This window comes from Nicotiana tomentosiformis, chromosome 12 (assembly GCF_000390325.3).
Source record: "Nicotiana tomentosiformis chromosome 12, ASM39032v3, whole genome shotgun sequence".
NCBI lineage: Eukaryota > Viridiplantae > Streptophyta > Magnoliopsida > Solanales > Solanaceae > Nicotiana > Nicotiana tomentosiformis.
The window spans coordinates 99,470,291-99,542,379 of record NC_090823.1 but is presented as its reverse complement, the minus strand read 5'-3'; the positions used below and the strand labels follow the sequence as shown (position 1 = coordinate 99,542,379).

The 72,089-nt window shown below is 40.4% G+C and overlaps 3 protein-coding genes and 1 non-coding gene across 4 annotated transcripts; 2 read left to right on the top strand and 2 right to left on the bottom strand.

Annotated features, from left to right (window-relative positions):
* The first annotated feature begins 43,073 nt into the window (after window positions 1-43,073).
* On the top strand, window positions 43,074-50,808 carry LOC104108251 (uncharacterized). Its single transcript, XM_009617238.4, has 2 exons — window positions 43,074-43,649; window positions 50,021-50,808. Exons 1-2 carry the CDS (start codon window positions 43,277-43,279, stop codon window positions 50,629-50,631), a joined length of 984 nt encoding a protein of 327 aa, XP_009615533.1. The 5' UTR covers window positions 43,074-43,276; the 3' UTR covers window positions 50,632-50,808.
* A 1,346-nt stretch (window positions 50,809-52,154) lies between these two features.
* TRNAA-UGC (transfer RNA alanine (anticodon UGC)) lies at window positions 52,155-52,227 on the bottom strand. The gene has a single exon. It is a non-coding gene; the product is annotated as a tRNA-Ala (tRNA).
* Window positions 52,228-52,962: 735 nt separating this feature from the next.
* On the bottom strand, window positions 52,963-56,953 carry LOC104108250 (probable LRR receptor-like serine/threonine-protein kinase At2g16250). The gene is made up of 4 exons (XM_009617236.4): window positions 54,837-56,953; window positions 54,571-54,696; window positions 54,058-54,080; window positions 52,963-53,971 (listed from the first exon to the last, which is right to left on the bottom strand). Exons 1-4 carry the CDS (start codon window positions 56,756-56,758, stop codon window positions 53,367-53,369), a joined length of 2,676 nt encoding a protein of 891 aa, XP_009615531.1. The 5' UTR covers window positions 56,759-56,953; the 3' UTR covers window positions 52,963-53,366.
* A 12,802-nt stretch (window positions 56,954-69,755) lies between these two features.
* Window positions 69,756-70,729, top strand: LOC138903111 (interactor of constitutive active ROPs 4-like). The gene is made up of 2 exons (XM_070191027.1): window positions 69,756-69,935; window positions 70,070-70,729. The coding sequence occupies exons 1-2, from the start codon at window positions 69,756-69,758 to the stop codon at window positions 70,727-70,729; spliced, it is 840 nt and encodes a 279-aa protein (XP_070047128.1).
* The last annotated feature ends 1,360 nt before the right edge of the window (window positions 70,730-72,089 follow it).

Below are 72,089 nucleotides of genomic sequence, written 5' to 3'. Positions count from 1 at the left end.
GATAAGAGATCGACAATCAGTTAATTAGAGGATTTTTTTACCTTTTATAGAGTTGTACCTAATGTAGGACTCCCCTACTATATAAAGTGGGTCTGATTACTTGTAAAACACATTATAACACGCATTCCGAAGTAATACATTATTATTATTCTCTTTAAGCTCTCTTATTATTTTGTATCTTGATACCGATCAAAGTGTGTTCGGCTCGAGGGTGGCTAACCTTCCAATGCTGAAGTCGTCCAATTCGTGTGGTTTGTATTAACTTTATCGTTATTTATTTCTATTGCAATCTAATTTATCATTTTGTGTCAAGTTAATCCACGTATCCTTAAAACCACTTACAAATTCAATTGTTATCCGATTTTGAGGGTAAACAGTTTGACACCCACCGTGAGGCTAAGAATAATAGTGGTTATTTGATACAAATCTCCATAACACACACTACTTTACACTTGTTCTTTGAAGTGTCTCCGATTTCAGGTTAAAACTCAAAATCTTGAACTCTTAATCAGCACCCCTACATGTTGACAATGAGTTCGGTCATCAAGTTGAAAAGCATATAGCGCCCGGTGATGAGGTACCGCTCGTTGATCCCATCGGAATTCCGGTCGCAGACCCGATTGACACTAATTCATATGTGGCTATCAACACAAACCTGCCTACCGACCCTGAGAATAGCGTCTGTGGTGGAACCCGATCGGCAGCTCAAAATACACAAAACATTGGAGGAGACGGGATCGGTCTACGAGTGATCTTCAAAATGTTGCAAGCTCGACAGGCGACAATAGCTCAGTTACAGAACCAAAGTCGCACACCGAGTAGAGTTGAACCCTATCCGTCCCGGGAAGTCACCCGCAGGGATGAACCAGTCGTAGAGAAGTCGAATGAAAATAAATCAGGGACTAACCCCGAGATCATAAAGATGCTCGAGGAACTGACCAAACGGGTAGAATCAGGGGAGAAGAAAATCGAAGCTAATGACAAAAAGGTGGAAACCTACAACTCCAAGTTCGACCAAATCCCAGGAGCATCGCCGATATTGAAAGGCCTGTATTCTAAGAAGTTCGTGCAAAAACCTTTTCCTCTGAGCGCAGCTCCAAAGCCGATCCCTAAGAAGTTTTGCATGACCGAGCTTCCTAAGTACAACGGGACGACCGACCCAAATGAGCATGTAACCTCCTACACATGTGCCATCAAAGGGAATGACTTGGAGGATGAAAAGATCGAGTCTGTCTTATTGAAAAAGTTCAGAGAGACCCTGTCAAAAGGAGCTATGATATAGTACCACAACTTACCTCCTAATTCTATTGATTCATTTGCTATGCTTGCAGATTCTTTCGTGAAAGCACACGTCGGGGCTATCAAGGTCGAGAGCAGGAAGTCGGACCTTTTCAAAGTAAAGCAAAGGGATAATGAGATGCTCAGAGAGTTCGTGTCCCGGTTTCAAATGGAATGGATGGACCTACACTGGTTGCTGATGATTGGGCCGTTCAGGCTTTCACCCAAGGACTCAACGTTCAGAGCTCGTTGGTTTCACAACAGTTGAAACAAACCTTGGTAGAATATCCGGCTGTCACTTGGGCCGATGTCCATAACCAATATCAATCAAAAATTAGTGTCGAAGATGATCAGCTTGGGGGCCCTTCAGGGTCCGTGTATCCCGTCAGAAACATCGATAAAGTCAAGAGAGACATCGATCGTGAACCGATATCAAACAGGGGTCGGTATCAGCCGTAAAATGGAGACCGAAGAAGCAGTGGGTCCGGGCGAAGTTCTTTGAGAAATGAAAGGAGAAGTGATCGAGGCCAAAGAAACCGGGGACTCAAGAGCAAAAATAGCTTCAACAGGCCCGTCGGTCCTAAAGAAGCACCGAGATTATCAGAGTACAACTTTAACATCGATGCCGCCACTATTGTATCTTCCATCAGATGCATAAAAGACACCAAATGGCCTCGACCTCTACAATCTGATCCAACTCAAAGGGATCCTAACATGATGTGTAATTATCACGGCACTCACGGCCACAAAATGGAGGATTGTCGACAGTTGAGAAAGGAAGAAGACCTACTATTCAACAACGGGCATCTTCGAGAATTCCTAAGCGATCGAGCCAAGAATCATTTCAGGAATAAGGATTCTAATAAACAAACCAAATAAGAAGAACCTCAACACTTCATTAACATGGTCATCGATGGGGTCGATGTCCCTCGGGGGCCGATGTTGAAGCGTACCAAAGTATCCATCACGAGGGAAAAACGGACTCGAGATTACATACCGAAAGGAACCTTGTGTTTCAACGACGAGGACGCGGAAGGGATCGTGCAGCCCCACAATGATGCACTAGTAAAAACTGTACTCATAAATAAATCTCGAGTTAAGAGTGTGTTAATTGATCCAGGTAGCTCGGCCAACATCATCGGATCAAAGGTCATAGAGTAGCTCGGTATACAAGATTAAATCGTACATGCAGTCCGGGTCCTAAACATATTCAACATGACATGTGAAACCACTAAGGGGGAGATAACATTATCGGTGAATACTGCCAGGACCATCCAGGAAACTAAGTTTTATGTGATCGAAGGAGACATGAGGTACAACGCATTGTTCGGGATGCCATGGATCCACAACATGAGGGCAATGCCCTCGACTATACACCAAGTGTTAAAATTCCCAACATTAGGTGGGATTAAAATAATATACGGAGAACAGCCAGCCGTAAAGGAGATGTTTGCGGTCGAAGCGGCGATTCTGATATCCGCACTTACAATAACAAAGGGGCTGAGTTCGGTCACAAAGCAAGAAGCTAAATAGCAATTACCGACACTAGCCCAACCCAACCGGAGAAACAGAGGACTGATGAAGATGATGATTACGGGGTTCCCACATCTTTTATAGCCCCCGGTGATTCCGACGCCACTAAATCGACGGTCGAGGAGTTGGAACAGGTCATATTGATCGAGCATCTATCCTACCGGAAGGTATACCTGGGCACGGGGTTAAGTCCCGAGCTCAGGAAAAAACTCATTCAATTTTTTATAGCTAACATAGTTTGATTCGCTTGGTCCCACCTTGATATGACAGGGATACCGCCGGAAATAACCACTCATAAGCTAAGCCTGGACCCAAAGTTCCATCCGGTCAAGCACAAGAGGAGACCCCAGTCCAAGGTCAAACAAGCATTCATCAAGAATGAGGTATCTAAAATCCTTAAAATAGGGTCCATTCGGGAGGAAAAATACCCGAATTTGTTAGCGAACGTAGTGGTAGTCCCTAAAAAAGGGAATAAATTAAGAATGTGTGTAGACTATAAGGATTTGAATAAGACATGTCCCAAGGACTCCTTCCCTTTTCCCAACATCGATCGCATGATCGATGCCACGTCCGGCCACGAGATCTTCAGTTTTCTCGATGCCTACTCCCGGTACAACCAAATACGGATGAACCTGGGTGATTAGGAAAAAACCTCCTTCATCATTAAATAAAGAACATACTGCTATAACGTGATGCCATTCGGATTAAATAAACATCGGTGCCACTTACCAACGTCTAGTAACCCACATAGTCCTGAGCAGCTGCAACCGGCTGGGCTAGGGGTGCCCCGGTGTCTGGAATCCCTGTACCACCTGCTCTTGTGTGAGGGCAGCGGGAGTCTGAGCACCTCCCCCGGTCTGAGAAGTGGCTTTTACGGCCGGAACAGAGACCGCCTGAGCAAGACTAGTACACGCGGTCAGAATCTGAGCTAAGGCCTCCTGAAGGCCTGAAATAATAATAGGCACAACTGGTGCCTGAGCTGGTGCATCAACAACTGGAATCTGGTCCTGATCTGGGGCAACTAGTGGATACCCCCTGCTACTGTGCGGGCTGCACCTCCCTACCGCAGCCTCGGCCTCTCGCGGCCCTGGCCGGTGGTACTGGTGGCTGTCCATCCTGCCCGGTAGTACGAGTTCTCACCATCTGTGAGAGAATGAAACAACAGATGTTTAGTTACTAGAATCAATAGATTCGCACGACAAGAATTCAAGAATGTGAAGTTTCCTAAGGGTTCGGCAGCCTCATGAAGATAAGTACAGACGTCTCTGTACCGATCCGCAAGACTCTACTAAACCTGCTCATGACTCGTGAGACCTATGTAACCTAGGCTCTGATACCAACTTGTCACGACCCAAAACCTAATACGTTGTGATGATGCCTATCGGGGTACTAGGTAAGCCGACCTTCCCAAAAAAAACACTTTCAAAAGTTAACAAAAATGAATTTAAGACATTTAAAATAACTAGAGTTTTTCATAAAACGGGGGTAAAACCCAATTAAAACATAAGTACGAAAAGATAGCCCAACATCGGGGTGTCACTAAATCATGAGCATCTAAATACCCAGTCTAAAACACCCAGTGTCTGAATGTCAATACTGAAAAGAAAGAAAATATAGAAGGAGAGACAAGGTCTGCGGACGCCAGCAGCTACCTCATAGTCTCCGGTACTCGATCGCGCATGAACTCAATGACCTCCGTGATCAAGCACACCTGGATCTATACATGAAGTGCAGGGTGTAGCATGAGTACAACCAACTCAACAAGTAACAGAATTAAATAAAGAACTGAGAAGGTAGTGACGAGCTATACAAATACAGTTCATTTTTAATAATTCAAGCAAAGAATAGACATGCTTTCAAATTCTGTAGTTCAAGTCAAATCAGTTTATACAGTTACAGTGCAAGTAATATGGATATAGAATCTTTCAGAAATTTCACAACAATGACAGATAGCAACTAAGTGCATCAACAAGTGGAAAATAGATATAGCCTCTTAGGGCAACAGACACTCAACTCGTCACAACAGCTCAATCTCTCAGCTCTCAGCCCTCAGTACTCACTCAATAGGTACCTGCGCTCACTGGGAGTGTGCAGACTCCGGAGGGGCTCCTTTCAGCCCAAGCGCTAAAATCTGCATGGATAACTCACGTGCTATTGTAATAAGATGTGGAACTGCACAGACAACTCACGTGCTGCACGGACAACTCACGTGCCATAGTATCAGTACCTCACAGACAGGCCCTCGGCCTCACTCAGTCATCAACCTTTCTAGTCTCTCGGGCTCTCGGAAATCACAAAGATCATCCCAAACAAAGATAGCATAGTGTATCAAAAAAATCAAGAATAGGCTGAGATATGATGCACAAGTGAAACCATGACTGAGTAAAAGATAGCAATTAGCAAGTAATTCAACAAGTATACGACCACTACGGGTCCCAACAGTGATATCATATGGCCTAAGCATGGTTTCTAACATGAAAGGCAGTCAATTGCTCAAGGACAAGGAAAACAAGTAATAACAATGGCTATTCGACTTTACAGTCTCACGGGACGGACCAAGTCATGATCCCTCACGGTGCACGCTCGCACTCCCGTCACCGAGCATGTGCGTCACCTCCAAATATTCACATTACACAAATTCTCGGGGTTTCATACCCTCAAAAACAGATTTAAGACTGTTACCTCAAACCAAGCAAATCCCTACTCCGAAATGCCTTTGCCTCTCAAATCAGTCTCCAAACGTCCCAAATCTAGCCACAAGTATAACAATACAATCAATATAGGCTAAAGGGATCAATTCCACAAGAAAAGGTACTAAATTAAAGCCAAAAATCCAAAATTGGCCCGAACCCGGCCCACGTCTCAAAATCCAACAAAAGTCACAAAACCCGAAAGCCCATTGACTCACGAGTCTAACCACACCAAATTTACTCAAATCCGATAACAAAATCCCCTTCAAATCCTCAAAATCCCAAGTCAAGTGTTCTTCCTCTTTTTCCCCAATTTCTCACCCAAAATCACAAATTAGATGATAAAATTAAAGATGAAATCATGGGATTTAACCAAAACCAAGTAACAATCACTTACCCCAATCAACTCCACGAAAATCTCTTCAAGAATCGCCCAATTCCGTGCTCCCAATCTCAAGTTTTTGATAAAATGGCAAAACCCCCATTTTTTGAAACTTTAATACTGCCCAGACATTTCCTTAATCACGATCGCGAAGAACAACTTCACTGCCCCAGGATTTTACCCTATGCGAATGCGAAAATCTCCACGCGAACGCGGTTCACTAGCCCTCATGCTTACGCGATCACGAACGACCCCTAGCGTTCGCGAAGAATAACACTTAAATCCCACTGCTGCTTTACTTCCTCTTCGCGAACGCGGCCTAGCCCACGCGTTCACGATGCACAGCCTGACCAACCGACGTGATCGCGTCCTCAAATTCGCCAACGCGAAGAACAATTTTAGCTGGCCTCTCAGATTGCCTTACGCGATCGCGAGACCTCCCTCGCGAATGCGATGAAGAAAAGGTCTGCAACAAAACACCAGAAAATCTGCTATCATTCTTAAGTCCAAAATGGTCTGTTAATCACCCGAAAATCACCCGAGGCCCCCGGGACTTCAACCAAACATACCAACATATCCCAAAACATCATACGAACTTAGTCGAGCCTTCGAATCACTCAAAACAACATCAAAAGACCAATTACACCCGGATTCAAGCCTAAAGAACTTCTAAACTTTCAAATTCCACAAACGACGCCGAAACCTACCAAACCACGTCTGATTGACCTCAAATTTTGCACACAAGTCATATTCCACATTACGGACCTACTCCAACTTTCAAAATCAGAATCCGACCTCGACATCAAAAAGTCAAACCCCCGGTCAAATTTTCCAATATTCGATTTTTACCATTTCAAGCCTAAATTAGCTACAAACCTCAAATTTGCAGTCTGGACACGTTCCTAAGTCCAAAATCACCCAGTGGAGCTAACGGAACCGATGAAACTCCATTCTGGAGTCGTTTTCACACACTTTCAACTATGGTCAAAATCTTGAGACCTAAACCTCCATTTAGGGACTAAGTGTCCCAAAACACTCCAAAAACCAAAACGAAACCTACCGGCAAGTCACAATAGCAGAAATAGATATGGGAGAAGCAGTAAATAGGGGACTGGGGCTAATACACTCAAAACGACTGGCCGGATCGTTACATCCTCCACCTCTTAAAACAATCATTCATCCTCGAACGAGCATAGAGACATACCTGAAGTGGTGAAAAGATGAGGATAACGGCTGCGCATATCATGCTCGGTCTCCCAAGTCGCCTCCTCGACCGGCTGACCCCTCCACTGAACCTTCACAGAAGCAATACCCTTCAACCTCAGCTTCTTAACCTACCTATCTAAGATTGCCACCGGATCCTCAACATAAGATAAATCCTTGTCCAACTAGACTGAGCTAAAATCCAATACGTGAGACGGATCGCTGTGATACTTCCAGGGCATAGAAACATGAAATACTGGATGAACGCCTGCTAGACTGGGAGGCAAGGCAAGCTCATAAGCAACCTCCCCAACACATCGCAATACCTCAAATGGACCGATAAATCTCGGGCTCAACTTGCCCTTCTTTCCGAACCTCATAACACCCTTCATGGGTGACACCCGGAGCAAGACCTGCTATCCAACCCTGAATGCAACATCGTGAACCTTCCGATCTGCATAACTCTTCTATCTAGAATGGGCTGTGCGTAGTCTATCCTCAATTACCCTAACCTTCTCCAGAGAATCCTGAACCAAGTCTGTACCCAATAATTTACCCTCGTACGGCTCGAACAAACCCACCGGAGACCTACACCGCCTACCGTACAGAGCCTCATACGGTGCCATCTGGATGCTCGACTGGTAACTAGTGTTGTAAGCAAACTTTGCTAGAGGAAAGAACTGGTCCCATGAACACCCAAAGTCCATCACACACGCACGAAGCATATCCCCTAATATCTAAATAGTGTACTCGGACGGTCTGTCAGTCTGAGGGTGAAATGTTGTGCTCAACTCCACTCGAGTACCCAACTCATGCTGCACAGCCCTCCAAAACCGTGATGTAAACTGCGTACCCCTGTCAGAGATGATAGATACCGGTACGCCATGAAGCCTGACGATCTCGCGGATATACACTCGAGCTAGCTGCTCGGAAGAATAGGTAGTCATCACAGGAATGAAATAAGCTGACTTGGTCAGCCGGTCCACAATTACCCAAACTACATCAAACTTCTGCTGAGTCCATGGAAGCCTAACAACGAAATCCATAGTGATTCTCTCCCATTTCCACTCCGAAATCTCTAACTTCTAAAGCAACCCACCTGGTCGCTGATGCTCATACTTCACCTGCTGGTAATTTAGGCACCGAGCTACATACTCCACTATGTCCTTCTTCATTCTCCTCCACCAGTAATGTTGTCTCAAGTCCTGATACATCTTCGCGACACCCGGATGAATAGAATACCGTGAACTGTGAACCTCCTAGAGAATCAACTCACGCAAACCATATACATTGGGCACACATAGCCTGCCCTGTATCCTCAATGCACCATCATCCCCAATAGTGACCTCCTTAGCATCACTGTGCTGGATCGTGTCCTTAAGGACAAGCAGATGGGAGCCCTCATACTGACGCTCCCTGATACGATCATAAAGAGAAAACCAAGAGACCATACAATCCAATACTCGACTCGGCTCAGAAATATCCAATCTAACAAACTGGCTAGCTAAGGCCTGAGCATCCAATGCCAATGGCCTCTCTACTGCTGAAAGATATGCTAAGCTCCCCAAACTCTCCGCCTGGCGACTCAAGGCATCGGTCACCACATTGGCCTTCCCAGGATGGTACAAAATGGTGATATCATAGTCCTTAAGAAGCTCCAACCAACTCTGCTGACACAAGTTAAGATCCTTCTGCTTGAACAGATGCTGTAAACTTCGATGATCCGTGTAAATCTCACAATGGACACCATACAAATAGTGCCGCCAAATCTTCAAGGCGTGAACAATAGCTGCTAACTCAAGATCGTGGACAGGATAGTTCTTCTCATGGGTCTTTAACTGGTGTGAAGCATAAGCAATCACTCTACAATCCTGCATCAGAACACACCCAATACCGATCCGCGAGGCATCACAATACACTGTGTAGGAACCAGAAGCTGATGGCAGAACTAGAACTGGAGTCGTGGTCAAAGCAGTCTTAAGCTTCTGAAAGCTCTCCTCGCACTCATCCGAACACCTGAATGGAGCACCCTTTTGGGTTAATTTGGTCAAGGGCGATTCAATAGATGAAAAACCCTTCACAAAACGACGGTAATAGCTTGTCAAACCAAGAAAGCTCATAATCTCCGTGGCTGAGGACTGTCTGGGCCAACTCTGCACCGCCTCTATCTTCTTCAGATCCACCTAAATACCCTCACTGGACACCACGTATCCCAAGAACGCCACTAAACTGAGCCAAAACTCACACTTAGAGAACTTTGCATAAAGCTTCTCCCCCTTCAATCGCTGTAACAAAATCCTCAGATGCTGGGTATGCTCCTCCTGGCTAGGAGAGTACACCAGGATATCATCAATGATTACATTGACGAACAAGTCCAAATACGGCTGAAACACACTGTTTATCAGATGCATGAATATTGCTGGGGTGTTAGTCTGGCTAATAGACATCACAAGGAACTAATAATGGCCATATTGGGTCCTGAAAGCTGTCTTAAGAATATCTGAGTCCGGAATCTTCAGTTAGTGATACCCTGACCTCAAATTAATCTTGCAGAACGCCGTTGCTCCCTGAAGTTGGTCAAACAAATCATCAATACGCGGTAAAGGTTACTTGTTCTTGACTGTGACCTTGTTCAACTGTTTGTAATCAATGCACATTCTCATAGAACCATCCTTCTTCTTCACAAATAGAACTGGTGCACCCCAAGGTGACTCGCTAGACCGAATAAACCCCTTATCAAGGAGTTCCTGAAGTTGCTCCTTCAATTCCTTCAACTTAGCCGGTGACATACGGTATGGTGGAATAGAAATGGGCTGAGTGCCCGACACCAAATCAATACCGAAATCAATATCCCTGTCGGGCGGCATGCCCGACAGGTCTGTAGGAAACACATCCGGAAACTCTCGCACCACCGAAACATAATCAATAGTAGGGGCCTCTACACTAATATCCCTCACAAAGGCCAGATAAGATAGACAACCTTTCTCAACCATCCGTTGAGCTTTCGAGTATGAAATCACTCTACTGGGAACATAGTCTATAGAACCGCTCCACTCAACCCTCGCCAACCCCGGCATCGCCAATGCCACGGTCTTAGCATGACAATCTAGAACAGCATGACATGGAAACAGCCAATCCATACCCAATATCACATCAAAATCAACCATACTAAGCAACAAGAGATCAACTCTAGTCTCCGTACTCCCAATAGTCACACACATCACCGATATACATGGTCCACAATGATAATATCGCCCAATAGAGTGTACACATGAACAGAAGAAACTACGGACTCACTGGGCATATCCAGATAATGAGCGAAATACGATGACACATAAGAATAAATGGAACCAAGGTCAAATAATACAGAGGCTTCTCTGTGGCAAATTGAGATAATACCTGTAATCACAGCATCTGAAGCAATGGCATCTGGTTTGGCAGGGAGGGCATAGAAACGAGCCTGGCTACCCCCTGATCTGCCTCCCCCTCTCGGGCAACCCCCTATCTGATTGAGCCCCACCTCGAACTGGCTGAATGGGTGGTAGAGTTGTTGGTGCTGGTGCCATCGGCCGAGTACTCTGCTGTGGAGCCCTACTCAATAACCTAGGGCAATCTCTCTTGATGTGACCAAAATCTCCGCACTCGAAACAACCCCTCCTCTAACGGAACTGCTGCTTCTGGTGCCTAGAGGAACTACCCATGGAAGCTTGAGTTGACAAAGCCTGGTGAGAACTCTGCGCCAGTAGTGCACTAAACGATGACTGGCCCTGCTGATGATTGTGTGACCCGTGGCCAAACGATGCACTACGGTTAACTGGGCGAGCCGTCTGAGCATGTCTGAAAGGATGACCCCTACCGTGGTGGAACTTCCCCCTAGAAGGAACACCGCTGAAGCCACCCTGACCACGAGGCCACTTGGCCTCCCTCTTAACCCGCTCCTGGCTGCGAACCATCTCAATATGATGAGCAATGTCGACTACCTCATCAAAAGTAGCACCAGACACTCTCTCTCTGGTCATAAGCAATCGCAGCGGAAAAGTGAGGCCATTTATTTATCTATAAACCTCTAGATCCTCTCCATGTCTGTGGGAACCAACCAGATAGCATGATGGGCCAACTCCGAGAATCGCATCTTATACTGCGACACAGACATATCACCCTGACGAAGCTTCTCAAACTATCTGCGGAGCTCCTCTCTGCGGGACTGAGGCACGAACTTCTCCAGAAAGATAACGGAGAACTGCTGGCAGGTAAGGGGCATTGCGGCGACCGACCTACGCCTCTCATAAGCCTCTTACCAACCGAATGCCTCCCTGGAGAACTGAAAGGTAGTGAACGAGACCCCACTGGTCTCCAGAATACCTGCCGAACGGAGTATCCTTGGACACCATTCCAAGAAACCATGTGCATCCTCTCCCTCTGCACCACTGAAAGATGGAGGCTGGAGTCTCCCAAACCTCTCCAATCTACGCTGCTCATCCCCGGGCATAGCAAAAACCACATAGTCCTAAGAAACTACAACCGACTAGGCTAGGGGTACCCCCGGTGTCTGGAATCCCTATACCACCTGCTCTGGTGTGCGGGCAGCGGGAGTCTGAGCACCTCCCCCGGCCTGAGAAGTGGTTATTGCAGCCGAAACAGAGACCTCCTGAGCAAGACTGGTACACGCGGTCAGAATCTGAGCTAAGGCCTCCTGAAGGCCTAAACTCACAATAAGCACAGGTGGTGCCTGAGTTGGTGCATCAACAACTGGAATCTGGTCCTGATCTGGGGCAACTGGTGGATCTGCAGGTACTTCCCCAGCTGATGTACGGCTGCACCTTTGCCCTACCACGGCCTCGGCCTCTCGCAACCATGGCTGGTTGTATGATAGGCTATAATTACGAATTTTAGTCGCTTATTACACTCTAATTTACTGCACTTTAATTGAGTTTGAGCTTTAATCGCTAGTGTTTTGCACTAATTGTGTGTTTTATGCCTTGTAGGAGTGATTTCGAGCTATGTAGATGTTATGGAATGAATTCAAGTGATTTGGATCTTTGAAGTCTGAATAAAATTCCAAGGAATTAAGCCTGGATCATGTTCGGGGATCAACGGATGACAGTTAAGAACGAACGAAGAATCGAGTAGGCATATTGCACATTGTCTAGTAGTGTGCACATAACGTTTCGCTCAGAACTCCATTTGGGCTCCACAATATATGGTTCGAAAGTAAATTAAAAGGGATACAACTTTCATGTTTTATGTATTTCCAAATTCCAAACAGAACATGGAGAAAATCACTGTCAAATCTGCGGCTGCTGATCTGGCCGCAGATGTGAGGAAGAACACTGGTAAAATCCGCGGCCAAATCAGCGGTTGAATCCTCAGTCGCGGAGGTCCTGACCTAGAAAAGTGTCCTTTTTCGCGTAGGAGAAGGCATAATTGTTTGGGCCAGACCCTACTTGGTATATATACATGGAAAAGGGGTATTTTGAGGACTTTTGACATACTTTTGACATAATTTAGACCTAAGGAGGCTAAGGAGACTGGGGATTCGACCTAAGGAGGCAAGAACACACTAGGAGCAAGGCAGAGAATTCTTCTACAAGTTTCTCACTTCCTTCTTCCTATTTATATTATTGGTTATGAATTCTAGTATTGTAGTTATGCATACTATTATGAATAGCTAATTTGTTATCTAGGGTTTTGATGGAACCTTTTGTAGGATGAATTCTTGTTATGTTTTAATATAATTTAACATTTGAATTTGTCTATTTGTTCAACTACGTGCTTATTTTAGTTGATTGAATGGCCATCGATTGACTGTGCCTATTTATTATATGTTTCTTGAGAAAGGATACATATTTAGGTGGTTGTTGAATAATGTCACTCCTAACGTATGTGAGAAATTAATACAACAGGTTTAAAGGTAGGTTTAGAAATAACAAAGCTTTGACATGGTCATAATGAGCGGTTAGATAAAGCCAACTAGCGTAGTTCGAGAGAATATGCCTACTAAATTGTTGTAGTTGCTCGAGAGAGAGTTACGACACCTAAAGTGCTCATGTTCAGTAGAGAATACTTAGGCGAAATTATAGAAGACACAGCGGGAAGGATTCCGACAATTGGGAAAATCAAACTCTAGACCTCCTTAGTCTTGTCTTCAACCCTTTGTCTCGTTAGTTGATAATTTTACCGCTTTCTAGTATTTGCTAGTTAATTTGTTAGAAATATAAATCTCAATCTTTATAATTTAGAAAATTATTCAAACTTGTCTTCTTAGTGATATTAAAAAGCTATAGCTAAGCCTTAGTTATCTGTGGGATTCGACTCCGGACTTTTAGACCGGATTATACTTGCAGCGACCGCTTATCCTTTTTAGGACTAGGCCTGGAAGAAGTCTGAGCACCCCATGAGATGCTAGTGCGTCGGCCTTTGGCCTTCCAGGGAGTTTCTTTTACCCTCTTGTATGTATGGGTGTGCATTGGAGACAATGCACAATTTTAAGTGTGGGGTGAGAAGATTGTTAGGGTGACTTTCCATGCTATTTTAGCTGTGTTAGTTTAATTGAATAATTTTTTATATTATTTTTACAATAATAAAAAATATTGGACTTTTCCCGACGATGGATCTATTAGATATTTTTCTTGAGGAATTTAAGTCGAAAGGAAAAAGACAAAGATTTTTTTTGTAGGTAGTGTAATAATTCTCCCTTGGTTTTTTTTCGTGCCACAGTTCTTTTCCAAGGGTTTTGTTTGAACCGGGTGTAGCTAGTTTTATATTTTTAGGAATAGGAGAAATTGTGTTGTGTTTTGAATTGAAGCAATATCTCTTGCCTTTGTTATGCCTTGAGAATAATGAGTACTTTGGTTATGACGCTTAGGCTCAGTTCTTGACTCTTATATAAGTACCTTAAATTGTATGATTTTAAATTTGCTTAACTGTTTTGACTAGAGTGTCTTGATGAATCCAATCCTGAGTGAGTTATGTGCCATGTGTATGTGAGGTTTGGGTGTTATTCTGTGCATTACATTTGATGCCTAGAACTTGCCCCGTGTGTTTGCAAAGCGAAATAGTAATTTTGTTCAGTCTTGGAAGTGATATAAGCGTTTCTTTGTTGAGCCATATATATATTGTACCCGCCTAATTGTTATGTATCGTAGTTAACCTATTTGAGCCTGTAATCCTGTTTCTTTGGCAACCACATTACAAGCCTTACCCATTTGTTTGAATTAACCATCTATTTGAACCTTCTAACCTCTCATGAGCACTTGACTTATTATTAACTGTGTAAAAGTTAAAGTGTGGGGTGGATGGTATGGCTTTTGAGTGGAACTAATAAAATAAGGAGAAAGGTGCACTGTTTTGAATAAGTAAGAGCCACTTGAATTGAAAAAGAAAGAAAAGGAAAAAAAATAGTTGTATTGCTGTGAAAAAAATAATATTCCTTGATAAGTGGTGACTCTTGATGTAATTGTGCTTAAAGAAGTATGGGGTAATATACATTGATGTGAAGGTGGAGTTTGGTTTGACATAAGTATGGGGTTTGAATGTTAAAGTATATGTATTAAAGTTCTTAGGGAGGTGTAGTCACTCTTATATCTAAATGTATCCTACCCGTCCCACAGCCTACATTACAACCAAATAAAGTCCTACTTGATCCTAGATTGAATGAGCTCGATTAGTAGAGTAGTACACTACGGGCAAGCCTATGGTACATCTTTTGTGGCATATGAATGTTATTTCTGAGAGTGAGCGAATTCTTTCTTTCTTGAGTTCCTAAGTGTTCTTAAATTTTATTGTGTGGAACTACACTCTTTTGTTGTGTAAGGGCACTTGATTCATGAAGGAAAGGTAATGTCAGTGACCTCTATGTTAGAGTAAGTGGGTGAGTTGTGAATAATGCGTGGTACTTGTAAGTCAAACCTTGAAGTGAAGATGTTACGCTTTTGTGCTTAGTCTATTTTAAGTATTCTTGGTGTGATGAGTTAGGAGAATTATTTAAAAAGGTCGTGTCTATATAAAGGTCGTGGTTATGATGCACTAGTAAAATGCACATAACCTTTCGCTCAGAACTCCATTTGGGCTCCACAATATATGGTTGGTAAGAAAATTCAAAGGGCTACAATTTTCATGTTTTAAGTGTTTCCAAATTCCAAACAGAACAGGGTGAAATTCACGATCGAATCCGCGGCCGCGGATCTGGCCGCGGATGTGAGGCAGAACACTGGGTAATATCCGCGGCCAAATCCGCGGTTGAATCTGCGGCCGCGGACGTCCTGACCTGGAAAAGTGTCCTTTTTCGCGTCGGAGAAGGTATAATTATTTGGGCCCGACCCTACATGGTATATATACATGGAAAACGGTATTTTGAGGACTTTTGACATACTTTTGACATAATTTAGACTTAAGGAGGCTAAGGAGACTGTGGATTCGACCTAAGGAGGCAAGAACACACTAGGAGCAAGGCGAAAAATTCTTCTACAAGCTTCTCACTTCCTTCTTCCTATTTCTATTATTGGTTATGAATTCTAGTATTCCAGTTATGCATACTATTATGAATAGCTAATTTGTTATCTAGAGTTTTGATGGAACCTTTTGTAGGATGAATTCTTGTTATGTTTTAATATAATTTAACCTTTGAATTTGTCTATTTGTTCTACTACGTGCTTATTTTAGTTGATTGAATGGTCATCGATTGATTGTGCCTATTTATTATATGTTGCTTGAGAAAGGATACATATTTAGGTGGTTGTTGAACAACGTCACTCCTAACGTATGTGAGAAATCAATACAACAGGTTTAAAGGTAGGTTTAGAAATAACAAAGCTTTGACGTGGTCATAATGAGTGGTTAGATAAAGCCAACTAGCGTAGTTCGAGAAAATATGCCTAGTAAATTGTTGTAGTTGCTCGAGAGAGAATTACGACACCTAAAGTGCTCATGTTCAGTAGAGAATACTTAGGCGAAATTGTAGAAGACACAGCGGGAAGGATTCCGACAATTGGGGAAATCAAACTCTAGACCTCCTTAGTCTTGTCTTCAACCCTTTGTCTCGTTAGTTGATAATTTTACCGCTTTCTAGTATTTGCTAGTTAATTTGTTAGAAATATAAATCTCAATCTTTACAATTTAGAAAATTGTTCAAACTTGTCTTCTTAGTGATATTAAAAAGTTATAGCTAAACCTTAGTTCTCTATGGGATTCGACTCTGGACTTTTAGACCGGATTATATTTGCAGCGACCGCTTATCCTTTTTAGGACTACAATTGGGCGTGATCAGTGGTACTGGTGGCTGTCCATCCTGCCCGGTAGTACGAGTCCTCACCATATGTGAGAGAATGAAATAACACATGTTTAGTTTCTAGAATCAATAGATTCGCACGACAAGAATTTAAGAATGTGAAGTTTCCTAAGGGTTCGGCAGCCTCTCGAAGATAAGTACAGACGTCTCTGTACCGATCCGCAAGACTCTACTAAACCTGCTCAAGACTCGTGAGACCTATGTAACCTAGGCTCTGATACCAATTTATCACGACCCAAAATCTAACCTGACGTGATGGAGCCTATCGGGGTACTAGGAAAGCCGACCTTTTTAGAAAAAAACACTTTCCAAATTTAACAGAAATGAATTTAAGACATTTAAAATAACCGGAGTTTTTCATAAAACGGGGGTAAAACCCAATTAAAATATAAGTGCGGAAAAATAGCCCGACATCGGGGTGTCACTAAATCATGGACATCTAAATACCCGGTCTAATACAACTAGTGTCTGAATGTCAATACTGAAAAGAAAGAAAACATAGAAGGAGAGACAAGGAATGCGGACGCCGGCAGCTACCTCGTAGTCTCCGGTACTCGATCGCGCACGAACTCAACGACCTCCGTGATCAAGCACACCTGGATCTGCACATGAAGTGCAGGGTATAGCATGAGTACAACCAACTCAGCAAGTAACAGAATTAAATAACAAAATGAGAAGGTAGTGACGAGCTATACAAATACAGTTCATTTTCAATAATTCCAGCAAAGAATAGACATGCTTTCAAATCCCGTAGTTCAAGTCAAATCAGTTTATACATTTACAGTGCAAGTAATCCGGATATAGAATCTTTCAGAAATTTCACAACAATGACAGATAGCAACTAAGTTCATCAACAAATGAAAAACATGTACAGCCTCTCAGGGCATCAGACACTCAACTCGTCACAACAGCTCAATCGCTCGTCTCTCAAACCTCAGTACTCACACTCAATAGGTACCTGCGCTCACTGGGGGTGTGCAGACTCCGGAGGGGCCCCTTTCAGCCCAAGCGCTAAAATACGCAACTCACGTGCTGCACGGACAACTCAAGTGCTATTGTAACAATATGTGGAACCGCACGGACAACTCACGTGCCATAGTATCAGTACCTCACAGATAGGCCCTCGGCCTCACTTAGTCATCAACCTCTCTAGTCTCTCGGGATCTCGGAAATCACAAAGATCAGCCCAAACAAAGATACCATAGTGTATCAACAAAATCAAGAATAGGTTGAGATATGATACGTAAGTTAAATGATGACTGAGTACAAGATAGCAATTAGCAAGTAATTCAACAAGTATACGACCACTACGGGTCCCAACAGTGATATCATATGGCCTGAGCATGGTTTCTAACATGAAAGGCAATCAATTGCTCAAAGACAAGGAAAACAAGTAATAACAATGGCTATTCGACTTTACAGTCTCACAGGACGGACCAAGTAACGATCCCTCACGGTGCACTCTTGCACGCCCGTCACCTACCATGTGTGTCATCTCCAAATATTCACATTACACAAATTCTCGGGGTTCCATACCCTCAAAACCAGATTTAAGATTGTTACTTACCTCAAACCAACTAAATCTCTACTTCGAAACGCCTTTGCCTCTAACATCGGTCTCCAAACGTCCCGAATCTAGCCACAAGTAGAACAATACAATCAATATAGGCTAAAGGGATCAATTCCACAAGCAAAAGTACTAAATTAAAGCCAAAAATCCGAAATTGGCCCGAACCCGGCCCCAGACCCACATCTCGAAATCTGACAAAAGTCACAAAACCCGAAAGCTCATTCACTCACGAGTCTAACCATACCAAATTTACTCAAATCCGATAACAAAATCCCCTTCAAAACCTCAAAATCCCAATTTAAGAGTTCTTCCTCTTTTTCCCCAATTTCTCACCCAAAATCACAAATTAGATGATAAAATTAAAGCTGAAATCATGGGATTTAACCAAAACCAAGTAAGAATCACTTACCCCAATCAACTCCACAAAAGTCCCTTCAGGAATTGCCCAATTCCGTGCTCCCAACTCAAGTTTTTGATAAAATGGCATAACCCTCGTTTTTGTAAACTTTAATACTGCCCAGACATTTCCTTAATCGCGATCGCGAAAATAGCCTCGCGATCGCGAAGAACAACTTCACTGCCCCAGGAGTTTTACCATATGCGAACGCGAAAATCTCCACGCGAACGCGGTTCACTAGCCCTCATGCTTACGCGATCACGAACGACCCCTCGTGTTTGCAAAGAATAACACTTAAATCCCACTGCTGCTTTACTTCCTCTTCGTGAACGCGGCCTAGCCCACGCGTTCGCGATGCACAGCCTGACCAACCTACGCGATCGCGTACTCAAATTCACAAACGTGATTAACAACTTTAGCTGGCCTCTCAGATTGCCTTACGCGATCGCGAGACCTCCCTCGCGAACGCGATGAAGAAAAGGTCTGCAACAAAATACCAAAATATCTGCTATCTTCCTTAAGTCCAAAATGGTCTATTAATCACCCGAAATTCACCCGAGGCCCCGATACTTCAACCAAACATACCAACACATCTTAAAATATCATACAAACTTAGTCGAGCCTTCGAATCACTCAAAACAACATCAAAACACCAATTACACCCGGATTCAAGCCTAATGAACTTCTAAACTTTCAAATTCCACAAATGACGCCGAAACCTACCAAACCATGTCCGATTGACCTCAAATTTTGCACACAGGTCATACTCCACATTACGGACCTAATTCAACTTCTGGAATCGGAATCCGACCTAGATATCAAAAAGTCAACCCCCCGGTCAAACTTTCCAAAAATTCGATTTTCGCCATTTCAAGCCTAAATTAGCTACAAACCTCAAATTCACAGTCCGGACGCGCTGCTAAGTCAAAATTCACCCAACGGAGCTAACGGAACTGACAGAAATCCATTTCGAAGTCGTATTCATACACTTCCAACTACGGTCAAAATTCAGAGACTTAAACCTCCATTTAGGGACTAAGTGACCCAAAACACTCCAAAAACCAAAATGAAACCTCCTGGCAAGTCACAATAGCAGAAATAGATAAGGGAGAAGCAGTAAATAGGGGATTTGGGCTAATACACTCAAAACGACTGGCTAGATAGTTACATTAAGTCCCTGCAAGGAGAGGACCATTTAAAACATTTGCAGGAAACCTTCAGCATATTGAAGAAATACAATATGAAGCTGAACCCAGAGAAATATGCGTTTGGAGTTAGATCAGGTAAATTCCTCGGATTCATGGTATCCAATCGAGGGATCGAGATCAACCCCAACAAGATCAAAGACATCAAAGATATCATGGTTGTGGACAATGTGAAGCCGTGCAAAGATTAACCGGACGTATAGCCACCCTAGGGTGATTCAACTCGAGGTCCTCCGATAAGAGCCAGCAATTCTTTTCACTACTAAAGAAGAAGAATAACTTCTCCTGGACCCCGGAGTGCCAACGAGTCTTGGAGGAACTCAAGCGGTATCTATCGAGCCCACCGCTGCTTCACACGCCAAAGACAGACGAACAACTATACCTGTACTCGGCAGTATTTGAGATAGCGGTAAGTGGAGTCATGGTCCAGGAAGAGCAAGGTACGCAATTTCCAATTTACTATGTTAGCAGGACTCTAGGTGAGGCCGAAACTAGGTACCCTCACCTAGAAAAATTGGCACTCTCTTTTCTAAGCGCCTCTAGGAAGCTGAAACCATATTTTCAATGTCATCCTATATGTGTTGTGACTACTTACCCATTGCGAAATATAATGCATAAACCCGAGCTCTCAGGACGATTAGCCAAATGGGTCGTAGAGATCAGTAGGTACGATATTGAATATCGACCCCGGACTGCCATTAAATCTCAAATATTGGCAGACTTCGTGGTCGACTTTACGCCGGCCCTAATATCCGAGGTCGAAAGAGAGTTGTTGATGAACTCAGAGACGTCCTTAGGGATCTGGACCCTCTTTACAGATGGTGCCTCGAACGCAAAAGGGTCCGGACTTGGCATCGTATTGAAGCCACCAATATGCAATGTAGTTAAACAATCTATTAGGAATGTGAAATTGACTAACAATGAGGCCGAATATGAGGCCATGATTGTAGGTCTCGAACTAGCCAAAAGCCTAGGAGCGGAGGTGATCGAAGCTAAGTGTGACTCCCTCCTCGTGGTGAACCAAGTTAATGGGACATTCAAGGTCAGAGAAGAACGAATGCAAAGGTACCTGGATAAGTTGATGGTAACATTACATCGGTTCAAAGAATGGACTTTGCAACACGTACCCCGGTATCAAAACGGTGAGGCTGATGCCCTTACTAACTTAGGATCATCGGTCGAGGACGACGAGCTCAACTCGAGGTCAGTCGTACAACTTATGAGATCGGTAGTGGAAGAAGGCCATGCTGATATTAACTCAACGAGCCTAACTTGGGACTAGAGAAACAAATATATAGAATACCTGAAGACCGAAAAACTGCCCTCGAATCCGAAAGAATCAAGGGCCCTGCATACGAAGGCAGCTCGGTTTACTTTGTCCAAAGATGGAACCCTGTTCAGAAGAACATTCGTTGGACCGCTCGCAATATGTCTAGGACTGGGAGACACCGAATACATTCTGAGGGAAATCCACGAAGCCACCTGTGGAAATCATTCAGGTGCCAAATCATTGGTTCGAAAAGTAACCAAAGTCGGCTACTACTGGATCGATATGAAAAAAGACGCGAAGGAGTTCGTACGAAAATGTGATGAATGTCAAAGACATGCTCCGATGATTCATCAACTGGGGGAGCTGCTGCATTTGGTTCTGTCACCATGGCCGTTCATGAAGTGGGGAATGGACATCGTTGGCCCCCTTCCATGGGCACCCTGTAAGGCTCAATTTATATTGTTTATGACTGACTATTTTTCTAAGTGGGTGGAAGCCCAGGCATACGAGAAGGTCAGGGAGAAGGAGGTAATCAACTTCATTTGGGACCACATCATATGCTGGTTCGGAATGCCGGCCGAGATCATGTGCGACAACAGGAAACAATTCATCTGCAGCAAAGTAATCAAGTTTCTCGAAGATCACAAGATCAAGATCACCAAAGCTCTATCACCCTAGCGGGAACGGACAAGCAGAATCGACCAACAAAACCATACTCCAGAACCTCAAAAAAAGATTAACTGACGCCAAAGAAAAATGGAAGGAAATCCTTCCAGAAGTCTTATGGGCATACCGTACGACCTCGATGTCCAGTATCGGGGCCACCCCATTTGTCGCTGGTTTACGATGCCGAAGCTCTAATACTGGTCGAAGTCAGAGAACCAAGTCTTAGGTTCTGATATTCAACCAAGGAATCAAATGAAGAGGCCATGAATACAAGCCCGGATCTACTAGATGAAAGGCATGAAGCCGCCTTTGTTCGATTGGCCGCCCAAAAGCAGCGGATCGAGAGGTATTACAATAGAAGAGCTAACCTTCGACACTTCAATGTCGGGGATTTAGTATTAATGAAGGTTACACTAAACACCAGAAACCCGAATGAATGAAAGTTGGGGCCGAACTGGGAAGGTCCGTATCAAATTATCGAGATCACCAGAAATAGGTCCTACAAACTCGGTGTAATGAACGGAGAGCAACTACCGAACAACTGGAATATAACTCACTTAAAATGATATTACTGCTAAGGTACGACCCCATTCATTTTTTTTATTTTTGAACTAACACTTGAATGTAACGAGCAAGGAATGATACAATATTTAGGCCTCAAAGCACGCGTTTCACTCTTTTTCCCTTGAACCGGTTTTGTCCCAAATGAGTTTTCCGGCGAGATTTTTAACAAGGCAACAGTAAATCGTGCTAACTTAGAATTGAAGTCCATTTACGAACCAGTATCAAAGATCATGACAACAGTATTCGAGACATCTCTACGATCGGCCCCGAACACTGGGGGCATTACCCTCGGATAACGACTTTAGCAAGGAAAGAAACTTTATGATTGAATGGTCTCGGCTCGATTGATAGGATTTACAGTAAGTACCAAACGGTCAAATGAACCGGGCCCGCATATATTGCTCGAGCCCTGGCACAAAACTTGTACACATGTGTAACTATTACACACAAGAATAAAAAGAAATCTCTACCTTGCGGATAAATATCTTGTCCCTTAAAAATTTCTCTTTTTTCTTTCCTCTTAAGGAATTTCCTACATTAGATCCCCTAAACGTATCGAGCCCAAGGTCCTCCTTTATCCGGGTTCAAATGATCACTCCTAATTGGGGACTGCCGTCCAAAAACAAACTCGGACGACTTGGGATAAGGGAGCCCGGAGGCACAAGACCTATTAGGCAATGCCCGAACCTTAAAGGCTACGGCCATCCCCATTCGAGGACTGTTATCTTAGGCAAGCCCGAATAACTCGAGGTGACAAGCCCACTGGGCAACACCCGAACTAAACAACTACGGATATATTAAAACGGCTCGGAGACATCCGTAACCAGTTCTAAAGGCTACCCTCAGAAAACTATAGTCTAAATATTATAAGAACTTTGGGGAAAACTTCTGGTTATACCGAACCCCCATGATGCCTTGAATAAAATAATGTCAAGGGCAAGGCGTGTTCGAACCACCGAACATGACCTAACTAGTTCATGCTAAGGCATTTCAATCTTTACGAACATAAAGAATAAAGCTAAGAAAAAAAAAACTCAGAAATTGTCGAAGGGAAAAGGAAGCCTTGTATTATATATACATGAAGTCTTTACAAAGGCCAAACGGCCTTGACACAAAGCACAAAAGTACACAAGTACAAAAATATAAAAAAAATATACAAGGCACTTAAACGGCCTGGTCTTCACCGGAGCCCGCCTCATCGCCAGGATCTTCGGAGTCTCCTCCACCCTCGGATCCGCTCGAACCCTTGGAGTCTTCCTCGGGATAAGCCAACTTCTTGGCCTCATCTTTGAGCCCCTTAGCACTCTCAATTTTGGCCGACAAGTCAAAACTCTAAGCATGTATCTACTCGAGGGCCTCCCTTCGGGATTGCTGTTTCGCATGCTCGATGATATCCTTCGTTCGATCCTAGACAACCTCAGTATCGGCCTTGTATTGGTTCACCATCTCGTCAGCATCGTCTTTATCCACCAAAACCACCGTCTTGGCTATTTCGAGCTCCTTGGCAAGATTTTCACGATCAGAGACGACCGCACTTAGCTGAGACAGGAGCTCCTCAACCTTTTTGGCATGTACCTCGGCCTTTTCCTTTGCCGCTCGAAGATGTGTCTCCGTAGAAGTCAGCTGCGCCCGATCAGTCTCCTTTTCCAAGGCCATACGGTCCATCTTACCTTTCCATTCGTCGGTCTCGGCCTTGACAACATCCATCTCAGCTCGAAGTTAGGCGATCCGGTCAATTTTTTGTTGGACCTGCGGATTCCGACCATTAGTCACCGAGCCTAGCTCGTCGTCCTAACCTCAAATATTTTTACCTTCTCGACCAGATCGGCATGCTCCTTCCAAGCAACCTCTAGCTCAACTCGGAGGCTCTTAGCCTCCCCTTCACGCTGCTCGCTGAGAAGTTTGTAAGTATTTCTCTTCTCGGTGAGCCCTCGGACCTCGGCCTCAAGCTGGTTCATCTCGTCCTGATATTGGAGAAAGGTCTCATGATGAAACACCGAGGCCTGCATACACAAAGAAAAATGTTAGGATTATCTACAAATTAGTCTAAGTATGAATTGAAGTCATCAAGAGGTATTTGAAGTTACCTGGTTTAGTGCCTGTTGTGCTTCATTGAGCAGGCAGGGCGCGTCCACCTCGGTCATCTTAGCTTGGTCTTCCTCGGTCACCAAAAACCGAAGGTAGCTGGACACCCCCACGGGGGCAGAAAGGACTTGGGTATCCTGTGGAACGGAGATGATGATCGACCACTTTCGGTCGGGATCCACACTCAGAGCTAGGAACCGGTTGACCAATTTTGGGCTTGAAAAGGGCCCGCTTGTTCCCAAAGATGGACTCTTCTTTGGCACCTCCAAGTCACCCAAATCGGTGACATCCTCTATGGCGGTAGATTCCACGCTATCAAAAATGCCGCGGAAGCGATCGTCTGCTCCATGGGCCCCCTCGTTGAGACGTTCTTTCACCATATGATCCATGTTATACATGGACTCAGTGAACAAAGGCAACTCAGTTATGTCTATCACACCAAGCGCCTCTTCAGGGCGTCGCCCACATCCCGAGATAGATAGGCCTCCTCATCGGCCTCCCTAACTTGAGGTAGATCGGCCTCGCCTCTCTCCGATTCGGAGGCCCCTTGCCCTTCAAGTCGTGATGAAATGCTGGCCATCAGATCGAAGACTTCTCCTTCGGATTCGGATTCATCCCTCAGGCGATAGAGTGAATCCGGAGACGGTGCTCGAGCACTGGTGCTTTCTTTGGATTTATGCACCAACCTTCTCATTGGCTTATTTTTTATCCGAGCTCGGAGAATTCGGAGCCCTTTTTTCTTTTCTTCTCTTCACCCTATCTCAGAGCAGGGGATTAAGTAGGGAAATCATCGCTACCGGATGTAGGGGTGGGCATAAAATTTGAAAAACCGAAGAACCGAATTAATTCGGTATTTCGGTATCGGTTCTTCGATTATTCGATACTAATTCGATACGAAATTTTCGGTTGTTCGGTACTTCGGTACGGATCTCGGTATTCAAGTTTTGATTTTTTGGTATTTCGGTATACCGAAATACCAAAATATTTCCTATAACTTTAACTATAATTATAAGCCCAACCTATCAACCCAAGTTACCCAACCCCATAATACATACTCCAGTAACTATTAATAATAAAAATAAGCTCAAGCCCAACTCCAACTCAACTCAGACGCTATGAGATGTCTACTATTCACATATTACTGCAATAAATTAAATCTTGGAAGCAAAATTATACTTACGTGACATGTTCCACTTCTCATGGAACGGCATGTGCTCGGCCGGAATCAAGTCCGAGGTCCTCACTCAGACAAAACGGCCTAGCCAACCTCTATCCCGATCTTCATTGATACTCGAGAATGGGACTTTACTGACCCGACGGGAGAGCTTGATCAGTCCCCCTCGGTAGAATCAGGGACTGTATAAATGCATGAGGTAGTTGATAGTGAAAGGGCACCCTTCGATCTTGCTTACAAAGAAACGGAGGAGGATAACGATCCTCCAGAAAGAAGGGTGAATTTGACTAAGGGATACCTCGTATCTTTTGCAAAAGTTGATGATAACCGGGTCCAAGGGGCACAACATGAAGGGATAAGTGTATACACTTAAAAATCCCTCGACGTAGGTGTCACAATTTCATGAAGGGGCACAGCATGAAGGGATAAGTGTCGGGTTTAGGAATCACCACATGTTTCTCAACCCAGTTGCAATCCTTTTTGACTTCGGAGAGAATATCCTCGGTGATCGAGCAGATGTACCTCGAGACCTCCTCGCACTGACTTGGTACGGAGGAGGGCTTTTTGACCTTAAAATAAACATTAACCGGGCACCCCCCAGGGATGAACATTTTCATAGGAGGTTCTGGTACCGGTTCCTCGACAGCAGTATGCGAGACCACTTCCTCGGTAGCCGGCCACGAGGTAGAGGGAGTTTCTTTTTGGGGAATAAATTTTGAAGTCTTCGCCCTTTCTTTGAAATATGATGAAAAAATGAGGAAAAAGAAGAAGTTAAAAGAGTACACTTGATGGTTTGAGATGAAGACGAATGAAAGTTCTTATAAAAGATCTCAAAGTAACCAGAATATAAGTGCTTGGAAGTATTGAAATTTCTTAGACACGAGGGCAGAAGGCTTGGATGTAAAGTTTGAATGAATAAAGGAAGGGGTACTTAGTTTTCCAGCGACGGTTCACATCTGGGAGTCGCCGACCGGCAACTGACAAGCATTTAATGCCATTAAGACTAGACCGACGGGGCATTTCAACTATTTTGTCATTTCTGTCACAGTATATCGAAGTGAGAATCGGGAGCTCATATCGTTTCTCGTCATCTAATCTCCGAAAAATGAGGAGACTATTTGTATACGGGTAGAACCGGTCTCATAGTACATCCCGGTCTCCGACATAATAAGCCAAGCTCGAGATATAGCAACAGGGGAGCTTAGATTGAGGTAGAAATCTCATTAATTTGGAGCCTGTACCATAACGCCTGCCCTCGAGGATGTCGGGGACGTGATTCGGGATCGGTCCCTAGCCTCGATTAACTTCAAAGAATGTTGCCAAGTAGTCAAGCTCGGCCAATAGAAAGCCGTGATTTTTGTGACCGACCGAATATCGCGACGGAGATCTCGACACATATCGATAAGAGATCGGCAATCAGTTAATTAGAGGATTTGTTACCTATTATAGATTTGTACCTAATGTAGGACTCCCCTACTATATAAAGGGGGTCTGATTACTTATAAAACACATTGTAACACGAATTCCAAAGACATACATTATTATTATTATTCTCTGTAAGCTCTTATTATTATGTATCTTGATACCGATCAAAGTGCGTTCGACTCGGGGGTGGCTAACCTTCCAAGGCTGAAGTCGTCCAATTCGTGTGGTTTGCATTTACTTTATCGTTATTTATTTCAATTGCAATCTAATTTATCATTTTATGTCAAGTTAATTCACGTATCCTTAAAACCACTTACAAATTTAATTGTTATCCGATTTTGAGGGTAAACAATATGCAACAACATTACTGCAGTCTTACTAGTTATACAAATATATAATTCAGATATTTAAAAAGATATATAGGACACCAGTAGTATACTAGTTTGGAGGAGTTTTGTTATATATATTGATAAGTTATGCTATTTTGTGTTTTGATGATTTGCCAAACGTTCTCGAGGAATCAGATAGGGACCAGGTGTGAATCAGTTTTCTTGGTCGTCGTACAGTCAACTTTACAGTTATAAAAGTTGTTGCACTGTACCGACTGATAGCAGTACAGCAGCACAGCTGTAGCATGCTAAGGACAAATTAAAAGACCCTATCTCTTCTCACATGCTCACTCATATACATATATAGAACATGACACAAGGTTTAACCTAACACTTGCAAATCAAAAAATTCATACTCTCTCAAGTGCTAGCCGCCACGCCCTTCAAGGCTCTCTCCAGAACAAAGTTACTACAACCTCAAGGACTATATCCTGATATTGAAGATGTCTTAAGTTTTTAGGTTTGTTGAGTCTTTGTTATTTTGTTCTTCACTTGTAATCCTACACTCCTTTCAAGAAGTGTCTTAGTACGACAGATTTCAACCATCGTTTGGTTTGGTTTTTTTACTAGAGTTAGTCAAGGCTTGTTGCTTTGTGATAGAGTTATTGCAAAGGGCTTACAATAGAGTTATTATAAGGGGTGAAGGGTTAAGAGTTTAATTCCTAGATTGCAATAGGTTGTAATCTGAAGTTTGCTCGGTTTAGTAGAGTTGAAATCCTACTAGGGTAGGTCGTGGTTTTTAATCCCTTGAGCAAGAAATTTTCCATGTAAATATCGCGTGTTCTTTACTTACTGCTTGTTTACTGTGGGAATTGATATAGAATCTGGTTCTCTATATTGTTTGGTTTTACTTGCCGCTTATTTACTGTGACAACAGATAGAGAACCTGGTTCTCTATATTGTTTGGTGGACTCATATATATATATATATATATATATATATATATATGTGTGTGTGTGTGTGTGTGTGTGTGTGTGTGTGTGTGTGTACTAGGCCTAAACTCATGAGGCTTACGCTTAAGCCTTAGAGCTAATGTCCTGCTCATAATAGGTAAAATACCTCGTTCATTATATATATATATATATATATATATATATATATATATATTGTCACGACCCAAAATCCATTAAGGCCGTGATGGCGCCGGACACCGCTGTCAGGCAAGCCAACCATAATCAATTAAAGTAATTGCCCATTTTTTTTAATATTTTTGAAATTAAAATTTCCTCAATTAAATAATAAAGATAGAACTCATAGAGTAAGTGATAAATAATTTAGCAACTAAATTACTAAACAGCCCATAATTTCTCCCAAAATCCGGTGTCACAAGTGCATGAGCATTTACTAGGGAGTTAAAATAAAATACAGCATCTGTCCGGAATACAAATTAGACAGAAACAAATATAATAACTCTGAAGGAGACTCTGTTGGTTGTGGATCGAAATACAGAATGCAACTCACCTAAGTCCCCATATTTTAATCACACCTCTGGGCCTACAAGGCCGCTAAACATATACGTACCTGCATAATAAAATATGCAACAAGTGCAGCATGAGTACGTAAACAACGTGTACCCAGTAAGTATCAAGCCTGATCTCGAAGCGGTAGAGACGAAATGGTCGACTTTGACAGTCACTAAGGATCAATAATAATAATCAATAAAATAAAAATAAAAATATTTAATTCAACATGATTCACAGGATTAACGATAATTATATTTAACCAACAGAAATAATCAAATTCCTTCAAATGTAACAATTCCCAATCTATTAATTAAATTCACAAGCTGCAATTAAAATAGTAAAGTATTGTGTAATTATTATTATTATTAGGCACGATTTCTGTCGAGATCGTACGACCCGATCTAGAGTGTGGTGTACACTGCCGAGGGATATGCGGCACGATCCATAGATGCATCTATACTGCCGAGGCGTTCATCTCGCTCCACAAGAAAGGAGGACATTTTCTTATGTACCTCCGGAATGAGAGTATATTTATTGTAAGATTAATTCGAGAGGATGAACAATTTATTTTAATAATTAATTAATTTAAACAGAAAATTAAGTATATGAGATCTCCATCTTTTACTATCTTCCCTAACAATTCACAATATATATATATATATATATCAAATAATTTAATTAAATGAAGAATACCGTTTACACAAGTAATTCATGATTTGAGTCCTAAACTACCTGGACTTTAGCAATAAATAGTAGCTACGCACGGACTCTCGTCACCTCGTGCGTACGTAGCCCCCACAACTAGCAACAATTATTAATTTAATTACCTATGGGGTAATTTTCCCCTCACAAGATTAGACAAGAGACTTACCTTGCCTCAAGGTCCACTTTTAGATCAAAATGTCGTGTAAAAACTTTAATTTGATGCCGAAAAATTCGAAACTATCCAAAAGTTATATGAAATAATTAATACATGTTCAATAATTCGAATTTAGGCTATTAAATAAATTACCCTAACCAAAATGGTAAAAATTCTTAAAATTCACCCCGGGCCCACGTGTCCGGATTTCGGAACTTTTCGGGTGAAAACGTTACCCATAATCTCAAGAACTCAATTATATAATTTCTATCCAATTCCATAGCCATTTGCGGGGTTAAAATCCAAAAATACCAATTTCTAGATTTTTCTTCAAAATCCCAAATTTTCTCAAATTTTCATGTCTAAATCCATGTATAAACCTTGTATTTGACTCACAACTAGTAGAAATCACTTACCTTATGATTGACTATGGAAATGGTGCTCAAAAATCGTCCCCAAAATCGGCTCCCATGAAGAAATGGGGTTGAAATGAGTCCAACCCCCGTCTTTAATAGAACACTGCTCAGACCCGTTATTCTTCGCATTCGCGACAAATGCCTCGTGTTCGCGAAGGCCAAATGTTCCTTCCCCAGCATTTTCCCTTCGCGTTCACGTGACCAGTATAGCGTTCGCGAAGGCCTATCCATGCAAGGCATCTCGTTCGCGTAGGCCAAATGGCCTTAGGCCCGTCTCCTCCTTTCTTCTGCGCGTTCGCGATTGACCCTTCGCGTTCGCGTAGTTTCCTCAGTCAATCCCTCCGCGTTCACGAAGGCCAAAACCCAGCAGCCTCAAAACTCCTCTTTACGTTCGCGAAGCACAAAATAGCAGCCACCATCTTCCTTCTTCACGAACGCGGGACTCCCTTCGCGTTCGCGAAGAACAAAAACAGAACCAGCAAACGAGCAGCAACTTTTCATTCAAATTAGATCCGAAACCACCCTGAAATACACCCGAGGCCCCCGGGACCCCGTCCAGTTATACTAACCTGTCCCAAAACATGACACGAACTTGCTCGAGGTCTCAACTCGCATCAAACAACATCGAAACCATGAATTATACATCGATTCAAGCCTAATAAACTATTAAACTTCTAACTCCCACATCCAATGCCGAAACCTATCAAATCAAGTCCGATTTACCTCAAATTTTGCACACAAGTCATAATTGATATTACGTACCTACTCCAACTTCTGGAATAGGAATCCGACCCCGATATCAAAAGGTCCACTTCCGGTCAAACTTCTAAAAATTCAGCCAAATTTCCAACTTTCGCCAATTGACGCCGAAATGACCTACGGACCTCCAAATCCACTTCCGGATGCGCTCTCAATACCAATATCACAACACGGAGCTATTCCCGGACTCAGAATCCCAAACGGACATCAATAACATTGAAATACACCTCAACCCAAATTTATGAAATTCTTCCAAATTGCTAACTTCCACAATAGGTGGCGAAACACTCCCGGGTTATCCAAAACCCGATACGGACATACGTCCAAGTCCGAAATCATCATACGAACCTGTTGGAACCTTCAAATCCCGATTCCAAGATAGTTTGCTCAAAAATCCAACCTTAGTCAATTCTTCCAACTTAAAGCTTCCGAAATGAGAATTTTCGTTCCAAATAAATTCTGAACCTCCGAAATTTCAATTCCGACCACGCGTACAAGTCGTAATACCGGAAGTGAAGCTACTCATGGCCTCTAACTGCTGAACGACGCGCTAGGTCTCAAAACGATCGGTCGGGTCGTTACATTCTCTCCCACTTAAACATACATTCGTCCTCGAACGTGCTAAGAACTGCTCTAGAGTTGTCAGAAATCATTATTTAATACCCGTGCACCTACTCATGCTACCTCAACTCAGTTGAGAACATTAGCTTGATCAATTCTGAATATATTCTCTTTTATTTAGGCAAATAAGCCTTAGAGCCAAATTCTGACATCTGAAATCCTTTACCAGGACTGCTTCCATCATTCGAACATCGTTTCAATTACTACACAATGTACCAATACATGATTGTATACTCTCACTGAATTCACACCATGCACCGCATCATTCACATGACCATATTAATATCCTCTGACAACAATAGCCGAAATCCCATGAATCTGATGCTCATGACACATATAAGTCTTGTTCCAATTCTCAAAATATTTTCGCGACAAAAGAGATGCGTAGAAACTCATAAACACTTGCCGAGTTAACAAATCATGGAGTTTCTCCTCCTTACAAGGACCATTACCTCATTCTGAACTGAATAGCGATATTTATTCTTTAATATACCTTATATAAATCTGATTGTACTGATTTTCGATCCAATAGTCTCGTCTCACCCAGTATAAGCTACACAGGCAATAAGCCACCTCAAACCCTGACCAAGATCTCGTATGACGCCAACAATGCGCCAACATGCCACAAACTCGAATGTGATACATAAGGAAAAGTGAACTCTGGAAAGAACTACTCAACCCGCGTAACTAATTTAACAACTGAAAAGATGTCATGAATCTCTCTCAGAAAATGCGAACAAAATACACAGGAATAGATATAGGAAAATGTGCCCAACATCACGCTATTTCGGCGTGCAACCCAATTCACATATAATACCCGTGGCGGCGTGCCACCCGATCCACACGCAATAATCTAAGGAAAACATACCTCAAACCGTAATGCTTATACTCATGAATGCCTGAATATCAACCATAAGCATGCCAAGTGCATAATGTAAATCATGGGGAGACGGATAGCGTCATACGCTATAAAACTCAAGCACATCTAAGGTGCGATATATGATCTGCATCTCGAGAGTCATCCTGCTCACATAATACCACCGATGTGCGGGACCTCAACACATTGTACAAATAATCAAGTCGTCTCACAGCCCACATGGAACAATAAAGTATCATCTGAAATAGCTAGAGACGAAATTAACATCTTACGCCCGAATATTCTTCCATAAGGAATGCTATGCTGAATGAACACACCCAGGCTGGTGTAGAGTACACATCCACCTTTGGACCCATCAACGGACCTCAAACCATTTCTGATCATACCACGCTTGGGTAAATAATCTCTCAAGGATCCACAATGACCCTTTTCCTATGACACGCAAGAACAACCATCGAATTTGAAACAAACTTTCACCATTCTCAACTAACTGAATAAAGCGCCCTTCAGGCATAATTTCTCAAATTAGTGATAGCACCACAATCTCCATACTTGGTCTCGATCTCTGATCAATTAAGTGACTACAAGTCATACTTATACAATCTTCCCGTGGAATACGCTCCCACGACCTTCCGCACTAGACCACAAGTCTGCACATCCATACCACCGGCCATACAAATGCTGAAAAGCGAATCAAGGATTTGCATATCAATACACAAAGCCTCTTACACATGACACCGATCTCAGGTAACGCTAACGACAATGCCAGCTTGCTTTAAACCTCTAAATCCTCTTCTACTCGTCCGAGATTGTGACATTCTTGTCAAAACCAAACCTCAACCTCGATCCTCAACTTCCAATTCCATACCTCTCACCGCACTTAGCATGCCAATGCGCGAGGGTACAAGAATTTCGTCATCACTCTTGAACCACTAATAGACCAAACATTTCATCATATAGCAACCTTTTGCTTAACTCAATTCAGGAGAACCATTGCAACACGCTACTGAATTCCCATAACTGCAGGAAATAAACTCCTCCACTAGTGGTCTAAACCACCATAACACTTCTGAGATCCATCTACCCAACAAGGCCATTTGTATCAACTACCTCCCAAATCAATCAGTTATTGGTGGCTATCAAGCCTGCACGCATAACCACAAATCACATATTATAACTTCACACACCGGATGAACCGATCATTGCCACAATCACGCTGATTCAGCCATTGCAACCGACCCAACTTCTTTAAATTTACCCTTGACATGCCTTAGAAATAACGTTAGCTCCATTCATAACATATCGAACTCAATCCGCACTTATCCTGAGTGACCCGAATCGCGAGACTATATCATCTCAATACCCATGAATCACCTCATACCTTTCTCCAACGCACGATAGCATCTCCGACTGGTATACACATTATGCAGAACCTCCCGCAAATCCTAAGCCATTTCTTCCTTTCCTCCAGCACTACACTGCTTACCCGATAATAATATAGAACACTCCAAATCCCGTTCGCAATCCACTACAGAACTCGATCCTTAACCATACCACATACCCGAAATCTTCAAGTACCGGACTTAAATTCATGAACTCACTGAACCTTTGCTAAGAGTCACCCACTCTAACCTAGTCTCGAATATAACCAAACTCCATTGCCCTGCTAGTACATGAATACCCTCACAAAGAAGCACCCGGCTGGATCACTTTCCTTGTACATCAACTTCGCATGAAGCATAAACCCTGAGTCTTCCCAAAGCCTGAACATGAATCGATAAGGCCAAATATAGCACACATTCCCCAAATACTTTGCTCAAACTACCACTGACATTTTCCTTCCTTAGTTGTAATGACCCACCAATACACCGATAACCAGAAACCTCACAAATAGACAACCGTGCAATCCAATTGTAGACGGTGGGGCTCTCCCACTTAGCTTGAAGCTACAATTACATAACTCCGGAACCCACCAAGATTTCTTATCCCCTATTGACATGATCTTGCACAATCAACCCGTCAAATTTCCTCGAAATCCTTGTGTTAAACATTTTGTGAAGATTCTGAATCACTAGCCACATTCACATATTCGATCTCTTACTGGATAACCAGTAAAATTCTTCGTAGAAGCTCCATCAACACTACGCACCCGCTACCTGCTTGCAGGAGATATCCCACCTGTGGAAATTCCATGCTGACATCCTCCAACAACGCTGCACTGAGTACTATTACCAACAAACCATCCTGAGCCCGTGCTCGTTCACCAGTTGTACAAGTCTGTTCACTCCCCGTTGACATCAACTAATAGTGCAACGATACATCCCAATCCAAAGTCATGTTGCATCCTTCTTCATATTAAGCAACTCTCTCCTGTCGTATCCAATCTTCCTCAATATAGCAGCCAATATTACAACTTATGTCCGTAGACCTAGTCACTGTCCATCACAAACCCCAAATCACTCCAAACTTTCCTCAATACGTGTAATTATCCTACCACGTAACCCATATACTACCTTTCCACTCTCCCACTTTGGCCAAACCCTCTCCTTTAAATAACTACTCGACTTCTATTTCTCATACTTGGCCTTCTAGGAACTTAACCACCACAAGACACCCCTCACATGTCCTTCCTCGTCCTCTGCTGCCCAGTTATTGCCTTAACCCAAAATCCGTCTCTGTAGCACTTGGACCAATAGATCGCTACCAGCTTTAAACCTCTCTGAAGATCATCCTTCTCGAGACATCAACACTAGGAACACCGATTTGATCCCGAACCACTGCACACCGCGATTTCTGACAACTGTTTCCCCGACACCAATTCCTAACACCCCACCGTGAAGGCGAGTTGAAGAAAACCTTAACACCGGAGAACCTTAATGCATTTAACAAGGCAATGACACCCCATCACAATTGAGAACTCTACTACGCTCGAAAGTATCATGTCTCATTACTCCATCAACCCCAAACCTGAACATTCATAGTACGATAACCTGTCCATTGCTGGGATTAAACGCCGAACCTCTACATCATGTACTGAGAAAAAACTTCTTTCAATTCATTCACTGCGTCGGCACATAAACGAGCACCCCGCCATTACATCAATTCTGCGAGATAATAACTCATGAATATCATAGCAACATGTGCATAGTCTCAAAAACCATCCGAAATATAGCTACTGAGCTTAAATGATAGAACATAGTTCTGCAAGGCGACGACAATAGCCCAATCAATTATGCAGGGAGAAACATCCTGCACCACATCTGTAGTACCATTACAATTCCTCAATTCCCGATTTATAACGAGCGCTTCAAGTCGCATAAGGTCGAGTAGGAAAGAAACTAAGGCATAAGCCTCAAAGGAATCGAATCGCACGATGAGGAATCAAGGAGGGAAATGCTCCTAACAACCATGTAGCCTCTCGAAGATAAGTACAGACGTCTCCGTATCGATCCGAAAGACTCTACTAGACGTGTTCATGACTCGTGAGATCTAAGTGAACCTAGTTCTCTGATACCATGTTGTCACGACCCAAAATCCATTAAGGCCGTGATGGCGCCAGACATCGCTGTCAGGCAAGCCAACCATAATCAATTAACTTAATTGCCTATTTTTTAGTATTTTTGAAATCAAAATTTTCTCAATTAAATAATAAAGATAGAACTCATAGAGTAAGTAATAAATAATTTAGCAACTAAATTACTAAACAACCCATAATTTCTCCCAAAATTCGGTGTCACAAGTGCATGAGCATTTACTAGGGAGTTAAAATAAAATAAAGCATTTGTCCGGAATACAAATTAGACAAAAAAAAATATAATAACTCCGAAGGAGACTCTGTTGGCTGCGGATCGAAATACAGAATGCAGCTCACCTAAGTCCCCATATTTTAATCACACCTCTGGGCCTACAAGGCCGCTAAACATATACGTACTTGCATAATAAAATGTGCAACAAGTGCAGCATGAGTACGTAAACAACGTGTACCCAGTAAGTATCAAGCCTAATCTCGAAGAGGTAGAGACGAGATGGTCGACTTTGACACTCACTAAGGATCAATAATAATAATCAATAAAATAAAAATAAAAATATTTAATTCAACATGATTCACAGGATTAACGATAATTTTATTTAACCAACAGAAATAATCAAATTCCTTCAAATGCAACAATTCCCAATCAATTAATTAAATTCACAAGCTGCAATTAAAATAGCAAAGCATCGTGTAATTATTATTAGATTTCTGCCGAGGTCGTACGACCCGATCCAGAGTATGGTGTACACTGCCGAGGGATATGCGGCATGATCCATAGATGCATCTATAATACCGAGGCGTTCATCCCGCTCCACAAGAAAGGAGGACATTTTCTTATGTACCTCCGGAATGAGAGTATATTTATTGTAAGATTAATTCGAGAGGATGAACAATTTATTTTAATAATTAATTAATTTAAACAGAAAATTAAGTATATGAGATCTCCATCTTTTACTATCTTCCCTAACAATTCACAATATATATATATATATATATCAAATAATTTAATTAAATGAAATAATTTAATTAAATAAAGAATACGGTTTACACAAGTAATTCATGATTTGAGTCATAAACTACCCGGACTTTAGCAATAAATAGTAGCTATGCACGGACTCTCGTCACCTCGTGCGTACGTAGCCCCCACAACTAGCAACAATTATTAATTTAATCACCTATGGGGTAATTTTTCTTTCACAAGATTAGACAAGAAACTTACCTTGCCTCAAGGTCCACTTTTCGATCAAAAAGTCGGGTAAAAAGTTCAATTTGATGCCGAAAAATCCGAAACTATCCAAGAGTTATATGAAATAATTAATACTTGTTCAATAATTCGAATTTAGGCTATTAAATAAATTACCCTAACCAAAATGGTAAAAATTTCTAAAATTCACCCCGGGCCCACGTGCCCGGATTCCGGAAATTTGCAGGTGAAAACGTTACCCATAATCTCAAGAACTCAATTATATAATTTCTACCCAATTCCATAGACATTTTCGGGGTTAAAATCAAAAAACACTAATTTCTAGATTTTTCTTCAAAATTCCAAATTTTCACAAATTTTCATGTCTAAATCCATGTATAAACTTTGTATTTGACTCACAACTAGTAAAAATCACTTACCTTATGATTGACGATGGAAATGGTGCTCAAACATCGTCCCCAAAATCGGCTACCATGAAGAAATGGAGTGGAAATGAGTCCAACCCCCGTCTTTAACAGAACACTGCTTAGACTCGTTCTTCTTCGCGTTCGCGAAGGCCAAATGTTTCTGCCCCAGTATTTCCCCTTCGCGTTCGCGTGACCAGTATAGCGTTCGCGAAGGCCTATCCACGCAAGGCATCGCGTTCGCGTACGCCAAATGGCCTTAGGCCCGTCTCCTCCTTTCTTCTGCGCGTTCGCGAACTACACCTCGCGTTCGCGAAGGCCAAAACCCAGTGGCCTCAAAACTCCTCTTCGCGTTCGCGACCCACTGATCGCGTTCGCGAAACACAAGATAGCAGCCGCCATTTTTCTTCTTCGTGAACGCGGGACTCCCTTCGCATTCGCGAAGAAAAAAACCAGAACCAGCAATCCAGCAACAGCTTTTCATCCAACTTCGATCTGAAACCACCCCGAAACACATCTGAGACCCCCCGGGACCCCGTCCAATTATACCAACCTGTCCCAAAACACGACACGAACTTGCTCGAGGTCTCAAATCGCTTCAAACAATATCGAAACCATGAATTGCGCATTGATTCAAGCCTAATAAACTATTGAACTTCGAACTCCCACATCCGATACCGAAACCTATCAAATCAAGTCTGATTTACCTCAAATTTTGTACACAAGTCATAATTGACATTACAGACCTACTCCAACTTCCGGAATCGGAATCCGACCTCGATATCAAAAAGTCCACTCCCGGTCAAACTTCTCAAAATTCATCCAAATTTTTAACTTTCGCCAATTGACGCCGAAATGACCTACGGACCTCCAAATCCACTTCCAGACGCGCTCCCAATACCAGTATCACCATACGGAGCTATTCCCAGACTCGAAATCCCAAACGAACATCGATAACATTGAAATACTCCTCAACCAAAATTTATGAAATTCTTTCAAATTGCTAACTTCCACAATAGGTGCCGAAACACTCTCGGGTTATCTAAAATCAGATACGGACATACGCCCAAGTCCGAAATCATCATACGAACCTGTTGGAACCTTCAAATCTGATTCCGAGATCGTTTGCTCAAAAATTCAAGCTTAATCAATTTTTCCAACTTAAAGCTTCCAAAATAAGAATTTTCTTTCCAAATAAATTCTGAACCTCCGAAATTTCAATTCCGACCACACGTACAAGTCGTAATACCTGAAGTGAAGTTACTCATGGCCTCTAACTGCTGAACGGCGCACTAGGACTCAAAATGACCGGTTGGGTCGTCACACACACATATAAATAGGCCAAACTCACGAGGCTTACACCTGAGCCTTAGAGCTAACGTCCTGCTCATAATAGGTAAAATACCTCGTTCATATTCCATCTTTTAAATTAAAGAGAAAAATTCCATCTTTTAGAAACAGTACCGATGCATATATAGTAGCTTTAGGCAGAGAAAATCAGAAAAACATTCATTGTCTATATGAATTGCTTTGTTTTTCAATCTCCCTATTTTCGCCACGTTCTTGATGCTGGAGCATTTGACTTAGGATTTATAAGTCAGTGAATTTAAACTAATAGTACTAAATTCTATTTGTGATAATGGATAGAAAATTAATTTAATTATAATTTAATTCATTGTACAAAAAGCAGATTATTGAAACAAATGCTTTTCTAGTATTATACTAAAACTATTAATTAAGTTGCTTCCGCGGAGTTCCGCTTTGTACATTTGTTTCATTTAAGCACAACTCCTACAGGCAGAATGGCAAATGTTTCATATTTTTTGTTAGCATCTTTTTTGCTTTTTTCACACTTTATGTGCAAATCCCAGATAGAACCAAAAACAATTTCATTCGTCTCCTTACAAATTTTCGTTTTCTTGTCATTTCTCTCATTATTAGTACGGCAAGCAAGTGAGGTCGTCTTAAAAATTTGAATGACATTTGCCTTCTGATTAATTGTAATTTATTGACCACTGGACTATTTCTGAAATTATCTCCTCAGCATCCATACAATAGGAAGCTGATTTCTACTGCCTAGGTTAAGTATGCAACTTTTTTCCCGTGTAATTATATGTGGGTTAGCACATGATATATATCTTGTATACTTAAATGTAAGTAAAAGAAAATAGAAGAACATAAAGCTCCAGAAAACCAAAAGATCCCACAATTGAATATGTGAAATGAGCTGGGGGGCCAGTGTTACAGGTGAAGCATATATATTACACCAATACAAATGTGAGCCTTCCTCTCAGATTTGGTCATGATCTCACGAAAAAGACTGGACTAGTAGATACATAGCCTATAAGTACGCTAAGAGCCCGGTTGGCCATGAAATATTTTTTATTTCTTTCCGAAATCAGTGTTTGGTCATAAAATTTTTCAATTTTCACTTGAAAATAAATTTTGGAATTTTTCAAAAATTTAAAAAACTCCAAAAAGCTGCTTTTCAAAAATTTCACTCAGATTACTCACAAAAATTCAAAAATAATCCAAAATTATATTTATGTCCCAGCACTAATTCTAATTTTCAAATATCATTTTTATTAGAAATGTTTTCACTTTTTTCCGAATTTTACAATTCTTATGTCCAAACGCCCACTAAGTTTTCAAGACCTTATCAACATCAAAACCAGCGGCAAATGTAGCATATGTACATGCATGTCTGGTCGCATCACTATGGTGGTAAATTGGCAGGTCGGACCAAACTTGAACGGGTCAAAACGAGTCAAATTGATAAACGGGTGATGACACCACCCGTTCAATTAAAATTTATTTGGGTCAAAGTGAGTTGGGCAAGAAGGGTCAAATGGGTGATAATCCAACCTACCCAACATAATTCAACCTCCCATTCTTTTTATTTTAATTCTGCTTTTCGAAACAATAAAAAGAGTGAAAGCTAATGTACTTTTCTTAAATTATTTGCTTAAGTCCTCCCAAATTTACATAGTAATTCCCTATCTCCGAGTTTCATTTTGTATGTTTGGGTTTTAGTTGTATTTTGACCTATCGGGTATTAAGATGAGTAAAATTCATTTGTAGCCGGCTAGTGAAAACAATTGCCATTCGCTAGCCGTTAATAAAATAATAATCGAAAAAAAAAAAAAAATATATATATATATATATATGTTATATACAAAAATTATACAAATTTTATATACTTTTTTTGCTATCGAATGTAAAGAGTTTATGACGCGAGCTAAAAATGATATTTTGCACCTTAAGTAGTAGGTCCAGTTAGGGGTGTAAAGGAAACTAACAAACCGCACCAACCCGATAATCCGAGTCAAACCGAGAAAAAAATTCGACTATGGTTCGATTTGATTTGGTTTGGTGTTGAAAAAAAAATCCGATCATAAGTGGTTTGGTTTGGTTTTAACTAAAGAAAGTCAAACCGAAACCAAACCAACCCGACAATACATATATAGAAATTTTAAATATATTTAATATATAATTGTACTTATTGTGATGTAATTTATAAATATTTCTTAAACTTTTTCATAATTTTATCTTTTAAGGTATTATTTCAAGGTTGAACTTAGAACTTTTGAATGTTCCAATAAGTTTTATAGTTATTAATATTAGTAACTCAAATAATGCTAACAAAAGCCCAAACTAAAATCAAATCAATATTAATGCTAACATAAGATATTCAATTTAATATTAGGAATGATAATGTATTGAATATCTATTTTATGTTTTGCAATGTTTTACATAAAAATGCATAACCTATTTTAAATTATTTTTAGCGTTCAGTCGTATAATTAATATTCCCTAATTAGTCTACTTATTTTAGCATGACTTAGTATTTTTAGATTATGTTTATTTTTATTATGACTTTTTAATTAGCAATATTTATATTAAGTGATTTTATTGTTGAATATTTTAGGATATTGCCATGACATATCTCATACTTTGTATTATTTTCTTGAAAAATACCTTATATAGTTGTATCTCACTAGGATTAAAGAAATATTTGGAGCACAAATTATATGTTTTGTGCTACGAAGATTTTACTGGAGAAAAAATCAAAAAAACTCGAACAACCCGAAAACCCGAGAAAAACCAACATTGAAAAACCCGAGTTTATTGATTTGGTTTGGTCTTTAGATTTAATAACCCAACACAATAGGTTTGGTTTGGTAATTGTAAAATCCGAACCAATCCGACCTGTGTACACCCCTAGGTCCAGTAACACTTTGGTAACAATTGTTTTAAAATATGAATCGGGCCTCCGGACATCTCACACCAACCAAGAAAATATCGTAAAAATTGCATGGGGCGCCCTATTTGGTTGCCCCTTTTTAACTTGTACCCATTTTATTTTTCTGTTTGCATCTGTACCCATTTTTTTGTTAAAAGCATTTTAAAAGATGATTTTGCCCTTCTTTAATAAAAGACTATTGACAAAACTGTAGACTGCATGATAAAATTTCAGCATGTTTTGGTATAAAGTTTTAGCAAATGAACTAAATAACTTCAGCATGCATTAGCAAAAACTCATTAGAAAATTACATTCTGCAAGACAAAAACTTAAGCATGTTTAGTCTGGAGTTTTAGCAAATGAACTAAAAAATTTCAGCTTGTTTAGACTGAAGTTTCGGATAAAACTCATGACAAAACTGTAGACTGCAGGACAAAACTTCAGGATGTTTTGGTATGGAGTTTTAGCAAATGAACTAAATAACTTCAGCATGCATTAGCAAAAACTCATTAGAAAATTACATACTACAAGATAAAAACTTAAGCATGTTTAGTCTTAAGTTTTAGCAAATGAACTAAAAAACTTCAGCTTGTTTAGACTGATGTTTCGGATAAAACTCATGAAAAAATCGTAGACTGCAGGACAAAACTTCAGCATGTTTTGGTATGAAGTTTTAGCAAATGAACTAAATAACTTCAGTATGCATTAGCAAAAACTTATTAGAAAATTACATACTGCAAGACAAAAACTTAGACATGTTTAGTTTGAAGTTTTAGCAAATGAACTATAAAACTTCAGCTTGTTTAGACTGAAGTTTCAGATAAAACTCATGACAAAACTGTAGACTGCAGGATAAATAATTTTAGCATGCATTAGCATGAAGTTTTAGCTTCAATGTGAAACAACTTCATGCTATATTAGCATGAAGTTTTAGCTTCAACATGAAACAACTTTATGCTACATTAGAATGAACTTTTGGCTTCAACGTGAAACAACTTCATGCTACATTAGCATGAAGTTTTAGCTTGTATTTGATTAAAACTTCAGACTTCAACGTGAAACAACTTTTTTTTATATCCTTCATGCATTAAATTTGAAGTTTTGAAAAGTTTTTGAAGATCTATAAGTGAAAACTTCATGCTATATCCGTCAAATAACTTCATGCAAGTGTGATTCTGAAGATGAATCTGGTTTAAGTTTCTGGTTTTTTATAAAGTTGCTGAGAGAAGAGGAGGAGATCTTTTTTCACGAATGAGGTTGCAGATCAAGCAATTAATGTGTGATGTAGGTTTTATATCTTTTGTCAGGGATATAACTGTCATATTATTATGAATTTTTTGTCAGTTGGTTATCAAATGAATAATTTTTAAAAATAGGGTACAGGTTAAAAGGTGGCACAAATATAGAGTAAGACTGCAAATCCCCTAAAATATCTTAGGTCGACTTGCCTTTTTCAGGCACATGAAAGTAGATTTTGAGGCAGACAACCAATATAATGGAAACAAACGTGTACTTAAGTTAGGAAATAAAATTGGACCACTCTTATATATGCCCTTCTCTGCTAATAGTAATGCAACAAAAAAAAATTATACGAATTGATAGTAGTCGTGGCCTCCTTCATTCCCTTTCTTTATGTAACGAAAAGAAGCTGGACACGATATTTGTGTTCTTTTTTTCTGTGACATTAATTGGTTCTGTGTGGCTCTCTTTTCTTATCCCTACTACTACAAATATTTCTCCTATAAAACTCATGATTTATATTACAACGTCTTAGCATAGAAATGTCTAACCAAGTGAATTCTGTCCAGCAATGGCCAGAATTCATATTACCCAACTCGTTGTATACCGATAATATTAGAGAACTCCATACAGAAATTGAACATAAATGGGATATGTCGCGACGATCAGCGTGCCAGATTGCAGCAGGAAGGGCACTGTGGAGGCATGTGATAAATGATCCACTAGCTGAGTTACTAGCAGGAGAGACATACCTCAAAAGCTTGTATGAAAAGATTAAGAGGGATTGTCTTAATAATGCAACAGAGGTTTCTGGTGTAATGATTGCTGTTAGAACACTATGGTTTGATAAACAAATTGAAGCTGCTCTTAGTTCCTTTGATGGTGGAGCAACACAAGTTGTCCTTCTTGGAGCAGGTAGGTGATAGAAAAGGATTTAACTTATATATGCTGGCCATGTAAATTTATTCATTTTGCATATACTAGCATGTTTAATTTCCAGGTTACGAATCCCACTTTTGATGAACAGTTACCTATAGTTATATTTTAAGTGACCTGATAGTGTAAAAGTTCTTTTTGTACTGTCTGTTGGGCTAAAATAACTTAAAGATACTCTTAACATAGTGTGATACTGTCCGCTTTGGACCAAGCCCGCACGATTTTTCTGAGAAGGCCTCACATCATTAAGTGATCTCTATACCTTATAGGCAGACTCCCAATCTTTTCAGCTTCCAATGTGGGACTTTGTTCGCACACCCAATACTGTCATATAGAAGTTAAACTAAGACAAAAGTTAAACTAAATCAACTAGTATGTCTTACTACCAAACTAGTAAGAGTCGGCTAAATGAATCTTTCATATCTTTACATGCTATTCGGACCACTTTCATTCCAGTGCAGGTAAAGAAACTTTTCCTCTATGGTAAACTAGGAGATGTATCAAACTAATCTCTCTGTTGCATCTTAGGCAAAAGATATATGGATGTGTTCCTTCTTGCAACTCAAAGACAATTTCTTATTGGTTAGTAAACTTGTAGTGACTCATCATGAACTAATTAACTTCAAGTATGAGTATGTTAGTCATTCTATTACAAAATTAACAGACCAATGATTCTGCAAAGACTCAGAACATTAATAAGATGCCATGTTCCAGCTTTTGATCAACCAAAAAGCTAGACGTTAACCAGGTAAGGCACTAATCTTATCAACTAATAAAACTGTTGCGAAAGCCGAATATATAGAGAGTGATTAAATCACAACTACTATATCTAAAGGTAGCTAATAAATAGTAAATGAAACAATAATAAAATGAACACCAGAAATTAACGAGGTTCGGCAAAATTTGATTTTTGCCTAGTCCTCGGACACAATCAACTAAAATTTATTTCACTCCAAAAATACAAGTGAAATACTACAAGAGAGAAAGAAGATTCAAATGCCTTAGGAGATAAGAAGGCAAGTGAGAGATGTTTACAAATGAACAAAACCCTTGCTATTTATAGAAGGGAAATGACCTTAATAATGTCATGCATGACATCATATTAAGTGTGAACATGCAATGTAAATGCATGAAAAATGCATCTACCAATTTCTTCCTAAAAGGAGGCTTCAAATATTTACACTAGTTCACATTAATCTTGTCAAAATTCAACAAATCTCCACCTTGGCAAGATTCCACTTTTGCAATTTTCTCTTACTGATAAATTTTGATTGTGTCTTCAACTCCAATCTTCAAAGTTCAACAATGTTGATCAAGTTTAAACAATGTTGAAACTTGATCGCAGTCACTACTTTTGTTAGCATATCAGCATGGTTGTCTGTAGTCCGAATTTTCTGCACCATGACTTCACCTTCTTCTATAATATCTCGTATAAAGTGATATCGAACATCAATGTGCTTCGTCCTTGCATGATAAATTTGGTTCTTTGCTAATTGGATAGCACTCTGACTATCACAAAATAGTGTGATATTTTCTTGACCAATACCAAGATCTCTAAGCAATCCTTGAAGCCAAATTGCCTCCTTTACAGCCTCTGTAATTGCCATGTACTCTGCCTCAGTAGTAGACAAAGTAACCGTTGACTGTAAAGTAGACTTCCAACTAAGTGGTGCATTTGCAAAAGTGAAAACATAACCAGTAGTTGATCTATGCTTGTCCAAATCACCCGCATAATCCGAGTCACAATATCCAACCAGATACTGACTATCTTCCTTCTCAAAAATCAATCCAACATCTACAGTATTATAAATATACCGTAGAATCTATTTCACAGCTTGCCAATGCTCCTTTCCTGGACCATGCATATACCTGCTTACAACTCCGATAGCATATGAAATATCAGGTCTTGTATAAACCATTGCATACATCAAGCTACCAACGGCATTCGCATATGGCACTCTTGACATATACTCTCGTTCAGCTTCATTCTTCGACGACATAGCAGCACTAAGCTTAAAGTGAGGAGCAAGAGGAGTGCTAACTGACTTCGTGTTCTCATTCATGCCAAATCGATCTATTACTTTCTTCAAGTATTCTTTTTGAGATAGATAGAGTTTCTTTGAATGTCTATCTCTTTTTATCTTCATGCCAAGAATTTTCTTTGCCTCACCTAAATCCTTCATCTCAAACTCCTTTCTTAGTTGAATCTTCAACTTCTCAATTTCCTCTTGACTTTTGGAAGCTATCAACATATCATCAACGTATAGGAGAAGATCTATGAAAGATCCATCTTCAAGCTTGCGCACATACACACAATGATCATATTTGCTTCTTCTGTACTTCTGCCGCAATATAAACTTATCAAATCATTTGTACCATTGTCTAGAAGATTGTTTCAATCCGTACAATAATTTTTCAAGTTTGCACACCATATTTTCCTTTTCAGCAACTTTGAATCCTTCTGGCTGAGTCATATAGATTTCCTCTTCCAAGTCTCCATGTAATAATGCAGTTTTTACATCTAACTGAACTAGTTCCAAATTTAACTGTGCTACCAAAGCCAACAAAACTCTAATGGATGAGTGTTTCACAACTGGAGAAAACACCCCATTGTAATCAATTTTCTCCTTTTGAGCGTACCCTTTGGCCACCAATCTTGCTTTGTAGCGAACATCTTCTTGGTTAGGAAATTCTTCTTTCTTTGCAAATACCCATTTGCACCTAATTACTTTCTTGCCCTTCGGGAGATTGGCAAATTTTCATGTGCAATTCTGATGAAGGGACTGCATTTCTTCATCCATGGCAATCCTCCACTTATCTTCTTCTGAACTTTGGATTGTGTCTTTATAAGTGGTAGGAACACCATCAGCTACAATTGAGGCTGCACAAGCCACCGTCTCTATGAGACAAACATATTTCTTTATTGTTCTTTTTGGCTTGTTGGTTGCTATTGATTCAAGTTGTTGTTGGGGTTCCTGAGTTGGAATTTCCCCTTCCACTGACTCTTCTTCCAGGGAAAAATATTCTATTGTTTCCTCGTTTTCTCCCTGTGTTGGGAAAATTAATTTTCCCTCAAACTCCACCTGCTTTAAAGCACCATCAGTTTGTTTGACATCTTCAAATGTCACCTTAGCTGTTATGGCAGATACATCAAAGGTAACATCTCTGCTGAATATAACTTTTCTTGTCTCTGGACACCATAATCGGTATCCTTTGACTCCAGAATTAATCCCCATAAATATAGCTTTCTTTGCCCTCGTATCCAATTTTGACTCTTTCACATGATAGTATACAATTGAGCCAAGCACATGCAAAAAATTATAATTTTTATCAAATTTTCCATACCATTTTTCAAATGGTGTCTTGCCTCCAATAGCGGCAGATGGTAGACGATTAATGAGGTAGAATGCATATGTTATTGCCTCAGCCCAAAATTCTTTGCCCAAGCTAGCATTGGACAACATACACCGAACCTTCTCCAGCAAAGTCTGGTTCATGCGTTCTGCCACTCTATTCTGTTGTGGTGTATTTCTAACGGTGAAATGTCTCAAAATGCCATCATCTTCACAAATCTTATTGTAAAGATCATTTTTGTATTCTCCACCGTTATCTGTGCGAAGACACTTTATCTTTTTGCCTGTTTGAGTCTCTATCATCGCCTTTCATTTGAGAAAAATTTTCAGCACCTCATCTTTGGTTTTTATAGTATATACCCACACTCTCTGGGAAAAGTCATCAATAAAGGTTACAAAATAGTATTTCCCACCTAATGAAGGTATTTTGGAAGCACCCCAAACATCAGAGTGAACATAATCCAAAATACCTTTAGTATTATAGATTGCTGTTCCAAATTTAACCCTTGTCTGTTTCCCCTTGACACAATGCTCACAAAATTCCAAATTGCAAGTTTTTACTCCTTTTAACAATTCTTGATCTGATAAAATCTTCAAGGATTTTCCTCCGGCATGTCCCAAGCGCATGTGCAATATCTTGGTTGCTTCTGCCTCATTGTCATCACTGGATGTCACTGTTGCTGTCCCAATAACTGTACTATCGCGATAATGGTACATGTTATTATTTCGCCGAATTCCCTTCATTACCACTAGTGCACCAGAGCATATTCTCATTACCCCATTTTCTACAACGACTTTGAGCCCCTTTGACTCTACGGCTCCTATAGAAATGAGATTTTTCTTCAATTCTAGTACATATCGAACATCTGTTAATGTTCTGATCAATCCATCATAGTTCCTGTATCGGATTGAACCAATACCATATGTGGTAAGAGGATTTTTATTTGCGGTGTGAATAACTCCACATTCTCCTTCTTGAAAATCAACGAGCCAGTCCTTGTTGGGACACATATGATAGCTACAAGCTGAATCCATCAGCCATATGTCAGATGGTTTAAATGTCTCAGTTGTAACTAGTGAGAAATCAGAGTCATCACAATCAGCTACATTTGAATCCATGACAACCTTTCCATTGTTAGGTTTGGCCTTGTTTTTCAACTTTGGACAGTCTTTCTTCCAATGCCCCTTTTCTCGGCAAAAGGCACATTCATCTTTGCTGGGTCTGGATCTTGACTTGGATCTTCCTTTCTTCGTTCTCATATGATTTTGAGAATGACCTCTCACGACCAGTGCTTCTCCTTCTCCACTCTTTTGTTTTTCTCTCTTTCTTTGTTCATAGCTGTACAAGGCAGGACAAATTTCTTTGAGAGACACTTCATCATTCCCATGAAGTAGAGTAGTTTCGAGGTGCTCGTACTCATCGGGAAGTGAACTTAATAACATTAAGGCCATATATCCATCACTAAAAATCACGTCCATATTCTGCAAATCTGTCGCCAACTTATTAAAGCTGGTGATATGACCATTCATTGTAGTACCAGGAACATATGTGAAGCGTAATAGTCTTTTTTTCATGTAAAGTTTATTTTGACTGTTTTTCTTCAAGAATTTATCCTCCAACGCATTCCACAATTTACTTACAGAAGTTTCTTTTGTGTATGGATACTTCTGTTCTCTTGCGAGGTAAGGTCGAATGGTACCACAAGCAACATGATTGATAATCTTCCAATCTCCTTCTCCGATATTGTCTGGTTTCTTTTCTTCTATGGCAATATCTATCTCTTGTTGAAAAAGGACATCAAGAACCTCAGCTTTCCACATCCCGAAATGTCCTGACCCGTCAAAAATTTTAACTGCAAATTTTGCATTTGACATAATTCTTGTCATAAGCGAAGATGCCAACGACGTATTACTGACACCCGATGTGGACTCTTCATTTTTATTATCTCCCATTTTTGCTACAGATACTATTTATTTGATGACAGTACAAAACACCAAAGTAATTCTTTTCTGATATGGAAGTTCAGACTATGCTGCAACCATAGAGCATACTAAGATAGAACATTGGCTCTGATACCAATTGTTGCGGAAGCCGAATATATAGAGAGTGATTAAATCACAACTACTATATCTAAATGTAGCTAATAAATAGTAAATGAAACAATAATAAAATGAACACCAGAAATTAACGAAGTTCGGCAAAGTTTGATTTTTGCCTAGTCCTCGGACACAATCAACTCAAATTTATTTTACTCCAAAAATACAAGTGAAATACTACAAGAGAGAAAGAAGATTCAAATGCCTTAGGAGATAAGAAGGTAAGTGAGAAATGTTTACAAATGAACAAAACTCTTGCTATTTATAGAAGGGAAATGACCTTAATAATGTCATGCATGACATCATATTAAGTGTGAACATGCAATATAAATGCATGAAAAATGCATCTACCAATTTCTTCCTAAATGGAGGCTTCAAATGTTCACACTAGTTCACATTAATTTTGTCAAAATTCAACAAGAACTGCAGTCATTCACACCCTAGTGACTGGTAATAAGCAATCTCTACAATCTATAAACGGGTCATGACTATTTAAATTGAAACATTCAACTGGATTCGACATACGTGATGCAAAATTTACTTGCTTTGAGTTATCGCAATAACTAGGGAGTTTGAACTATGAATTGATGGAGTATCCCAATATAAGTGTGCATTTTACTCCAAGCATTCTCAGTTCCTCACCGAGGGAGAACCTTGGCACAATGGCAAGAGTTGTCATTGTTGTGACTAGGAGATCTTCCCGTGGAAACAGTCTCTTGCAACAAATGCAAGATAAGGCTACGTACAAAAGACCCAATGTATTCTGGCCTTTTCCTAAACTTGGTGCATTAGCGAGAACTTAGTGTATCGATCTGGCATTTTATATGCTTTCTACCCCTGCAATTATTTGAATAGGGACAGTACACAACAGACCAATAATATCAATCTGCTTATCTACAGGTATGGATACAAGGGCATACCGCTTAAGTTGCTTGAAAGAAAGTGATATTTTTGAGGTTGATTTCCCAGAGGTCTTGCAGATGAAAATTACTGTTCTAAAAGAAGCAAGAAATGATCAAAAACACCCGATGATGACATCAAAATCACTGAAGAGAGTGGCAGCTGATTTAAGAGAAAAGGATTGGCTTAAAAAGCTTCAATCATCAGGATTAGAACTAAAGAAAAATACAGTGTGGGTATTAGAAGGCATCCTCTACTATCTATCACATTCTCATGCAATGGAAGTACTCAATGTTATCGCTAATAACTGTGCCTCTGCTCATACAGTACTTTTAGCAGATTTCATGAACAAGCAATCAACCAAAATGTGCAGCTCCATTTTCCATTTCTATAGTGATTGGCCTGATCTGTTATTGCCATCACTAGGATTTTCTCAAGTTAAACTTTGTCAGATTGGTGATCCAGATGCCCATTTCGGGCTGTTGCATAATCCACTAAATTTGTTCAACAAGTTGCGCAGCTTGCCACGGTCAATACAAACTCATCCTGATGATGGAACACCGTGTTGTCGGTTGTATTTGCTTCAGGCTTCTGGAGCACCACCTATTTAAACTATTCTTTGAATCGTGTTAATTGTTACTAATGGTGTTTACTGATAAGCCTAATTTTCTAGCTAGATTAGAAGTAGGCAACATTATTTATTGGTGCCTTGTGGCACTACTGAAACAATTTGAACTAGTGACCATGTCATTCAAGCTATGTTTACTATATGAATGTTTTATTCTTCATATCTAGATAATACTAAACTTAAATATGTGGTGTATCACATATTTGCTTTAGGATTAATCAATCAACTATGGGTCAATCAAAAAACTTAGTTGGGGGTTCATTAGAGTAGAAGAAATATTTTTCTCATATTGATGAAGCAGCTAAGAATGGGAAAAGTACCTCATACAAATCATGATTCAGTTGAAAATATGATATCTCATATTTATGTAGACATGGTCCCATTGAAGTAGTCAAGAGTTTCAATTATAGCTAATCACTTTGCACTACAAAGTTGTAGTAGTATATCGCGCTGATGAGAACTCTGCATAATCCTTATCATTCTGCATTCAAATAGGCACTTTACTACAGATTTTACTTTTGAGACAACATATTGTTTACTATTACAGTGAAAGTTACGTACGTTGTATGTGACATGGTCATTTTATTAGCTCAGCTTATTATGATAGAATTGTGCAGCAGACTTTTGAAAAAAAAAAAAAAAGAAGAAGAAAAACAAAATCATGAATTCGTTAGTATCACCATTTGTCTGCTACAAAAGAACCATAGCCATGAAATAAGTACCAAATTGACTTCTGTTTTGAGAAGTCTATTATCGGAGGTAGGAGTGGCAAACAGGCGGGTCGGGTTGGATATGGTTCGGATAAAAAACGGATAAATTATTCGATCCGACCCATATTTAATACGGATAAAAAACGGGTTAACCGACGGATAATATGGGTAACCATATTATCCATGGCTTCATGAATATGATCACTTTTGGGAGAATTCCTAATCTCCCAAACTTGAGGAACCCCCAATTTGAGGCTTTACAAATATAAAAGTTAAACTCATTAGTTATCCATTAGTTATCCATTGGTTATCCACTTTCTAAATGGATAATATGGTTCTTAACCATATTTGATTCATTTTTAAAAAATTCGTTATCCAAGCAATTTTTTAGTGGATAATATGGGTGGTTAACTGTTTTCTTTTAACCATTTTGTCACTCCTAATCGGAGGTATTCCGTTGTATTAGAAGTTACTTGAACATCAATTTCTTATGCCACGCCATTAGAGAGCCAAAAGACATGCAACGATGAACGGGAAAAAATGTTGTCTAGAGAAATTTCTGTCAAATTTCTTCCTCTCGTCCCAGACGTCAAGAGTGTACGCAGATCTGTTGTAAGCGATGTTAATATTTATATAAGAGTGTAAAATAAATAACGTTAATCATCAGTCTTAAGGTAGTGGTGTCATTTTATGCTTACTATTTGTCCTGTTTAGACTAAATTATTCAGCTGCTGAGTCTCTGGCTGAGAAAGCCATCCAAAGTAAAAGATAAAAGCTCAGCTCAACAATGAAGAGATGGAGATGCGGGGGATCGAACCCCGTGCCTCTCGCATGCAAAGCGAGCGCTCTACCATTTGAGCTACATCCCCTTTTGCTTTACCTTTAGCTGCTATAACAATTAGTCTTCTTTCACCTGGAACTTGCAAACTACTCCTACCTTGTTCTTTTTTTATCGCTACTTATTTGTTCTTTCACTTTCGTAAATTGCAGTTCAGAAAATTGTGGATAACTTTTCATTACGGAGCAATGACGAGTTTCTTTAATGTGATTATGAAATTTCAAATAATCATGTGTTACGCTTTTTGGTTCAGCAATTTTTTCAAAAATGAAAATATCACCTTTTTTATTTGCTTTTGTCTTGAATTTTGATGGATCTCATTAGCCGTTATATGCTCACATCTTAAGGTGCTGATTCTACCAGTCAAAGACAAACTTGAGCATGTACTCGCCTAATAAACATAATAGGCCTGGTGAAGAATATATGTTACATGATTCTCTCTTTTTCTGAATAGTGGCAGATTTAGTATTTAGACGTTGTGAATTTTAAGTCGAAAATCTAACTCTCCTAATGTACTTTTTTCCCCACATATATAAAGGGTTTGATACCGAATCATTGATACATGTTGTATTGAGTTTCTTGAACTTATTTAGTCCACCAAGGGATTTATAGTTCAATTGTATCACTTTTTTTCATGCAATCTCAATATATGAGATGTTGAAACTGTAAATCTAGATTATATAGTGCAGACTCTAGACACAAGTTGTATGCTTGTTATCCATCACATCTGTATTTTGCACACAACCAAGGAACATAGTTTACAGAGTAAAGAGGGGAATACAAAGGACTGAACATCCTTTAATATCAACTTTTTTGTCATCAACACGCCTAACAGGATAAACTTTTGAAAGTTTACAAAGACGAGAGCATTTGTAGCCCATCAAAAAAACGAAAAGAAGAAAAACAGAATACATGTACATGGTGTAACGACATTTTCAAAAATACTAATCCAATTTGATAGGCTGCACAGAGAAGGAAAGAGTTTACCTACCGTATGACAATTCATTCTTGCGTGTAGCACGTGGACCCATGTATCCGTAATGATCATAGAATGGCCGCTCATGTAATAAAAAATCAAAAGCCCTGATACTTACAAAACCATTGTCTGCAGAAATGCATTTGGCATAGGTTAACTGCAAATGATGAGATACCTTTGAACTCACAGGATGGCTAGTTCATGTCCTGTCTTTCTATATCTAGTGTTTCCTGAGGTTCGGGGAAAATCTCACTGGATGATCTCTTACACGACGATGAATGTTCATTCCCACTGCTATGAGAATGAGATCCTACTCGTCCTGACTGTTTTAGGTAGTTCATACCCTCTTTGCTTGTTTGGCCACAGGCATTTAAACTATCTTGAGAGCTATGGTGCCAACTACCAAGAAAAGCAGCACTCCACGATCGCCTCAATGAAGTTGTCTGTAGCCTTGTAGAGTTGAAACTTCCTTCCCTAACAACCTTGAAAGGGTTCTCTAGTGCTTTTAGGACGCGTCTCATTTCAGGACGTTTGGAAGGCCTCGGATGAAGACATGCTTTGGCTACTATAGCTACAGCCCACATCTCTTCCAGTAAGTCCTCATCTAGAATTAGAGATGGATCGACGATGTTGGCCACTAATTCTTTCTCCCGTATAGTGATGAAAGGAAGAAATTTGTCCAACCACTCCTTGGTTGAGGCATCATCTGACTGGCTTATGCCAACCTTACCAGTTACAAGCTCGAGTAAGACCTTCCCGAAACAGTATACATCATAAGTGCAACTTGTAAATGAAGATTCTGTTCATGCATAGGGCCAGCATAAGAAGTTGGAATAATAACTCTAAAATCCAACTATACGGTTTTACGAAAAGAATATTACATACCAGCAGTGTCTCCCTCAGGATTCCTGTATATTGTCAAGAAGAAATGTCTTAGAACATTGAACAAAAAGCAATATGAAGAAGAAGTATTCAGAGTCTGTGGAATCTAAATACATGAACTAACTTTTGTCAAATACATTAGGTAAAATTTAAGGCTATTACATATCTGACAAATCGGGAATTAGAATTACTAAACATTTACTAGGAGTAGTACTAGAACTTGTTTTCCTCAGTTTTCCAACTTGCAGGCCTATATTACGAAGGTTAATCAAAATGATTCGACAGACAAGCAGGAGCATCACAAGGCTAGTCAGCAACTTAGAAACAGCATTTTTAAAGCTAGTATTGAGAATGCCTTCCAAATCTTGCAAAGTTTAAAGAAAGACTCAATGGGTAACTGGGCATGAAACATGTACACATTACATAAAAGCATTCATAGTTTCTAAAAGGAAATGCTATAATTATAAATGGCAGGAAAGACGACACAACTTTAACATATATTTAGAAATTACTTACTTTGGCATGCGGAAGAAATTTGTGATCAAATTGTGATTATCACCTTCCTGTGTACACACTTCGCTCAAACTTCCCAGCCTTACTTCAAATCTATCGTCGAGAAGGATACTGCTAGCTTGAACATCTCTTCAACCAGAAAATACAGAATATAATTAGCTTACTTTACAATAACTGAACTTAATAATGGTTCTGTTACAGCCAAAAATAGAGTATATCATCATTTGAAGAGAAAAACAAGAATGCCAAAATGTGAAAGAAACAAATACCTGTGAACAAGGGGAGGATTACACTCATGGTGTAAATAAGCTAAACCTTCTGCAGTTCCTATTGCAATTTTTAATCGTGTTATCCAATCCAAAGACTGTCGATTTTCGTCTTCTAAATCTGTATCCTTGGACAACAAACTGAACAAATCTCCATTGCGCATATATTTGTAGACCAAGAATTTCTCATTCTCAGGCTCTAAGCAGTGGCCCAATAAAGGGACAAACCTATGGTGTGTTATCCAGTTTAACAAATCCAACTCCAGCTTGTATGATTCTTTTTCAGACTGAAGTAAACTAACTTTCTTGATAACTATGGGAACAACGCCTTCCAATATTCCCCGGAAAATGTCTCCAGTGTAACCGTGCTTGATAAGGTTTTTTTCATTGAAGTTGCTTGTGGATTGGAGTATCTGTTCATAGGTAAATGATTCGACCGAACCAGATATTTCACTAGAGAACTTCACAGGTGCCTGATTATCTCCTTCCACGACAGGACTAACGTTCGAATTGCATCTTTCATTTGAATTTCCTCTGTAGCATATCTTCAAAAACAATAGAATGGCTAATGCCAAAAGCATAAGAACCCCAAGCCCACCAAAAACTCCAACCATTATAAGAAGGCGCGTATGCCCCCTCTTTGAAGGTCTTTCTGCTGGAGTTTGGCTTGTGCCATTGGTGCCGCCATTGACAAAAACTAGACCCCTATCAGCATAAAATTTACGACAATCTTCTGAACTCCTCTGATTCAAAGACCCTGTAAAGCAATTACTCACAACTTGAATGCCAGAAATAGTTGGTGCTAATCCTTGAAAATAGTTGTTGGACAGATCAATTGATTGAAAATTCTGAACATCAAATGTCACATTTCCAAAGAAGAGATTATTTGAAAGGTTATATGAAGCACTATTGGCACTAAATAAGGTAACATTTGAAACCACACCAGTGAAGTTGTTCCCTGAAATATCAAGAATCCTAAAGTGGGACAATGACCACAAAACATCAGGAATTTCGCCTGCGAATCGATTCCAACTGAGAACTATATACTCCAGTTGAGAAAGATTTGAAAACAAGGTACCAGGCAATGCACCCTCTAGTTCATTATTTCCAATTAACAATTTCCTTAAATTTCTCAATCTTGATAAATCTTCTGACAATGACCCTGACAAGTAATTGTAGCCAAGATCAAGTTCTACTAATTGAGAAAGATTTGCTAGCTGAGCAGGAATATAAGAACTCAGACTATTATTGGATAAGTTGAGAAACTTAAGGCCATGAAATGAACCAAATTCAATAGGGATTGGACCAGACAAAAAATTTGAAGACAAATCAAGAACAGTGAGATTCCCAATATCTGAAAAAGAACTTGGAATTGAACCTGTGAGTGAATTACCAGAAAGATTAAGAGCCTTTAAAGAACTTAACTTCCCAAATTCTGTAGGAATAGTACCTGTAATTGAATTACTAGACAAAGATAGAGAAGTAAGTTTACTTAAACTTCCAAGTGATGGTGGAAGTGAACCGAGAATTGAGCTTGAACTAAGATCAAGTTCTTGGAGCTGAGTTAATCTTTGACCAAACCAATCTGGAATTGGACCAAGGAGAATGAAACCTGATGAGTTAAAGGATGTCAACTGAGTAAAATTGGCCAAAGAATCAACAGCAAACTGCGGAAACAAACTTCCTTTGTGACTTCTTCTTAGTCCAGTTAACTTTATACTTGTAACTTTGCCATTGGTGCAGCCAATTCCAGTCCAATTGGAGCAGGGGTCTGATTTTCTTGGCCAATCTCTAGCTCTGATGCCCAAAGATGACCTGAGATTCAGCAAATCTTGATGTTCCAAGTTGGAACTCAGTTGGTTCTGCTTAGCTAACACTGAGTAAAAGAACAAGAGAAAAAGAGCAGCCTTGAACTGGGTTCCCATGAAATCTTGTAACAGACTTTTTTTGATGCAGAGGTCTTATTATATACTGTGAAAACTATGTTTCCATTTTCATATTTCCAACAGTTGTTTCAAGAACCTTTAAATATAGATACTTTAGATGCTCAATGCTCCTTTCCAGTGTGTCATGCAAGTACAAATACAAGCTTTTCTACCCTCCAACGTTTTGTCTCTTAAAATGATGATATTTGATTGAATACAAGGTTTAATATTAATTAACTTATTTAGAATACTAGTAATATAAATGTTGAAAAGTTTGTTTGATGGAGAACATATCACAACAAACTTTAAAGTTAGAATAGATTAATGAATTTAAATTCTTAAAAATTGTACAAAATGAAAAGTGCCTCATATAAATTGGATGAATCGAGTACTAAATATTTTTTTTGTACCTGATGTTTATACCAAAATAAATATATTAATCTTAATAGTTAAAAATTAAAGTAAAAATATACATCGATTTAACTATAGTTAACTAATACATGCATATGTGAAAGATACTTTACTTATATTGTTATTTTAGTGTAAGATGCTAGTACTTTGGGTTGATGCAACCTCATGGCAGCGGCTACTAACACATTTATTGTATATTCCGCTCGAATAATAAATATAAGAAGAGAGTTACAAGAATTTTCAAAATATAAATATGTTCACACAAAGTAAGTGCCAAGTTTAAATATCCCAAAATATAGTGTAAAAGAATAGTCTAACATGAAATCTTGAAACTACAATGACATATGTCTCAGGATATAAAAAACAAATGTTGTATGGCCTACTTGTGAGTTGGAGCAAAGATTTTTTTTGGTCTGCTTGAACTAATGTATGCTCTATTTGGAAGTAGTAAAAGATATAAAGAGCATTAATGGTGAAAAGAGTATCCTCAACTGCCACAACTGCTAAACAAGTGCATCAGCTTCAGCATTTATAAACAAGAGTGCCATTAATGATTTCTTAAGCAGGCAACTGCCAAATTGACTCTCTGCTGCTTGGTCTAGCCTCCTAGGAAGCAGGATAACTGTAGTTTTTTTGTCCTACTCCTGTTTGTGTCGCAGTTGTAGCTTCGGAAAAGTACTCTCTGGGAAATTCTGGTCTTTCTCATCTCGGACAGTAACAAGAATCAGGGTCGGATAAAAAAAATTGTATAAAATCTTGCTAATCAATCGAGAAAGCTTGAAAATCAAATGGAAAAATAACTCAAGTTTGATTTAAGCCAAATTATACTATGTAATTTGTTTGAGTACAATACGTTACCTTTACTTATTAGAGTTAAATCATGTTTAAGGCTTTCTTTCGAGGTTCATTTATATTAACCTCTCCATCTTTCTTTTTTTTTAAAGAATTAACCCGAATTGTCGTTCTCCAGCCGCTTAAATTAAAAATAACCGGCAGATATATAATATATATGCATACTTCATAGATAATGGACTTTGAATATAACTGTATATAATCGGTGTATATCTACAGGGGCGGATACAGCATGAAAGTACCGGGTTCCACAAACCAAGTATTTTCGACGCGTAACATAAATTTATATGTAAAAGTTCACTACAATCACAACAAATAATAGATATGAACCCATAATTTTTAAAATGTAATGGGTTCAACGCTAAGAATCTTAAGGTTGAACCAATAGAGCTTAAATTCGGGATCCTCCTGTGATAATCTATATATACCGGTTAGAAAAAGTTGTTAAAATAGCACGGGCTAGCCAGTTTTCGGACTGGTAATTGAAAAATAGCCAGCGTTTGTAAAGTAATTGAAAAATAGCCATCATTTTGCTGCAAAACCGAAAGTTCCAGCATAATATACTGGAAATTGGAGCACCTATGTTTGAGCTTCCAGCATATTATGTTGGAACTCTAGCACATTATGAAATTCCAGTATGTTATGCAGGAAGTTCACATGTAAAAAATTTGAACTCCAACATATTATGCTGGAATATTTTTCGGATTTTGAACAGTATTTTTGTTCAGATTTATCTTTATATGAAAAGTGGCTAAGTTTCGATTACTTTTGAAACTGTAACTATTTTTCAATTACCACTTGTAAATTTGGCTATTTTTAAATTTCACCCAAAAAAAGTTATAATGAATTCGATCCATTATTTGTGTAAAGATCCTTTTCTTGGCTATAACCATTTCTCGCGTAAGGCTCGTTAAAGGGAAAGCGATTTCTAGTAGAGTTTATCCATCTCCGGAACTCGAACACAAAAATCCTTGTTTAAGGGTGGATCCTATACATCTTACTCTTAATAGTTTTATCATATTGGTCAAACTTTTCCCGTGTTGGTAGAAAATAGAAACCTTTTCATTTATATTGGGGGTCCCAAATCCCAATTATAGCTAAACTCACGATAATGGAAAACTTAGTTGATTCCATTGCTATAAGGAAATATTTAATGCTATTAAAATGCTTTGCTGAAGAAAATCTTAGACTCTTATGCAACTGTAATTAGCATGACTCCAATATAATAGTCACCTATAATTTGGTAGTCTTATCTAAAAGTATGCTAATCATTACCGATAGGTTATGTGTCATGTTATGTTCTGATGATCTAACAAACTTAATGATAAAAATTAGATGTGGAATCCGTTACACATCATCAAAGTGCTCAAAAATTACAACTCTCAAGTTGGGCACAAGTTCCAACAATCAGAGTCAAAGACACGATAGAGGGAACAGATGGACATCATTTCCCTGGCTGACTGTACCAGTCAACTACTCATAGTTGTAAAGCCGCTGCAATTGTTCCTCTGCACACACGCAACAGTGTGAACAGTGCAGCAGCCACTTTATGGGGAATGCCTTGTACCGGATATTGCTTGCACCACTTGGATAGTATTAACATGAAGCAATGAAGAAAACACATACTTGCACATTCTAGAATTAATCAAGTTTCCTCTCAAGTGTGTTGCCATCCTGCAAGTGACTTCCAAGCTTCAAAAACAAAGAACAATATAATGAAGGACCAGTTTCCAGCATTGTATTATTATATGTCCTTAGTTATTGTGCACCTTTGTTAGAGTGATTTACTTGTAATTCCTACTTAGCTTAGCTAGAAGCATTGTGCAGGAAATCATTTGTAAAATCATAAACCTTGTGTTTGCGTCTTGGTTAGAGTTAGTCAAGTTGTGAGCTTTGTAATAGAGTTATTACAAAGAGGCTTGTAATAGAGTTATTACAAGTGAGTGAGGGATTGAGAGTTTAATTCCTAGGTTACAATAGGTTGTAATCTAAAAGTTGCTCGGTTAGTGAAGTTGAAATCCTACGAGTGTAGGTCGTGATTTTTAATCCAGTGAGTTGGGAGTTTTTCACGTAAAACTCTGTTGTGTCATTTACTTATCTCTTACTGTGTGTATTCTGTGGGAACTGATAGAGAACCTGGTTCTCTATACAGTATGGTGGACCCTAAGTTCCTATCAATTGGTATCAGAGCATGTTCTTTCTATCTGGCTAACACCTAAAAAGGATCCAAATGTCTGCTCCACCAACCTTTAAAGAAGATCAATCAACCTAGAGACTACCAAGATTCAATGGACAGTACTATGGATGGTGGAAGACAAGGATGCATGATTTTATCATGGATGAAGATTCAAAGCTCTGGGATGTTATTTGCGATGGACCCTTAGTCCTTATGAATACCTCTGGCAAACCAGTAGTGACAGTTCCCAAGACAAGGAAGGAATACAATGATGCTGACCGCAAAGCTATAGAGAAGAACTTTCGAGCAAAAAAAATCCTCGTCTGTGGTATTGGACCAGACGAATATAACAGGATCTCTGCCTGTCAATCAGCCAAGGAGATCTGGGAAGCTCTCCACATGGCACACGAAGGAACAACTCAAGTCAATCAGTCGAAGTCCGACATGCTCACCACTCAGTATGAACTTTTCAGGATGAAGGATGATGAATCCATTCAGGACATGTACACTCGATTCACCTCCATCATCAATGAGATACATTCTCTAGGAGAGATCATTCCAAGGAACAAACTTGTCAAGAAAATACTTAGTGTATTACTTGGTTCCTGGGAAAGCAAAGTAACTGTTATCACAGAGGCAAAGGATCTGCAAAAGCTGACCATTGATGAACTCATTGGTAATCTGAAAACTTTTGAAATGAAGAAGAAGAAGGACCATGAAAAAAGAGAGCCCAAAAAGGAGAAGAACCTGGTCCTCAAGGCAGATAACAATGACTCAAGTGGTGAGGATGCTGATATGGCTTATCTGACAAAGCGATTTCAGATAATAGTTCGCAGGAATGGAGGTATTTCAAAAAGGGGCAACTCCAACAAACCAAGAGGGTATGAATTATGTCATAAATGTGGAAAGTCAGGATACTTTATCAAGAACTATCCTCTCCTCAATAAAGACCATTACAAGCACAACACATACAAAGCAGCCAAGAGGAACCCGGTTCCTGACAAGCGATTCAAGAGAAAAGAAGTCGCTGACAATATTGTGAAACAAGCTCTTGCTACATGGGGAGATTCTTCCAGCCAATCTGGAGAAGATAATGCACAAGGTGATACCTCCATGATGGCAGTTGAAAGTGAAGCAGCTTAATATGACTCTATCTTTGCCTTGATGGCAAAATCTGATGATGATGAGGAAGTAGTGAAAGGAAGCAGCCAAAAATGGTACATGGATAGTAGTTGTTCCAAGCACATGACTGGAAGCATCAATGATTTTCTTTCACTCGAAGCCCTGCAAGGAGGGAGTGTGTCCTTTGGCAATGGCAAAAAAGGATACATTCTGGGAGTAGGAAGAATTGGAAAGATACTCACCCACTCAATTGAAAATACGTATTATGTGAATGGCTTGAAATATAGCCTACTGAGTGTTTCCAAAATCTGTGACAAAGGAAACAAAGTGGAATTTGTGTCAAAAAACTGCACAGTCACAAATCTTGTGACTGGTGAAGTGGTCCTGATGGAAAAGAGATACAAAAATATTTATGTTGCTGATTTTGAGTCCTTGTAAAATGGGGATCTCACATGTCTAAGTGTTGTTGATGATGATGCTGAACTATGGCACAGAAGATTGGGTCATGCAAGTTTTATGTTGCTTAACAAATTGGTCAAGAAGGACCTGGTTCGTGGCCTGTCTGAGTCAAGCTTCAAAGATCACAAGGTGTGTAATGCATGTGTAAAAGGAAGCATGTCATGTCCTCCTTCAAGCCTAAAAAGGAAGTTATCACCTCAAGGCCACTTGATCTCCTCCATATGGATCTGTGTGGACCTATGAGGGTGCCGAGTAGAGGAGGAAAGAAGTACATTTTTGTTATAGTGGACGACTATTTTAGATACACCTGGACCTTGTTCCTCATAACCAAGGATGAAACTTTTCCAGTGTTCACTGCTTTTGTGAAGAAGATCCAAGAGAAAATGAGCCATAATATTGTGTGATAAGATCTGATCACGGCACAGAGTTCGATAATGCAAAATTCGACGAATTCTGTGTTGAAAATGGCATAAGTCATAATTCTTTAGCTCCAAGAACACCTCAACAAAATGGTATTGTGGAGAGGAAAAATAGGACTTTTGAAGACATGGCAAGGACAATGCTGATTGACAGTGGCGTTGCAAGAAGTTTCTGGGCAGAAGCAGTTAACACTACATACTACTTGGTGAATAGGTGCATAATCAGGTCCTTTCTAAACAAAACCATGTATGAACTGCTAAACGGGAGGAAACCCAAGCTAACACATTTAAGGACATTTGGCTGTAAATGTTTTGTCCTCAACAATGGCAAGGAAGCACTTGGAAAATTTGATGCCAAAAGTGATGAAGGAATCTTTCTTAGTTATTCATCACAAAGCAAAGCCTACAAAGTCTACAACAAAAGAACTCAATGTATTGAGGAAAACATACATGTGATCTTTGATGAATCACACCACCTATGTGGGAAAGATTCACATGATAAGATTGATCAAGACAGAGAGCAGTCAACGGTTCCTGGTGAAGTCATTGATATGGAAAATGGAAAGGCTGACATGATGAGTCGTGTCAAGGAATCAAATGAAGATGGTGCAGCTGTATCTCCAACTGATGTAGGGTCCCTCAATCACAATAACTGAAGTTGAGAACAAAGTTGTTGATGTTGTGCAAGGAACCCCAGATGTTGAGCTGAGAAGCGGGACTCATGTCAACAATGGATCACATTCAGAAGAACCCGGATCCTCTCACAATGAGATTCAGGTGTCTAACTGGAAGCACAAAAGTTCACACCCTCTTCAAAATGTGATCACTCCTCTTGACTCAGGGATTCAAACTAGATCAAAGTCAAGAAACTCACTTGCCTTCTCGGCCTTTCTCTCTCAAATTGAGCCCTAAATATCAATGAAGCATTGAAAGATGCTGACTGATTACTGATATGCAAGATAAACTCCATCAATTTGAGGGGAACATCGCATGGCACCTGGTTCCTCGACCTGCTGATAGAACTGTTATAGGAACTAGGTGGGTATTTAAAAACAAACTTGATGAGTTTGGAAACACAACAAGGAACAGGGCAAGGTTAGTAGTTCAAGGCTACAATCAAGAGGAAGGGATTGAAACTTTTGCTCCGGTTGCTCAAATGGAAGCCATCAAAATCCTCATTGCCTTTGCATCTCATATGGAATTCAAATTGTTCCAAATGGATGTCAAAAGTGCATTTCTAAATGGATATCTAAAAGAAGAAGTCTTCGCCAAAAAACCACCTGGCTTCGAATGTCATGAGCATCCTGAGCATGTATTCAAACTTAACAAGGCTTTATACGGGGTGAAGCAGGCTCCTCGTGCATGGTATGAAAGGTTGTCCAAATTCCTCCTAGAAAATGGCTTTACAAGAGGAAAAATTGATAACACCCTATTTTTGAAGAAACGGGGGAGGAACCTGCTCATTGTGCAAGTCTACGTTGACGACATCATCTTTGGTGCAACAAACGATTATCTGTGTGAAAAGTTTGCAAAGCTCATGGGAAGTGAGTTTTAAATGAGCATGATGGGGGAATTGAATTTCTTCTTGGGTCTGCAAGTTAAGCAAACTCCTAAGGGCATAATGATAAGTCAGCAGAAGTACATTAAAGAGCTTCTAAAGAGATTTGAGATGGAAAGTTCAAAGATCATTGATACTCCTATTGCCACTTCCACTCGTCTGGACATGGATGAACCTGGTTCTCTTGTGAACGAGACCATGTACAGAGGTATCATTGGGTCACTCTTGTATCTCACAACAAGCAGACCAGATATCGTATTCAGCGTAGGATTATGTGCTAGGTTTCAATCTAATCCAAAGGAATCTCATCTGAAGGCCGCCAAGAGAATTCTAAGGTATCTCAAAGGAACGCAGGACCTGGTTCTCTACTACCCTTCAAGAGACAATTTCGACTTGATTCGGTATGCTGGCACTGATTATGCTGGTTATCTGGTGGATAGAAAAAGCATGTCTGGCATAACACATTTTCTAGGATCGTGTCTAATTTCATGCGGCATGAGGAAACAAAACTCAGTGGCTCTTTCCATTGCAGAAGCTGAGTATGTGTCTGTTGCCTCTTGTTGTGGATCAAGCAGCAGTTGGAGGACTTTGGTGTATTTTCTAGTCTGATAGTTGAAGAGAGTGCTGAAGCCCCAAAGACTATAGTCTATGGCAGTGACGGTTCAGCAACGACCATTCCAAGCTTTGATTTGAACGTTACCAACTCCACAGGTAACATTTCTCTTGTGTCATTTGAACATACTTTGAGGGTAAATGAACAAAAGGTTATTGAGAATATGTCATTAATTGCTGCTGAGGGTGTTTTGGTTAGTGGTTGTGAGGATGTTAATGAGACTGTTGGGTCTCAGGGGGAAGGTAAAGGTCATCCGGAAGAGAGTAGGGAACTGGTGCCTCTTAAAAGTCTAGCACCTGATAGTACTACTGGGGAAACTAATGAGGGATATGTTCCCTCCGCTCAAGAGGAGCCCTATGTTCCTACTTGGGATGAAAATCCATGCTCTACAAAAGAGCCACAGGTCAGTACTGATCCTGCTCCCTCTCGTCACTTTGATGTTGAGCCATTAAACTTGTCATTCCTGAGATAAGATCTCTATCTGAAGAGGAAAATAGTGAGGAAGACTATGATGATATGCCTATAGCAAGCTTCATTGCTGCTCAAAGTGGAAAAGCAATTCCCAATGCGCCTACTTTTAAAAGACCCACTACTAGGTTGCAAAAGAAGGAGGCCCTTGAAACTGTTCTGAAGAAAAATAATAAAGCGAAGAAAATGAGGAGGTTGGTGAAAGGGGGAAAGCTGGTGAATGAGTAAGAAGTGCCTCCAGCACTTGTTGTTGATGTTGATGAAGAGGTGAATGAGGAACCTAGTTCCTTAATTCGTAAGTCCTCTAAGAAACCCACAGTTCCAAGACCTAGGAGGGAGTCATCTGTGAAAATGATGGAAGTTAGCAATGTTGAGGTAGAAGAGTCTGGTGAGAAGGTGTCTGAAAAGTCTGGTGAAATAGTGTTTGAGAAATTGTCTGAGAAATCTCCAGAGAAAGAGAAAAGTGTGAGAAAGTCTGTGAAAAGGAAGGCTGGTGTCAATGAGGAACCAGGTTCCTCCAAGAAGGCCAAGGTGGGTGTGCCCAAGGATGAATGAAGAGAAAACCTGAGAAACCAGAAGGTGTTGTGGGGCAGAACAATTGCTCCTGATATTCTTGACCTGACAGGGATGCGCCAACTGGTTGATTTCTGTGAGTGGACACATTTGTTCACTAATAAGAGTCCTAAGGTGTATGAGGCAGAGGTGCGCAGTTTCTATGCAGACATGTTCACGGTAGAAGATGACAACATCTGCCTAAAGATGAATGGTGTTGACTTTGTGATGGATGAGGCTGTGTTGGGAACAATTCTGGGAGTGCCTACTGGCGAAATATCATCCATTTAGGGGACTTGTTCTCCAAATTTCAGAAAATGCCATTTTGAAGAGTAGTACAGCAAGGGGAACGGGTACATAAGAAGGCCTTCCTTCTAGTTTACCAACTGTTGTTTGAGATGGTGAACAAGGTTTTGCTCCCACGCGCAGAAAGGTGTTCCATTATGTCACGAGCAGACTTGTTCCTCATGGAAGCACTGGATGCTTACTCCACTATCAATCTGCCGGGTATCATGATTGAGTACATGAAGAAAGTGAAAGATTTTAAGGATGGTAATCATGGGTTGCCCTAAGGGTTCTTACTTACTAAGGCATTTAACCTCTTCAAAGTCCCTTTGTGGATAGCTACAGTGGGTACTCGCAAGCAAACCTTCTCCAAGACCACATTAGAAGAGTGTGAGTGTATTGATAAGAAAGGAGGGGTTGGTAGAAATTCCACTATCTCTCAACTGATTAAGGCTCAAAATGTTGCCAATGAAGAGATAAGGAAGTTGAAGGCACAGAATGTTATTCTTGAGGGACAACTTAGTCAGGCTCAGGAGGCACCTGGTTCCAGCAGTGTACAAGGCACAAAGGTTGCCCGTTTATCTAAGGAAAATGCAGATCTCGGGAAACAGGTCGAGGACCTGAAGGAGTGGCTGCTCAACGAGAAAATATATGCAAATGCCAGAATGGATATTCTCCTTCGAACTCTTGTCTCTTCATCTCTGTCTCCCCCTTCTAGTGCTCCTTAAAATCGTCCCCTTCCCAATGTCCAGTTCAAAGTTGTCTGTCCTCTGTTTTTGTCCTTTTGTTTTGATGTGTTTAGTGGTTGGTACTTTTTCTGTTGTTTCATTTTGTGGATGGTTATGTAACAAATGGTACTGCTAATTCTGCTCCCTTTTTATTTTTAAATTAATAAATATCTCATCCTTTTACTATGTATGCTTTGCTCTTATGCTCTGTTCTTAGTCATGTCTGTGTACACACATATGGCATGAGTTAACCATGATAGACTTCTTTATGCTTATTACTAGTAACTGATTTTTTTTATGATGCCAAAAGTGGGAAGATTAATTGAGGGGGAACAAGTTTAGGGGGAATACAGGAAATATGTATGGTACTCTGGTTCTTATGGGGAACTTCAATTACAAGTTTTTCATCATCAAAAAGGGGAAAATTGATAGGTTATGTGCCCTGTTATGTTTTGATGATCTAACAAACTCAATGATAAGAACCAAATATGGAACCTGTTACACATCCTCAAAGTGCTCAAGAACAATAAGTCTCAAGTCGGGCACAAGTTCCAACAATCAGAGTCAAAGAGACGACAGAGGGAACAGATGGACATCAGTTCCCTTACTGACTATACCAATCAACTGCTCACTGTTGTAAAGCCACTGCAATTGGTCCTCTGCACACATGCAACAGTGTGAACAGTGCAGCAGCCACTTTATGGGGAATGCCTTGTACCGGATATTACTTGCATCATCCAAGTGACATCACTTGGATAGTATTAACATGAATCAATGAAGAAAACACATACTTGCACATTCTAGAATTAATCAAGTTTCCTCTCAAGTATGTTGCCATCCTGTAAGTGACTTCCAGGCTTCAAGAACAAAGAACAACATAACGAAGGATCAGTTTCCATCATTGTGTTATTATATGTCCTTAGTTATGTTGCACCTTTGTTAGAGTGATTTACTTGTAATTCCTACTTAGCTTAGCTAGAAGCATTGTGCAGGAAATCATTTGTAAAATCATAAACCTTGTGTTTGTGTCTTGGTTAGAGTTAGTCAAGTTGTGAGCTTTGTAATAGAGTTATTACAAAGAGGCTTGTAATAGAGTTATTACAAGTGAGTGAGGGATTGAGAGTTTAATTCCTAGGTTACAATAGGTTGTAATTTAAAAGTTGCTCGGTTAGTGAAGTTGAAATCCTACAAGTATAGGTCGTGATTTTTAATCCTGTGAGTTTGAAGTTTTCTATGTAAAACTCTGCTGTGTCATTTACTTATCTCTTACTATGTGTATTCTGTGGGAACTGATAGAGAACCAGGTTATCTATACAGTTTGGTGGATCTTAAGTTCCTATCGTTTCTCGGTGAGTAAGTTTACGAAAATGATGAGAAATGATATGTGCACTTCGATTCCTTCTTCAATACGTCATGACAGAAACGACAAAGAATCCGAATAGTCCCGTCAGTCGCGTCATTATGACTTTAAACGTGTGTCAGCCATCGCCGGGTCGTCCCTGGATGTGAAACGACACCAAGCCTACACCAAGCCTCTATAAATACTCCCCTCCTTCATTCACTTTTTACCTTGTGATCAAGCTTCTACCTTCGAGTCTTCAGGATATCATCGCCCTTCTTCATACTCTAACATTTTTACCTCCGTTCTTCGAGATTCCTAAGTAAATTGCAAGCTTCTACTTATTTTCTATCCAAACTAGTGCACTTGACTTTCTCAGTAAAGCTTTTACCTTTCATCTCCCAACCTTTCTTCATATTTTTCAAAACATTTTCAGATATCAATGGCTAAAACTTCCAAAACTGTTCCCCAAAAAAGTTGCTTCCTATTCTTCACAATCGACCGTCAAAGTCGAGGAGACTACTCCCGATGTGTTCGTCCTTGAGAGAACCGCTCCGGGCGCGGCTACCAATGAACCAGCTCCCGAGCCTCCCTTGAAAATGTTCGTCCCTGGGGGTGCTCGATCGCGGATGATTTTAAGGTCGAAAAGCCCTTATCGGTGCAAGGCCGATGTGAGGCGGTATCTAGGTACATATGCTCCATCACCGAAGAGGTCCTTTATGCGGTTCGAACGGACTGTGGCTAGGCGGATAAAGACGAAGTAATCCCCGTGCCCGAGGACGCCATTACTACTCATGTGGAGGGGTATCTGAGTGTTTACACTTATCCCTTCACACTAGGCCCGGTGGACCCGGTTATTCTGGACTTCTATAAGAGGTATGAAATATGCCTCGGTCAGATCCACTCGTCTCTTTGGAGGATCGTAATCCTCATTCGATACTTCGTGAACAAAATCGATTCCTGCCGGTTCACCATCGATCATCTACTCTGTTGTACAGTCCCTGAATCTTCCGAGGGGGACTGATAAAGCTCATACGCCAGGCTAGCAAAGCCACATTCTCAAGCCCGAGAAGTGGAATATATCGCGTAAGCATAACGTTCCTTTAAATGTCAATTTTACATTTATCTCCTTTTTTCTCACCAGTATTTGCGGTGATGCAGCTGTTGCTCGAGTCCCAAACGCCATTCCTCGGCTCAAGGAGCGGATCGAGGGCACTTGTTCGTAGATGTCTTATTTTGAGCGCACATCGCGCAAACTCTCGAAGGGCCATTAGGAGGATACCATTCTCACGATAAGATCTCTTTCCCGAATAAGAAACATTAGGCCCCTTTTTCAGCACCGTATTCTCATTCCCTCTCTTTTCTTTTCGCAGGCTTTCCTAAGACCATTTAGCTTAGGCCTTTAGTAGGGGATGAGGACCTGTCTATTGATCCTTCCGCTTTGGAGCAGCTCAGGGCCATAGCAGGAGAGAAGAAGAAAAGGAAGGCTCAGAGTTCCCCGAGCTCAGAGAAGAAGAAGCCAAGAAGAAGGTTGGCCCATAAGCCAAAAGAGAGTTCTATCTCCCGAGCACCCCACTCAGACTCACTTTTCCAACTCAGGGACGAGCCCGAGGAAGATGATATTTTTATAAGCCGACCTCTCTCGAAGAGCGGGCGGCAGCCGAGGGGGAAATAATGGGGCTGATCCCCCTCAAGATGGGGAAACCGATGTAGAGATAAGGACTGAGACTTATCGAGACGTCGACTCTGGTCCGCCCGGTGTCATAGATATTCTAGGGTCTCCTTCATTCACCGAATCCATGTTTGATGAAACCCGAGCGGTGAAGGAGTTATCTAACGAAGGGGCCCATGGAGCGGACGATCCCCTTCGTTCTTTTTTTAAAGGTGTAGATTCGACCGCTTTGGAAGACTTCTCCAGGTTGGGTGACTTGGAGGTGCCGAGGAAAGACCCATCTTCAGAGGTCGGCAGGCTGAACTCGAGCCCAAAATTAATCAACCAGTTCCCCGCCCCGAACATGGATCCCGACCGTAAGAGGTCAATAATCATCACCATCCTGGAGGATGCCCAAGTTCTTTCTACCCCCGTTGGAGTGGTGAGCTACCTCCGGTGCCTGGTAACCGAAGAAGACCAGGCAAAAATGAACGAGGTGGATGTGTCGTGCTTGTTCAATGAAGCGCAGCAGTCGCTGAACTGGGTAAGGCATCATCACGTTCTTCCATCTTCCAACTTAGTTTTTGATATTTCTCACGTCTTCTCTTTTTTATCTTTTTGCAGGCCTCAGTACTCCATCACGAAAGTTTTCTCCGATACCGGGCTGAGGTTAATTAGCTTGAGGCTGAGGCCAGGGAGCTCACCGAGAAGAAGGAAACGTATAAGCTTCTCAGCGAGCAACACGAAGAAGCTATCAAGAATCTCCGGGCCGAGTTGGATGCGGCTCAAAAGGAGTATGCCGACCTGGTAGAACAGGAATTGTTTTTTGAAGTTAGCGATGATGACTTAGCCATTGCGACTAACGATCAAACCTCGCAGGTCCAGCAGAAGGTTGACCGGATCGACCAGCTCCGGGCTAAAATGAATGAGGTCCAGGCAATGGCCGATGTCTGGAAGGAAAGAATCGACCGACTAGCTTCAGAGAAGGAGACCGCCCAAGAGCATCTAGCATCGGTAAAGGTCCAACTCCAAGTGGCGAAAGAGAAATCCGATGCACAGGCTCGACAAAATGAGGACCTCCAAGCTCAACTAGGATCCACTATTGATGAACGGGATGCCCTTGGCAAGGAGCTTAAAATAGCAAGGTCTGAGTCGGAGACAACCAGGGCCGACGCTGAAGAGATGGTGGCCCAGTATAGGGCTAGTGTTGAGGCAGTCGAGGCCCGTCTGAAAGTTACTGTTGAGTACGTGAAGCGGTTTTCTCGAAGGGAGACCCTCGAGGTGATCCATACCTGTGGTTTTGACTTTTCAACCGAGATCAAAAATGCTCGAGGTTGAGGCGAAGAAGTTGGTTGTGCCCGAGGATAAAGAATGCTCTGAGGGCTCCGGCAAACCCGAGGATGGAGAAGACCCCAACGGCTCTGGTGAAGAGGCGGGTTCTGGTAAAGATCAAGCATAGGTGCCTTAGGAATTTTTGTCTGCATTTTGTACTTTTATTTTGTTGAGGTCGTTTTCATTAGCCTTTGTAAAGACATTTTGGGATGTATATATACAAAGTTCTTTTTTCTCTTGGCAATTTTCAAGTCTATTACCTTCAGCATTCTTTTTACAATTGCAAAGATTTCAAATTCTTTAGCACGGAATAAAACGTAGTAATAAGTTGTTGTTCGGAGGTCCGAACAAGACTTATTTTCGATGTAAGTTTTATTTGAAACTTGTGGGAGCTCGATATGACTGGAAGCTTTTCCCAAAGTGTTTGTTTAGATGTTTTTAGAGTATAATTTTGCCGAGGGTAACCTTTGAATCGGCTTGAAATTTTGAAGGCCTTATATTTTGATTACTAGCTTCGGACATCTCTGAGCCATTTTTAGGGTGGTCGTAGGCTTTTAAGTTCAGGCACTGCCTAATAGGCTTTGCACCTCTAGGCTTCGATAGCCCGAGCCGTTCGAGCTTGCCTTAGATGATGGTCCCCGAGTGGGGGTGGCCATAGCCTTTTATGTTTAGCCACTGCCTAATAGGCCTTTGTGCCTCCGGGCTTCGATATCCCGAGTCGTCCGGGTTTGTCTTGGACGACAGTCCCCGAGTGGGGGTGATCCTTTGGATCCAGATAGAAGCGGCCCTTGGGCTCGATATCCTTAAGGAACAGAATGTAATAGTCTTAAGGGACAAAATATGTATCTACAAGGTAGAAACATTCTTTCATTCCTATGCGGAATATACAAGATGGTAAGTGTGTACAAGTTTCGTATTATGGCTTAGGTGGTCTATACAGGCACGGTTCATTTGACTGTTTGGCCCTTACAATAAATTCTATCTACCGAGCCTAGACTGTTCAAGCACAAAGTTTTCTTCCATGTTAAAAATCATTACCCGAGGGTGATGGCCCCCATTTTTCAAGATCGATCGTCGAGATGGCTCTGATACTGCTGATGTGACCATCGACTCCGGTTCATAACTGGTCTTGGATTCTAAGTTAGCACGATCCACTGTTGCCTCATTAAAAGCCTTGCCGGAAAACCCATTTGGGACATAACCAATTCAAGGGAAAAAGAGTGCAACGCATGCTTTCACGCCTAACAACTACATCATCCTTTGACTATATCCTACAAGTGTTAGTATAATTTGCAATATATGTAAAAAAAAAATGAATGGGGTTGTACCTTAGCAGTAGTATCATTTTAAGTAGGTTACGTTCTAG

Excerpts from the sequence above, each read along its gene's own strand:
- LOC104108251 (XM_009617238.4), top strand. The coding sequence starts at position 43,277 with ATGTCTAACCAAGTGAATTCTGTCCAGCAATGGCCAGAATTCATATTA. Across the intron at positions 43,650-50,020 it reads AGTTGTCCTTCTTGGAGCAG|GTATGGATACAAGGGCATAC; the intron begins GTAGGTGATAGA and ends GCTTATCTACAG.
- LOC104108250 (XM_009617236.4), bottom strand. The coding sequence starts at position 56,758 with ATGGGAACCCAGTTCAAGGCTGCTCTTTTTCTCTTGTTCTTTTACTCA. Across the intron at positions 54,081-54,570 it reads AATTTCTTCCGCATGCCAAA|GAATCCTGAGGGAGACACTG; the intron begins GTAAGTAATTTC and ends GACAATATACAG. Across the intron at positions 53,972-54,057 it reads TCCTGAGGGAGACACTGCTG|AATCTTCATTTACAAGTTGC; the intron begins GTATGTAATATT and ends ATGCATGAACAG.
- LOC138903111 (XM_070191027.1), top strand. The coding sequence starts at position 69,756 with ATGGATCCCGACCGTAAGAGGTCAATAATCATCACCATCCTGGAGGAT. Across the intron at positions 69,936-70,069 it reads CGCAGCAGTCGCTGAACTGG|CTTGAGGCTGAGGCCAGGGA; the intron begins GTAAGGCATCAT and ends GAGGTTAATTAG.